Genomic DNA, 72089 nt, shown 5'->3' with positions numbered 1-72089 from the left:
TGTCAGCAGACTGCTAAACTAGTATGAAGAAAAAAAAAGCCACCACAGGTATACAATGTAGATGGATGGATAGTATAGTATTATATTACTTATGGACGATGAGTGCACTGACGACACAGAGGTAGGTACAGCCGTGGCCTACCGTACTGCTATATATATAATATACTGTAGAATAATAATAACGGACCTGGTGGACACTGTCAGCAGACTGCTAAACTAGTATGAAGAAAAAAAAGCCACCACAGGTATACAATGTAGATGGATGGATAGTATAGTATTATATTACTTATGGACGACGAGTGCACTGACGAAACAGAAGTAGGTACAGCCGTGGCCTACCGTACTGCTATATATATATATAATATACTGTATAATAATAACGGACCTGGTGGACACTGTCAGCAGACTGCTAAACTAGTAGTATGAAGAAAAAAAAAGCCACCACAGGAGTGTTTTTCAGGCAGACAAACGTATACTGGACTGGTGGTCACTGTCAGCAAAACTGTGCACTGTACTCCTGCTATAACTGCTCCCCAGTCCCCACAATTAGGCAGTGTGAGCAGTGCACTCAGCACAGATATATGCAGCAGTGCAGCACACTGAGTGAGCACAGATATGGTGGAGCGTTTTTTTCAGGCAGAGAAACAACGGATTAAACTCACTGGTGGTATTATAATCAAAACCCTGCACTGTACTCCCTAACAGCTGCTCCCTGTCCCCAATCCTCCCCACAATTATAACTAAGTCACTCAGTCTTTTCTACTATAACGGAGAGGACGCCAGCCACGTCCTCTCCCTATCAATCTCAATGCACGTGTGAAAATGGCGGCGACGCGCGGCTGCTTATATAGAATCCGAGTCTCGCGAGAATCCGACAGCGGGATGATGACGTTCGGGCGCGCTCGGTTTACCCGAGCCACACGGGAGAATCCGAGCACGGCTCGGACCCGTGTAAAAAGGCTGAAGTTCGGGTGGGTCGGTTTCCGAGAAACCGAATCCGCTCATCACTACTACTTAGTAAATGGCATTATACTGCTGTCCTTATAGGATCAGTGATAAAGTGCAGGACGGTAGTGTAAGGCTAGTTTTAAATGTTAACCTTTTCATAAATAGCAAGAAAAGATAAATTCGAATTTTCAGAGATTTCAGAGGAAATTAGGCTACTTTGTGTGTGACAAATAGAGCACAGAATATGATTAGTTGTGTTATAGTTTACAGAACCTTTGTGCACAATTACCTGTGCACCAGTCTTCACAAATATTCACTATTCTCTTTAAGTCCAGCCACTGACGTTTGACCTTAAGCTTGCGTAGACGCATTGATTTATTCAAAACAATTGTTATGCACATAAGAATGTTTTAGCAATTGCATCTTTCAGCTATTTAATACGAGGGAATCATCATTTTCTGCAACAAATTACAGGACAAATATGTTCATATTTTAGATGATTGTTTAACGATAGTGTAAAGCAAGCTCTAGAAATTATATATTTGTCTGCACATTGTATATTTGGCTGGAGCACCCCAGCTGTACACAGTTCAGTGTATATAATTAATGCAGTGGCAGTTTAAGGCAACATGAGACTATGGGGGTCATTCCGAGTTGATCGCTCGCTGCCATTTTTCGCAGCATAGCGATCAGGCTAAAAACCGTCTGTTCTGCGCATGCGTATGGGCTGCAGGGCGCACGCGCTAAGTAATTTCACACAAAACAAAGCAATTTTACACAGGGCGAGCAACGCTTTTCAGTCGCACTGCTGATCGGTGTGTGATTGACAGGAAGTGGGTGTTTCTGGGCGGAAACTAACCGTTTTCCGGGAGTGTGCTAAAAAAACGCAGGCGTGTCAGGCTAAAACGCAGGAGTGGCTGGAGAAACGGGGGAGTGGCTGGCCGAACACAGGGCGTGTTTGTGACGTCAAAGCAGGAACTAAACGGACTGAGGTGATCGCAATCTAGGAGTAGGTCTGGAGCTACAAGGAAACTTCAGGAAAAGATTTTCGAGCAATTCTGCTAATCTTTCGTTCGCACTTCTGCTAAGCTAAAATACAGTCCCAGAGGGCGGCGGCCTAGTGTGTGCACTGCTGCTGAAAGCAGCTAGTGAGCGATCAACTCGAAATGAGGGGCAATACCAGGCCTGGCTAACCTCTGGCTCTCCAGATGTTGTGAAACTACACATCCCAAACTACGCATGCCCTGCCATAGTTTTAGCATTCCCTAATAGCAAAACTGTTGCAAGGCATGATGGGACTTGTAGTTTTACAGCGGGAGAGCCACAGGTTGGCCAGGCCTGGACTATACAGTTGAGGAACTGCTAGATCCAGCATGCCTTGGAGCTGTTATGAACCAGACTTGAACTAAGGTTTGGAGTAAGGTTTGATTTATGTTTAAAGCTTGGCATCAGAGGTAATTATGGGAGACACCGGCTTCTTCTAGATGCCCGAGTACTAAGCTATGGTTTTCCTCACACAGGGGGAGATGTATCAAATAAGAACTGACGCTTTCAAAGGATTTCAGCATCAATTAAGGATCAACAGTATACAAGAATAAGGATTCACTGCAGATAGCAATAACATGTATTTGCAACGGTTCCTTTATTTTTGTTTGGCAGAGCACTACCCATAGGTTTCTAAGCATCCTGATTATAGTGGTTACCACTGCCACCTCGCAAGGCTGCTTCGGTGGAGACTGTGGGCCTGATTGGGATTTGGACGCCAACCTGATGGTTTATGTACAAATTTGATGTTTGGGCAACTGAGCATGTGCAGTACGAGGCCAGCGAGATCGCTTGCAGCCCCCCCTTAGCCGCAGAAGTCCCTTTTGCAGTTCCCCCCTAGTCACTTCCCTGCGGCAGTGCAATTCCGTACAAATCAGATCAGGCCCTATGTTTTTCTACGTTGGTTATTTATTGTATTTACTTTTATAGCCCCACAATATACCCTTGCACTTTACAGTTCATGTCGATTTCCCCCAGTAATCCAAAGATATACCGGTAGTTTATTTCTGAAGAAATTGGTACTTACAGTGCCAAAACAAGTGGTCAGCAACCAATGCCCCTGCCAAATGGCACAAGGTAAGGAAGAGGAACACCCTCTTTTCCCTAGTAGCACCTGTAGGTTGGCTGTATAGGTGTCTGGTACGGTACATCCTTAGGATATGCCCGGCACCCAGTGTCCTGCTCCCAGCGCCTTCTTCGGTGACATCATGACATCACATGTGCTGTGGGAGATGGGGAGCACGGGCAAACTCGGAGCACAGAATTTACCTGCTACGGCCCAGGGTAACAGTGTACAAGTAGTGGGAAATGAGTTTTCCTTGTTCCACAGGGGATCAGTGTGCCCTACTAAAGTGCTCTGTACAGCAAGGTGGAACGGGTTTGGAATTAAATGCTGGTGGTTGGGATGTCAGCGGTCACATGACCGACTGTGGCATCCTGACAATGGAAGACCTTGACGTCGGAGGGGGTAATTATTAACCCCCCCTCCCCACCTACCCTAACACTCCGGGGGGGGGAGGCCAGGGCTAACCCTCTGGAGGTGGTGGCTCGAGTTAACCCTCGGAGGGTGTCAGCTAGGGTTAACACCCCCCCCCCCACAGTTCCTAATCCTAACCTCCCCTAGTGCCTAACCCTAAACCCCTACCCCAGCCCTAACCAAAACCCCAATACTTACCTTTAGGATGCCAGCTGTAGGTGTTCCGGCATTGGTCTCCCTGAATGATTTCGGAATTCCGGCGTCGGTCACATGACCACCGGCATCAAGTCTGCCATGATGCCAAACACGCCCTGGTGGAACATGTTGATGCTATATTAATAAAGAATAAACATAACCACAGTGCTCAGTTTCTTTGATGTGATGAAAAAAACTGAGACCCGTAGCTAACTATGATAACTTGACTGCTTTGAGAAAACAGGTGTTTCAATACTTTACAATTGAGATTCTGCCACAAATAAACAACTCATCGCTGCATTCTGCTGAGATGTAACAGTAGTTGTTATACAGTCATTGTGATAAAGGTTTGCATAACCTATGAGAAAATTACATTTGAAATGAAGGGATGGAGGAGAATTGAATTATGATAGTTTGAGACTCTGCAAAGCTGTTTTGAAAAACACTTAAGAAGGTGTTTCATACTGGAACAGTGCTCAGGAGATGAAACACTTGGCAACAGGAAAACATTATTAGACTGTGTTAGAAAATAACAGAATAAAGATTTTTTTCGGGACCTGAGAGTATGACAGTACTGACCAAGCAAACACTCTATGTAATCATTTATAGATAATACCATAATATCATTTTATTTGATTTGGGAAGGCTAATAGCTTGTGATCATTAAAATCGATTTACAAATGTGGAAAGCATGCATCTCATATTTGCTGACTTCAGTTCCCTAGTCACCTTGGTGAAGCGATTTGTGTCATCAGCAGAAGAGAAGGAGAAAGGTAAGGGGTGATGACTGGATAATTGGAAGAAGGTGGACGCAGAAGAATGAGCAGGGAAAGTGGAAAAGTAGAAGTGCACCAAGGAAATTTATGGTGGGGGGAAATTGTAGGTGATATAATAACATGGTAAAGGGAAACAGATAGGCAGATGGAGAGACAGGTGCACGTACACACAAAGAGGACAGAAAATAACAGACACACGCAAATAGGAGACAGATACACACACATACAAATGTGGCTCAGAGGCACACATGAAGAAACACGGAGAGCCTCTCCCCTCTTTCTGGAGAAGACAGGAGAAGGGAAGAGAGGCTGGCACAGACATGTGATGCCCAGATGGATGGGCACAGTGGCTGGCACTCACAGTGATTGTCAGAAAGACTAGTACAGACAGGATAAGGAGAGAATATATGGATCAAACGGTGGAAAAAAGAGGCTGCCCCAAAAAGGTACTGGCGCCTAGAGCCTAAAACAGTCTTTCCGAAAAGTCCTAAAAATGGCACCTATGCAGCATCAGACATGAGCAGCCGAAGACCACCCAATTCTGCAGTTAGAGTTGCCACCCATCTAGGATTTCCTTGGACAGTCCAGAGATCAGAAGATCTGGAGACCAGAAGGCTGTTAATTGTGGATGGACAGGAAAACTCACATTGGGGTGGGGCAGGCAACACTGGTAATGCCAGTTGACTTAGCGTCTTGTGTAGCGCCTCTACAGTGTTCCAGTGTGATGGCAGGTCCCTCCTTCAGGAAAAGCAACTCATGGGCTGCCACAGTACTGATGTCCCAAGCACTCCCTTCCCTCCCTAGGTCCAGATAAACCCCTAACTTTTCCTCTCTGTTCTGCCTTCATATCTTCTACTCTTTCCAGTACCGATCCCTCTCCCTCCTTCTCTTTTAACCTGCTGTTTCCCTCCCATCTACTACTCCCATCCAGAAGACCAGGTCTGTCCCCACCTTCTCCTCCACTTTACTGTGCTTTGCCTTTTCTCTGCTACTGTTCTTCTTCCAGGACCAGGACCACCTCCTGCTTCTCCTCTATCCTACTGCCTCCTTCTATACGTCTATTCCACCCATCCAGAGGACCAGGATTGCCCCCTCTTTCTCCTCTATCCTTCTGCCTCCCTTTATACTTCTACTCCTTCCATCCCCAGGACAGGTCCACCTCCACTTTCTCCTCTACCTTGCTGCCTCCCTCTATACTTCTACTCCTCCCAGGACCAGGCTTGACCCCTCTTTCTCCTCTACCCTTCTGCCTCCCTTTATACTTGTACTCCTCCCATCCCCAGGACAGGCCCACCTCCACTTTCTCCTTTACCCTACTGCAGTGCCTCCCTCTATATTTCTACTCCTGCCAGGATCATGCCTGCTCCCACTTTCTCCTCCTCTACTCTACTGTGCACTGCCTTTCTCTTTTCTACAGTGCTTCTTTCAAGACCAGGTCCACCCCCTGCTTTTCCTCCGCCCTGCTGCCTCCCTCTATACTTCTACTCCTCCCATCCCCAGGACCATGTCTCCTTCTCTACACTGCTGTTGTCAGTGATGTACTCCTGCAGTGTATAGAGAGGTCAGTGATGTAGTGCTAGGTATAGAGGTGAAAAAGTGGTAGTGCAGAGTATGGAGGCTTCAGAGATGTAGTGCCGTGTATAGGGATCACAGGGATGTATTGCAGACTATGGAGTGATATAGTGTTGTGATGTAGTGTAAGGTTTAGATGAAAAAGATGCATCTTTCAGACCTTTCACCTATGTGATGAGTGTCGACACTTTGAGGGTCATTCCGAGATGATCGTAGCTGTGCTTAATTTAGCACAGCTACGATCATTCACGCTGACATGCAGGGAGACACCCAGCACTGGGCTATCCCGCCCCGCATGTCAGTGATGCCCCCCCCCTTCGCAGAAGTGCAAAAGCATCGCATAGCGGTGATGCCTTTGCACTTCAAGAGTAGCTCGCGACCAGCGCAGCTTTAGCGGGCTGGCCAGGAGCTACCCATCGCTCTCCGGCCCGCAGCGGCTGCATGTGACGTCACGCAGCAGCTGCGGCCCGACCACCATTCGGTCCGGCCACGCCTGCGTTGGCTGGACCGCGCCCACAAAACGGCAGCCAAACTCCGTAGTTCCGTCCCCCCTCCCGCCCAGCAACCGCCTCTGCTTGTCAATCAGGCAGAGGCGATCGTAGCGGCCCTTCGGCACCAGCGCATGCGCAGTTCTGACCCGATCGCACTGCTGCGATAAACTGCAGCGTGCGATCGGGTCAGAATGACCCCCTATATCTGGTGACCTATAATACCATACCATTTTGCACATCTATGTAACAGTCAACCACACTGATTATATAACCATGGGTCACATTTTTCTTTGTTTTAAAGAAATTACCATTTGCATTTGTTTTATTTAGAGCTCAATCTTTATGAAATCAAATCAATTTGATTCAGGGTTTAAACATTTTTTCAATAATATATCTAATGAATGGCATTCATCTTTGGCATGAAAAAAATTTCCCGCGACCCCTTATTATGTAACAGGAAACCTCTTTTCCACATTCTTCCTAATACGCAATCTCTGGGTCTGGGTGACACTTCCCTTTCACATTAAAAACTTTGCAAAGTTCCCTCATTTCCTGCCCTGTATTTCCTCAGTATGTTACATATCCCAATCACCATCAGCTTTATTTAGTGACTGCCAACTACTTGATAAGCATGGCTCATCGCTATTGAATTAACGGACTTTCCAGGGAACACATCCCATGTCCTGCTAGCTTCTGTTCCCGTTCCTTGACACTCCATAACCATTTCTGATAAGTGTAATCATATTAAATGTGCCGAGAATAGGTGACACAATTAGATGCCAGCTTGTAGGCTAAAGTGATAGTGGTGTAAATTCCATATTTTCACAAGAATCTGAGGAAAATCTTTTTTAATTAAAAAGAAAAAAATGAAGTATAGACCAAGCTAATTGTCCTTATGGCCGGTTCTCATAATGGAAATGATCCAAAACGCTAAGATTATCATGATTAAAACACAGAACGTATTTATTCATACTGAACCTTTTTTACATATTAGGGTGGAGCAGAGATAATTGTGATTGTTGTACCGTGGCAGAATGTTTTGTTATATAACGTACCTGAAGCTATTCACAAATAAATGAAAGCTACTATATGATGTATTATATTTTGAACTTTGTTGCAAGTTAACGGGTCTATTTACCAAGCCTCGGTGGGTTGAGATAAAGTGCATGGAGATAAAGTAAGTACCAGCCAATCAGCTTCTAACTGCCATGTCACAGGCTGGGTTTGAAAAATGGCAGGAGCTGGGTAGTTGGTACTTTTACTTTATCTCCATCCACAACTTAGTAACTTGACCCCTAAATACTGTAGCTTTATGGGCAGCACAGTGGCACCATGGTTAGCTTGCTGCCACACAGCACTGAAATCTGGGTTGGAGTTTGTATGTTCAACATGTGTTTGCGTGGGATTCCTCCATGTGATCCGGTTTCCTCACACAATTCAAAAATAAGGTTACCATTGTTAACTCTCTTTCTGCGGGGTACATTGGGTTCCACAGGGAAACATTGGGGTGTTGAGTGGATCTTGATCCAGAGGCACCAACAGGCTAAAGCTTTAGGCTGTCCCAGGATGCATTGGGGCCTCCTCTATAATCCCGCCTCCAGGCACTGTGAGTCAGTTTTGTTAACCAGTCCAATGCAGGAGCAAGTAAGAGAGAAGTAGGATGTTAGTCACATAGAACTACATTCTCACAACAGGAGAAGGGACCAGTGGCTAATGCCATACAAACCCATAGTAGCTAGGTGTGTCAGGGTGGGCGCCCTGTGGAACCCAATGTACCTTGCAGAAAGAGAGTTAACAATGGTAATGCTACCATAACTCTCCTTTTCTGCAGCAGGTTACATAACATTAGATTACACAGGGAAACATTGGGGATGTCCTAAAGCAGTTCCTTAAGGGAGGGGACGCGTCTTAGCGGGTATGAGAACCCAGCGTCCAAAGGAAGCATCTGGGAGGCGGAAGTATTAAAGGCATAGAACCTAATAAATGTGTTCACAGAGGGCCATGTAGCCGCATTGCACAAATGTTCTGCGGACGCGCCACGGCGAGCCGTCCAAGAAGGTCCAACAGACCGAGTAGAATGGGTATTAATAGCAGCATGAACTGGGAGACCAGCCTGCACATAAGCTTGTGCAATTAGCATTCTAATCCAACTGGCCAAGGTCTGCTTATTCGCAGGCCAGCCACGTTTATGAAAACGAAAGAAGACAAAAAGGGAGTCTAACCTCCTGATAGAGGCAGTCATCTCCACATATATACGGAGAGCCTGTACCACATCCAAAGACCGCTCCTTGGAGGACAAATCAGAAGAGATAGAGGCCGGAACCACAATCTTGGTTAAGGTGAAAAGATGACTCCACCTTAGGTAAATAACCTGGGCGAGATCTAAGAACTGCTCGGTCACGATGAAACATTGGAAAGGGTGGACGACAGGACATTGTGCCTTAGTCCGACACCCTTCTAGCAGAGGCAATAGCTAGTAAAAACAAGACCTTGGCCGTGAGCCGTTTAAGGTCCACCGTCTCAAGAGGTTCAAATGGAGTCTCTTGCAGGGCATTCAGAACAACAGCCAGATCCCATGGAGGCACAAGAGGGACATAGGAAGGCTGAATCTGCAAGACATCCTGAGTGAATGTATATGAATGTCAGGTATAGATGCAATTTTTCTCTGAAACCATACCGACAAGGCAGACGTGAACTTTGAGGGAGGCCAGACGAAGGCCTAAGTCCAGGCTTCTTTGCAGAAAAGCTAGAATTCTGGAAGTTCTGAATCTGTATGCCTCATAATTCTTATCAGCACACCAGGTGAAGTAAGAATTCCAGACCCTGCAATAAATCCGAGCTGAAGCCGGTTTACGGTCTTTTAACATAGGGGGTTATTCAGGGTTGATTGCAGCAGCAAATTTGTTAGCAAATCAAACAATAAGACAGCGCTTCTCACTTTGTATAATAATTATTTTTTATTTCATATATATAAAATTAACACAATTAAGCACCGGCCAGTGCTAAAATACTAAAACTCACAAAATAAAATAAGATAAGAATGTGTCTTAACACACAAATATTACAATCCACACACAGACCAAGTATAATAAATACTGTGATTCCCAAGTAACTTTCTTTAGAAAGACCTGTGAGAATATAGGGTGCAAGCAGGTTTTTAACTGTTGGTATATAATGAACTTCAAAATTCAAACAGCTGATCTAAATGGCCTAATGAGCCCCAAAAATGCAGTGCAAAGGGTAAATGCAGTAACCAGCATATAATTAGTAAATCATTCCACATGTAGATGTATCATGATGTTAATCTGGCAGTAGTCTCTAATTACAGTCCATCCATAAGTGCTTATAAGTTGTTAATATAGCTGGTAGATTTGTTAATATAACAGCATAGGAATGTATTAGTCAAGCAGATATCACTGATTAGAATCCATCCATAATCAAGCTTATAACGTTGTTAGTATAGCTGATAGTTTTGCAGATGTAGAAGCATATATAGAAGAAAGGCAATGATTTTAAACACTGCAGTCAAATGTCCACCTAGGGTACATATGCTGTGTACCTTTAGTTGATACCTCTCCTTAATTGCTGTAAGGCATGGCAGCCTGATGAATGGAGACTGGTGGGCAATATATGACCTGCGCAGTGTTCCCTTTTAGGAAAATGCCTCTCTCCAGTGTAGCAGCAGCAGCAAATGGCTGTAGGTAGTAGAATGTATATTCCGACGGCCAATGAGTAAACAAACGCGTTTCTCCGCCTACCCTCCGGTCTCAGCGGCTTCCTCAGTGTGTAAAATGAAACTCCTCCATTGATAGAGCCTTATATACCGGCTTGCCGGTTCGCGCATGCGCAGTGCGCTCGCGTTTCAAGCCATGTGTACACTCTTGCAAAATTTGTTAGCAGTTGGTGAAAACCATGTGCACTGCAGGTGTGGCAGATATAACATTTGCAGAGAGAGTTACTGTAGATTTGGGTGGGTTATTTTGTTTCTGTGCAGGGTAAATACTGGCTGCTTTATTTTTACACTGCAAATTAGATTGCAGATTGAACACACCACACCCAAATCTAACTCTCTCTGCACATGTTATATCTGCCCCCCCCCCCCCCTGCAGTGCACATGGTTTTGCCCAACTGCTAACAAAATTCCTACTGCGATCAATTTGGAATTACCCCCAATATATCCTGTAATAGGTACACTTTTTCTTAACAAACGCTGTCTGTATAAAGACATGTAGAATATTCAAGTGTCTGTAAAGTCACAGCGCTGTATACAGGCGGCTTTACAAGGGAGACCTTGCCCTGCACTCCCAGAGACCAGCCGCAACTATGCTTATAAGATGGCCCCCTAGCGTCTCAGTCGGGTAATGAGGGAGAGTGTGAGGCAGCTCCAGGGCAGAAAAATCTACAGTAGATGTCGCCCTGGGCCGGGGAGAGGCTACAGGTCAAGCGCCAGCTCCCCTATGCTGGACTTCCACCCCAGGTACTAGCGAGCCTTATTAAATGGGGTGTTAGTTAGTACACCCGACCTTTGCTCTGTTGCCCTGGTTGTCTAGTGGGGTCCCTGCTTGGTGACAGTGTCCACGCCAGCGCCGCGATCCATCTCCCTGGGTCACGGACAGAATGCGATTTAATGGCGGGTCCTGCCTGGGGGACCCTCTTACCTCCTCCCTGTAGCAGCCACGCGAACCAGGAGAACGACTGCGACTGTGTGCCTAAAGCCGGAGCGTCTCAGTCGCACGTACCCGGAAACAGGCCGTGGGAGTATGCAACCCCGCTAGGGAGGTGTTGGAGCTGCAGCTCTAAAGTGTCACCATGACAAAACAGTGCTGACAAACAGGGGTGTATCTATGGGTCAGAGCGCCCCTGGCAAAGTAAGGGGTTGGTGCCCCCTACACACATTTGAAATAAGGTGTGAGTATTGGAAATGAGGCATGGTCTTGTGGGTGAAGGGCGTGGACACAATAGTACTTCCAATTCAAATTATGTCACACAGTAGTGTCCCTTATTCACACTATACTTCACAGTAGTGTCTCGTATTCACGTTACACCATCCCTCCCCCCTAACCCTAATACACATTTCCCACAGCCTGACCCTAAACCAGCCCGCCCCAGCATCTTCAGTGGTGCCTAACCCTAACCCACCCTTGCTAATCTCCCTCCCTGCCGCCTAACGCTCCCACCCTCACAGCCTAAACCTTTACCCTTCCATGCGGCTTGCCAGTGGTGACTTTGGCAGGGCTGCAACTAGGGGGGGGGGTAGGGGGGAATGTGACCCGGGCGCTGGATCAGAGGGGGTGCCAGGACAGTCACTTTAACGCCTTAACACCGGCCTCCCCCTGCGGCTGCAAGGAGCCGGACGCACTGGACTGAATAAACCGCTGAGACTGGCGCACATATTACACACCGCCACGGCCAGCCAAGTACCGGGCACTGACTGTCAGCCGCTACCTGGGAGAGCCGACGCCTCCGCAGTGACGCCCCGGGCCTGGGTGATGACAGCAGCCAATCAGCACCGGCTGCCCCGGGCTCACTCCGGGCTTCGTGTGCAGCGAGCAGGAGTGCAGGAAGAGCCGGGTGCGGTGAACAGCAGTCGGCTGTGGGTGATGACTGCTCCACCTGCCTGTGCAACCAGCGTAAGGAGAGACACCCGGGGCCAGAGGTAGGCAGCTGCCGCATTCGTGCATTATATAACACAGGGGAGGGGGACTACAAGTTCCAGCCGGTGGGACACGCACACCTGCCGTGTAATGAGCAGCATCTCCAGGTCAGTTAATTGCACCGTACACCCATGCCTGGCTGCAGCTGCCTCCATGCACTGTCAGTGTACAGTCCTCATATCATATGCTGCACTAGTGACTGTGATAGAGGGATGGTAGTGTACTCATTGCTGTATATTATACACCTGCCATACAGGCATACACCCATGCCGTTTTATATTTTTTCTGTTAATTTGTATTTTTATTACAATCTGTTTTATTTTATTTCTGTATTTTTTTATTTGTGGGGGGTGGGGTGGTGGTGGTGGTGAGGGGTACCAAATTACTGCCTTGCCCCGGGCGCTGAAAATCCTAGTTTCGGCCCTGACTTTGGCACCAACTCGGTCTGGATTTTGGCATTCTGCATCGCTATCTATGTTGGGATGCCAGCATCAGCATTCCGAGCAGTTTCGGGATGCTGGCGTCAGCTTTCCGACCGCCGGGATGCCAAACGCCGGCATCTTGACTGTATCCCGAATGAAATGCTAATGAGATGCTGTGAGATGAGCCTCAAATGGACCCAGCCATTAACCAAACACCATTAGTTGGGTGGTAGAAGTGCTTCCTGTTAGAAAAAAACATCAGGGTGCCATCACTTCCAAGATAAAATGATCAATTATGCAATTAACTGATATACATTTCCTTGAACCTGGGCTTGAAATAGGTAAGATGTGTATTTTCTTTATTACACTCAACAAGTTAAAGTTTTTGCTTACTTACTACTTACTTACATCTAACATGCATGAAAATCGTGTAGTTTTCCAGGTACTACAGTCCCGTCCCCAAAACACTGCCTCTATTTTATTATCTTCAACAACAAATAGACCTATAGCACTGTGCTGTATAATAATTGCTGTGTACCTGGTGAGAGACTGTTACTGCCGGCGCGGCGCCAGCGTTCGTCAGCACAGCACTGCACTAGTGATCAGACTAGTGTCCGGCAGCACCGCACTGCACTAGTGATCAGACTAGTGTCCGGCAGCACCGCACTGCACTAGTGATCAGACTAGTGTCCGGCAGCCCCGCACTGCACTAGTGATCAGACTAGTGTCCGGCAGCACCGCACTGCACTAGTGATCAGACTAGTGTCCGGCAGCACCGTGCTGCACTAGTGATCAGACTAGTGTCCGGCAGCCCCGCACTGCACTAGTGATCAGACTAGTGTCCGGCAGCACCGCACTGCACTAGTGATCAGACTAGTGTCCGGCAGCACCGCACTGCACTAGTGATCAGACTAGTGTCCGGCAGCCCCGCACTGCACTAGTGATCAGACTAGTGTCCGGCAGCACCGCACTGCACTAGTGATCAGACTAGTGTCCGGCAGCACCGCACTGCACTAGTGATCAGACTAGTGTCCGGCAGCCCCGCACTGCACTAGTGATCAGACTAGTGTCCGGCAGCACCGCACTGCACTAGTGATCAGACTAGTGTCCGGCAGCACCGCACTGCACTAGTGATCAGACTAGTGTCCGGCAGCACCGCACTGCACTAGTGATCAGACTAGTGTCCGGCAGCCCCGCACTGCACTAGTGATCAGACTAGTGTCCGGCAGCACCGCACTGCACTAGTGATCAAACTAGTGTCCGGCAGCCCCGCACTGCACTAGTGATCAGACTAGTGTCCGGCAGCACCGCACTGCACTAGTGATCAGACTAGTGTCCGGCAGCACCGCACTGCACTAGTGATCAGACTAGTGTCCGGCAGCCCCGCACTGCACTAGTGATCAGACTAGTGTCCGGCAGCACCGCACTGCACTAGTGATCAGACTAGTGTCCGGCAGCACCGCACTGCACTAGTGATCAGACTAGTGTCCGGCAGCACCGCACTGCACTAGTGATCAGACTAGTGTCCGGCAGCCCCGCACTGCACTAGTGATCAGACTAGTGTCCGGCAGCACCGCACTGCACTAGTGATCAGACTAGTGTCCGGCAGCACCGCACTGCACTAGTGATCAGACTAGTGTCCGGCAGCACCGCACTTGTAATCAGACTCAAAATAAACTACAGTTCCCAGCAGCCTTTGCTGCCGGGAGCTCCCAGCAACAAGGGCTGTTGGGAGCTTTAGTTTATTTTGAGTCTGATTAAAAATGCTGTGCTGCCGGACACCAGCGCCGCTCCAGCAATAACAGAGTCTCCCCAGGTCCAGTCTGACAGTACTACTTCTCTACCCTTTGGCCGCGGGTGGCACAGCCAGGCGGCGCCCCCTCCTTACCTGGCGCCCCTGGCGAGTGCCATCCTGGCCAATGGGTAGATACACCCCTGCTGACAAACCAGTTTTGAAGAAATTTTCTGTCAAAATAAGCTTTCTCAGGGCTGGCCTGTGCAGCCCACCAGTTAAGTGACCCGCTGTCTGCAGACACCAAATAAAATTGAGCTCACAGTGCCTGGAGACGGGGTTATAGAGGAGGCCCCCAATGCATCCTGGGACAGCCTAAAGCTTTACCCTGTTGGTGCCTCTGGATCAAGATCCACTCTACACCCAGATGTTTCCCTGTGGAAACCAATGCAACCTGCTGCAGAAATACTGGTAGGATAATTGGCTACTGATACACACACACACACACACACACACACACACACACACACACACACACACACACAAAGAAAATAACTGTAGTGTATAAATGTGTGCTTACATGTGGTAGGGAATCAGTGGCGCCGAGAGGAGTGGGGAGGAGATACTAATTACCCGGGTCTGAGTTGCTGGAGAGTACGGAGTCCGCTGCCCCCTTCCCAAGCTGTGTGCCCCCACTTGTAGAGGAGGATGTGGAGCCCCCGTAGTGATGTGGCGGTTTCTGACCGCTGACCTGCACAATTTAGCTGATCTCTGCATGTGCAGAAATCAGCTGCAGCGGAGTGGACTGATCATCAGTCCCCACCGACACAAGTTTTGATGCAGGCTGCATTTGGGGAGTTATGTATGCCTAGTATAGTGGAGGGAGGCGACGCCCAGGGGGATCAATAACAATAGGGTGTGGGGGAGGAATAATAACAGGATTTTGATACCTACTGGTAAATCCTTTTCTCCTAGTCCATAGAGGATGCTGGGGTCCACTTCATAACCATGGGGTATAGACGGTTCCGCAGGAGCCATGGGCACTCTTAAGACTTTTCAATGGGTGTGAACTGGCTCCTCCCTCTATGCCCCTCCTCCAGACCTCAGTTATAGGAACTGTGCCCAGGGAGACGGACATTTCGAGGAAAAGATTTACTGTAATACTAATGGTGAGATACATACCAGCTCACACCTCAACCATGCCGCACAACATGGCATTCAACATAACACACGCCAACAGGCATGAACCAATTACAGCAAACATGCTGAAACTAATAAAACACAACTTGTGTAACTGTAATAAACAAAACTGCAGGTAAAGTACGCACTGGGACGGGCGCCCAGCATCCTCTACGGACTAGGAGAAAAGGATTTACCGGTAGGTATCAAAATCCTGTTTTCTCATACGTCCTAGAGGATGCTGGGGTCAGGGCCGTCTTAACAGCAGTGTGGGCCCCTGGGCACAGCAATGCACTGGGGCCCCTACCCATCCTCCAGGAAGGGGGGGGGTGCTATCAGCAGCAGCTTTGATGTCCCGCGGGCGGTATGGGGTGTTCTATCTTCTGCTCAGCATATAAGACCTGGAGCAGTAATTTCTGCTAATTGCTGCTTTACTGCACAGATGGGGAGGGAGGGAGAACACTAAACTGTAGAAGGTGGCATTGGGATGAATGAAGGGGCCTCGGTACATGACTTCCAGGGTGGTATGGGGTGTTTAATATGTAAGGGAGGGGTCGATAGTGGAGTGTGCTTAATATTCATCATTTTCTGGTGAGAGAGCAGCTTGCTTGACTGCAAATATCTCAAGTTCCTGGAAAAAGATTTCTTAGCTCTGAATGGGAAAAAATATTAGAGTGCCTCACCTGTCAGGAGGTACTGGGGACTTGGGGATCAGAGTTCAGGAGCCAGAGCAATCCACCAATGAATATATAAAACTGCATATTAGGCGTGTGGAGCTTGAGCAGGGACCAGCTGCTTGAAGGCTGATATCTCTGGTTCTGGGCATAGTAGAGAAAATCTGCCAGTGTCCACCGAAAGTGGAGAGTCCCAGCTTTTGAACTGTATCCTCAGAAAAACTTTAAGTCATACAGAACCTGAGATATCTGGCTGGGAAGAGCAATTAACAGGCTTGGATGGGGACCACTGCTTTGAAGTTCGATATCTCTGGTTCCCTATGGCCGATTTTCAAAAATCTGGTACCTCTGGAAAGAGGGGACCCTCAGCTATCAGCCTAGGGCCCTTATACTCCTGGGGCCCTTGGGCAAGAGCCCATTGAGCCCATACGAAAAGACGGCCCTGGCTGGGGTCCACTTCATGACCATGGGGTTTATACCAAAGCTCCAGTACGGGCGGGAGAGTGCGGATGACCCTGCAGCACCGATTGACAGAACTTGAGGTCTTCATCGGCCAAGGTGTCAAACTTGTAGAATTTTGCAAATGTGTTTGACCCCGACCAAGTAGCTGCTCAGCAAAGTTGCAATGCCGAGACCCCCCGGGCAGCCGCCCAGCATGAGCCCACCTTCCTAGTGGAATGGGCCTTCACTGACGTCGGTAACGGCAATCCAGCCATAGTATGAGCGTGCTGAATCGTACTTCTGATCCAACGCGCAATAGTCTGCTTGGAAGCAGGACACCCAATCTTGTTGGGAGCATACAGGACAAACATAGATTCTGTTTTCCGTATTCAAGCTGTTCTAGCGACATAAATCTTCAAAGCTCTAACCACATCTAGAGACTTTGACTCAGTGAACGTGTCAGTAACTACTGGCACCACAATAGGTTGGTTTATGTGGAAAGATGAAACCACCTTTGGAAGAAAATGTTGACGAGTTCTCAACTCTGCCCTATCTTCATGGAAGATCAGGTAAGGGCTCTTGTGAGACAAGGCCCCCAACTCAGACACCCGCCGTGCGGATGCCAATGCCAAAAGCATCACCACTTTCCAAGTGAGAAACTTCAACTCTATCTCTTGTAGAGGCTCAAACCAATCCGATTGAAGAAACTGCAACACCACATTAAGGTCCCATGGAGCCACTGGAGGCACAAATGGAGGCTGGATGTGCAGAACCCCTTTCACGAAGGTCTGAATCTCTGGAAGAGAGGCCAATTGTTTTTGGAAGAATGCTGACAAGGCCAAAATCTGGACCTTGATTGACCCCAATCGGAGGCCCGCCTCCACACCAGCCTGCAGAAAATGTAGAAAACGTCCCAACTGAAACTCTTCCGTAGGAGCCTTCTTGGATTCACACCAAGACACATATTTTCTCCAAATACGGTGGTAATGTTTTGACGTTACTCCTTTCCTAGCCTTAGTAAGGGTGGGGATGACTTCCTTGGGAATACCCTTACGGGCTAGGATCCTTCGCTCAACAGCCATGCCGTCAAACGTAGCCACGGTAAGTCTTGATACACGCACGGCCCCTGCTGCAGCAGGTACTCGCGAAGAGGAAGAGGCCGAGGATCTTCTATGAGCAACTCCTGAAGATCTGGGTACCAAGCCCTCCTTGGCCAGTCTGGGGCAATGAAGATTGCTCGAACTCTTGTTCTCCTTATGATCCTGAGCACCTTTGGGATCAGCGGAAGTGGAGGGAAGACATACACCGACCGGAACACCCGCTGGGCCACTATCGCATCCACTGCTATTGCTTGAAGGTCTCTCGACCTGGAACAATATTTCTGAAGCTTCTTGTTGAGACGAGATGCCATCATGTCTACTTGAGGAACTCCCCAAAGACTTGTCACCTCTGCGAAGACTTCTTGGTGGAGGCCCCACTCTCCTGGATGGAGATCGTGTCTGCTGAGGAAGTCTGCTTCCCAGTTGTCTACTCCCGGAATGAAAATTGCCGACAGAGCCTTTACATTGACTGGCATTCCTGACAAACACCTCTCTCCACTCCAATCTATCCTCAATGCTGCTGCCCGGCTCATTTTCCTCACCAAACGCACTACGTCTACCTCTCCTCTCTTACTAGACCTTCACTGGCTCCCCTTCCCTTTCAGAATCCATTTCAAGCTTCTCACACTCGCTTACAAATCCCTCACCCACTCCTCTCCCATCTACATCTCTGATTTTATCTCCCTTTACATTCCCACACGTCCCCTTCGCTCTGCTAATGCACGACGACTTTCCTGCCTACGGATCACCTCCTCCCACTCCTACCTCCAAGATTTTTCACGTGCTGCACCACTTCTCTGGAATTCCCTACCTCTCCCCCTCAGACTCTCCACCTCTCTACAAAACTTCAAACGGGCTCTCAAGACCCACTTCTTCACCAAACCCAGCCAAATCTCATCCTAACCCTCTGTTCAACACTCTCCATGTACCCCATCTGTGTCACCCCTGTCTGTCTACCCCTCCCCTTTAGAATGTAAGCTTTCATGAGCAGGGCCCTCTTCCCTCATGTGCTTATCCTTTCTTACTTTAATAATCTTCAACTGCATCAACTCCAGCAGTCTTCTGCCACCTGATACTTATTCCAGTGTCATCTGCTGATGTAACTATGTTTATTTACCCTGTACTTATCCTATACTGTCATCAACTGTAAGTTGCTGTTTTCCTGTTTGATTATTCATGTACTCTGTAATTGGGCGCTGCGGAACCCTTGTGGCGTCATATAAATAAAGGATAATAATAATAATATGTCTTTCTGCCCAGAGGAGGATCTTCCTCACCTCTGCCATTGCCGTTCTGCTTTTCGTTCCGCCCTGCCTGTTTATGTACGCGACTGCTGTTTCATTGTCCAACTGGATCTGCACGGAATGATCTTGAAGATGTACCGCTTGTTGAAGGCCGTTGTAAATGGCTCTCAATTCCAGCACATTTATGTGAAGGCAGGCTTCCTGACTTGACCATTTTCCTTGGAAGCTTTCCCCCTGAGTGACAGCTCTCTAGCCTCGGAGATTTGCATCCGTGGTTACCAGGACCCAGTCCTGAATCCCGAAACTGCGTCCCTCTAGTAGGTGAGAACTGTGTAGCCACCACAGGAGCGAAATCCTGGCTTTTGACGACAGGATTATCTTCCGGTGCATGTGTAGGTGGGATCCCGACCACTTGTCCAACAAGTTACACTGGAATACCCTGGCATGGAACCTGCCAAACTGTATAGCCTCGTAGGCCGCCACCATCTTCCCCAACAACCGAATGCACTGATGGATCGACACTCTTGATGGTTTCAATATCTGTTTTACCATTTTCTGGATTTCCAGAGCCTTTTCCACCGGAAGAAATACTCTCTAAACTTCTGTGTCCAGAATCATCCCGAGAAAAGACAATCTTGTCGTCGGTTCCAACTGTGACTTTGGATAATTTATGATCCAACCGTGTTGTTGGAGTTTTGACAGGGAGAGTGTGATGTTTTGTAACAACTGCTCCCTGGATCTCGCCTTTATCAGGAGATCGTCTAGATAAGGAATTATATTGACTCCTTTTTGACGCAGGAGAACCATCATCTCCGCCATCACCTTGGTAAATACCCTCAGCGCCATGGAGAGACCAAAAGGTAACGTCTGGAATTGGTAATGGCAATCCTGAACCGCGAATCTCAGATAAGCCTGGTGAGGAGGATAAATGGGAACATGCAGGTAAGCATAATTTATGTCTACAGACACCATGTAGTCACCCTCCTCCAGACTGGAAATCACTGCCCTCAGTGATTCCATTTTGAACTTGAATCGTTTCAAGTAGAGATTCAGATTTTTCAGGTTTAGGATCGGTCTGACCGAGCCGTCCGGCTTCGGAACTACAGAAAGGCTTGACTAAAACCCCTCCCCTTGTTGTGACAAAGGTACCAGGACTATGACCTGATCCTGACATAATTTTTGGATTGCCGCTGTTACTGCTTCCCTTTCTGGAAGAGAAGCTGGCAAGGTCGATTTGAAAAATCGGCATGGGGGAACATCTTGAAACTCCAGCTTGTATCCCTGGGACACTATTTGCAACACCCAGGAATCCAGGCCAGACAGAATCCAACCTTGGCTGAACAGTTTGAGATGTGCCCCACCCGAGCGGCCTCCCGCATTGGAGCCCCAGCGTCATGCTGAAGATTTGGCAGAAGTAGGGGTAGACTTCTGCTCCTGGGAACCTTAAGCTGCTGTGCCTACCCGCAAAGAAGGGGGAACCTCTCGCTTTTTTGTATTTATTGGGCCGAAAGGACTGCATGTGCAGGTGATATGTCTTTTTTGCCGGTGCAGGCGCAGAGGGCAAAAATGTCGACTTACCTGCGGTAGCTGCCGAGACTAACGCATCCAGTCCATCGCCAAATAAGGCCTCACCGTTATATGGGAGAGCCTCCATATTTCTTTTGGAATCTGCATCCGCGTTCCACTGGCGAATCCACAACGACCTCCGAGCCGATACTGCCATGGTAGCGGCTTGTGAACTCAAGAGTCCAATATCTTTCATCGCTTCTAGCATGTATGCGGCAGCGTCTTTGATATTCCCTAACTTAAGGAGTATATCATCTTTATCAATCGTGTCAATTTCAGATGACACGCTTTCTGACCATTTTTCAATAGCGCGACTCACCCACGCGCAAGCAATTGTGGGCCTGAGCAGCGTACCATTGGCAACATAAATGGATTTCAATGTAGTTTCCATCTTTCGGTCTGCCGGCTCTTTTAGTGAATCCGTGCCAGGTGCAGGGAGAATTACCTTCTTTGTCAACCTGGACAGTGCACTGTCTAACACAGGGGGTGACTCCCATTCTTTCCTGTCCTCCACCGGGAAAGGATAAGCTATCTGAATTCTCTTGGGAATACAAAATTTATTTTCGGGATTCACCCACATCCCTTCAAAGAGTGTATTAAGCTCGTGGGAAGGAGGGAAAGTGACCTCAGATTTCTTTTCTTAATAGAAATAAGCCTTCTCCTGAGGTACAGGAGTGGCTTCCGTGACTTCCAGAACTTCCCTTATAGCCACAATCATATATTGTATATTTTTTGCCAATTTATGATCTATTTCTCTGGAGTCACTATCGTCGACACAAGAATCAGTGTCCATGTCGGTATCAGTATTTCGCAAATGGTCTCTTATATGACCCAGATGGGTCGCCTGTGGATGGAAGAACAGAGCCCTGAAAAATTACATCTTCCACAGATTTTCTCCAGCACTCAGCATGAGATTCAGACTTATCTAATCTCCTATTGATATGATGCATACTATCACGTAATTATTTCACCCATGCAGGCTCTTGGGGTGCTGGCAGCGCCACCACATTACACTTCTGTGTCCCTAAAATGCGGAACCGTCTATACCCCATGGTCAGAGGCGGAACTACCGGCAGTGCAAGCAGTGCGTTGCACTGGGGCCCGCCTCTGTTCAGGGGCCCAAGCATGTAATGAGTCAAACTGACTCATTACATGCCGCTGTGCGCTGCGGGCAACCGGAGAGAGAGGAGAGGAGCACTGCAGCGGTACGGGGTAAGGTGGAGGACGGAGGTGAAGGAGGGAGCCGCAGCAGCGCTTTGTTACTGGTGGAGGCGCTGCTGCTGCTCCTCTGCTTCACTATAGGCTGTCTCTGAGAACAGCCTATAGTGAAGCAGAGGGGCAGCAGCAGCAGCGCCTCCACCAATAACACAGCGCTGCTGCGGCTCCCTCCTCCACCTCCCTCCTCCTTCTTCTCTACTGCCCGGGAAGCTGCACAAGGAGCCTGAGCCAACAGAGAGGGTAAGTATAATTTTTCTTTCTTTCTTTCTTTCTTTCTTTCTTTCTTTCTTTCTTTCTTTCTTTCTTTCTTTCTTTCTTTCTTTCTTTCTTTCTTTCTGTCTCTTTCTTTTTTTATTTGTTGGGACTGCCTGCCGCAATGTGTAAAAAGGGGGAATCAGCCTGCCGCAATGTGTAAAAAGGGGGGACTGCCTGCCGCTATGTATAAAAATGGGGAATCTGCCTGCCGCTATGTATAAAAATGGGGAATCTGCCTGCCGCAATGTGTAAAAAGGGGGAATCTGCCTGCCGCAATGTAAAAATGGGGAATCTGCCTGCCGCAATGTGTAAAAAGGGGGAATCAGCCTGCCGCAATGTGTAAAAATGGGGAATCTGCCTGCCGCTATGTATAAAAATGGGGAATCTGCCTGCCGCTATGTGTAAAAAGGTAGAATCTGCCTGCCGTAATGTGTAAAAAGGGCACGCTGTCTGCCGTTATGTGTAAAAAGTGTATGCTGTCTGCCGTTATGTGTAAAAAGTGTATGCTGTCTGCCGTAATGTGTAAAATGGGGATGCTGTCTGCCGTTATGTGTAAAAAGTGTATGCTGTCTGCCGTAATGTGTAAAATGGGGACGCTGTCTGCAGTAATGTGTAAAAAGTGCACGCTGTCTGCCGCTATGTGTAACGAGGGCACGCTGTCTGCCGTTATGTGTAAAAAGGGGAATCTGTTCGCTGTAAGGTGTAAAAGGGTCTCTACCTGGTGTAGTGGTGCTACTGTGCGGCGTAATTTGAAGAATGGAGACTACTGTGCACCGTTTTATGAATTGGTATTATTTTGTGGACACACCCCTTCCCCACGAAGCCACGCCACTATGTATTTTTGCGCGCGCCTAAGGCGCGCACTGCCCATGGGGTGGACTTGGATGGGATGGGGGGGGCCCAAAGCATTTTGTCGCACCTGGGCCCACCGCTTGCTTGTTCCGCCACTGCCCATGGTTATGAAGTGGACCCCAGCATCCTCTAGGATGTATGAGAAATACAGTTAAATGATGCCGGAGGGGGGTTTCAAATAATAATTAAAAGAATATACTTTGGGGGGAGGCGGGGGGGGGGGAGTTGTACAAAAAAAAAGGGTTTTGGGTGGTTGGTTTATGAACCTTTTTTTTTACTTCTAAGGGGTCTGGGGTTAGTATTTTAAGTGATTAAGTCCACTGGGGGTCCTATTGCCAATGGCGGGTGGGATGTTATTTTATAATAGGGGCCTCTGGACACATGGAGATGGAAAACACCCCCTAGATATATATTTTGGTCAAAAAAATATTTTAATATATTATTCAAAATACTTTTTCAACTTTTATAAGTGATCAAAAAACCCGACAATTTCTGAGCGGTTTTATGGGGAAAAATCTTTAGTTAAGTGGTTAAAGAGGCAATCAATTTAAAAGGCAAAACCAGTTGGCAGTAGGAAAGTGGGATCCTGTTTCGGGCAGGAGATGTGGACAATAAATGAGAGGGAGGCAGGTGACTAGGTCGGAGAAACAGTCATTCAACAATACATCACATGTAAATAGTCTTTAAAAAAAAATTACTTTGTAACAGTAGTGTAAGAAAACACACAAAAATGCAGTACAGGTTGAGTCTCCCTTATCCAAAATGCTTGGGACCAGAAGTATTTTGGATATCGGATTTTTCCGTATTTTGGAATAATTGCATACCATAATGAGATATCATGGGGATGGGACCTAAGTCTAAGCACAGAATGCATTTATGTTTCATATACACCTTATACACACAGCCTGAAGGTCATTTAATACAATATTTTTAATAACTCTGTGTATTAAACAAAGGTTGTGTACATTGAGCCATCAGAAAACAAAGTTTCACTATCTCACTCTCACTCAAAAAATTCCGTATTTCGGAATATTCCGTATTTCGGAATATATGGATATGGGATACTCAACCTGTACTATTTTTTTTTAGATACCTATTTTTCTTTCCTTATTTCAGACAATAGGTCACCAGTGTTGTCCCCACTTTGCCCTTTACCTCTGTCTCTGGTCAGAAGACTTCATTCGGGCAGAGTACAGTAGCTGTGACTGATGTTGCTGGCAGCGCTACCCTCAGTTGAAGTAAGCACAAGAGGCCGGTTCTAGACCTTGTGGCGCCCAGGGCGAAAGTTTCCTTTGGCGCCGCCCCCCCCCTCCCGAGACATCTCTCTTATAGCGCTGCACAGAAAGGTCCTCTCCGCGAAGGGAAACTAGACGCTACCTCACTGCGCGTCTAGATTCCCTTCGCGGAGAGGACATTTTCAAACCCACCGCCGCCAGCCTAGTTAGTAGCGGCTCTTACCACGGCGGCAGCGCCCCTGGGACAGCGGCGCCCCGGGCAAAAGCACTGCTTGCCCGTGGCAAGAGCCGCTACTGGTGCCAACACAGCATGTCATAACTGGGAATCACTAGCAGTTCAGTTTGTAATAAATTCCACGATAGACGACCCAGTTAACCTAGGTCATTTCTATTAAAGTGCACCCATTCTTCCCAGACCATTTACTATGTGATTCTTGCCGTTAGTCTTAGTGCTCTAGTATCTCAAGCTCTAGTATCTTTTCTTAAGTGAACGTTAATTTGCCACGATTTTGGCCATGCATACCTTCCCTATGGATGTGTTAGAAATCAGCAGCGGCAGCTGTCACTTCAGGACTGTTGGTGGCTTAGTGGCTTCATGAGCTTACGTTCAGCAACAGCTGAGGTTGCAGAATGAATGTGGACCACATGGAGGGCAATGATGGTGTCTTGATCTCCTTCTGTTTGTGCGGTGATGGATTATCCGGTTTCTGCAGTCTGCTGCCATGATGGTCCTGTGAAAGGAAACATATGTTTGAGGATTTCTTTTTTTGGTCACACGCCAATGTGATTACTTTTTCATTTATAAGGGGAGGGTGGCTCTCTTGGAATTGCTAAGAGTTCTCTGCATGAGGAACCTGTTGAATGAAGAATGAGACAATGACATAAAAAATGTATAAAGATGGTTATACATTGTTAATTAAAAAACATGTCAAACATATGGCATATTACTGCACTTAGATTTGTTTCAAGCTTTATTCATGTTTATATATAGTATATTGCATTTATTTATGGGTAAAATCATATCATAGATCTGCCTGTTGCTCTCCTGGAAGTCCATCACTATCATGGACTTGGTGCATTGAAGAAGCTGCATGAAGACGTTACAGATTTTCCAATTTAGATGTGTTCCGGCAAAGAAGTGACTTTCGGGTTTAACACCTGACCCAGCAGACCTAAAGTTCATGCGCAGACATTGGCCAGCAAGCGACGGTGACTGGTGAGGGATCCTTCAGATCAGTCAGATCCCTCGCCAGTGTTCTGCAGGCATGAAGGTGGGGTACCTTGGCGAGCGGTATGCAGGCTTCCGAGCATTGGCCAATTCCCTAACTAAACCCCCATCATTTATTCATTTATTCATTGATGTTGTGAGGATAAGTGAGCTCATTTTGGTGAGTGCTGAACTTTTTGTTTCTATATATATATATATATATATATATATATTTATATATATATATATATATATATATATATATATACACTGCTCAAAAAAATAAAGGGAACACTTAAACAATACAATGTAACTCCAAGTCAATCACACTTCTGTGAAATCAAACTGTCCACTTAGGAAGCAACACTGATTGACAATCAATTTCACATGCTGTTGTGCAAATGGAATAGACAACAGGTGGAAATTATAGGAAATTAGCAAGACACCTCCAATAAAGGAGTTGTTCTGCAGGTGGTGACCACAGACCACTTCTCAGCTCCTATGCTTTCTGGATGATGTTTTGGTCACTTTTGAAAGCTGGCGGTGCTTTCACTCTAGTGGTAGCATGAGACGGAGTCTACAACCAACACATGTGGCTCAGGTAGTGCAGCTCATAAGGAGCGGATCCAGAAGAAAATGATAGGGGGGGCACCATGGAAAGGGCAAGTACATTTACGTGCGGCTTCAGTGCATGTGAGGTGGCGCTTCTTATACAATGCCCACAGTTGTAGCGCTCATTATGCAATGTCTACTGTACTGGTAGTGCAGTTATATAGACCCCACAGTAGTGGTGCCCCTTATGCAATGCCCGTATTGCCCCAAGTAGTAATGTTGCCTGTAGTAATACCCCCAGTCATTTAGCACCCTAGTAGTTATGCCCCCAGTGATAATGCCCCTGCAGTTATGACCCCAGTAGTTTACCCCCACCCCCTTTAGTTTAGCCTCCCAGTGGTAATGCCCCCAGTAGTTTGCCTGCTTGTAGTTTAGCCACCAGTAGTAATGCCCCCCTGTAGTTTGCCCCATTGTAGTTTAGCCCCTGTAGTTATGCCCCCCTTGTAGTTTAGCCCCCAGTAGTAATGCCCTCAGTAGTTTGGCCCCTGTAGTTATCCCCCAGTAGTTTGGCCCCTGTAGTTATGCCCCCAGTAGTTTCCCCCCCCTGTAGTTTAGCCCCCAAGTAGTAATGCCCCTGTAGTTAAGCCGCCAGTAGTAATGCCCCTGTAGTTACGCCGCCAGTAGTAATGCCCTCCTGTAGTATGCCCCCAGTAGTTAGCCCCTTTGTAGTTGGCCCCCAGTAATAATGTCCCCCAGTAGTTTGCCCCAGTAGATGCCCCCCAGTAATAATGTCCCCCAGTAGTTTGCCCCCAGTAGTAATGCCCCCAGTAGTTTGCCCCCAGTAGTAATTCCCCCCCAGTAGTAATGCCCCTTGTTGATGCACCCCCAGTAGTAATGTCCCCCCATAGTTTGCCCCCAGTAGATGCCCCCGCTGCACTAAGGAAGAAAAAACCATCATACTTACCGAGCCCCGTTCCCGCTTCCAGACCGCTGCAGTCCTCCTCTTGGCGTCCGCTCCTCAGCACTATGAGAAAGAAGTCATGACTGACGTCTCTCCCATAGCGCACGCCGCACAGTGACAGCGCCGGAAGCCGGAGCTCAGTACTTAACTCCTGCCTCCGGCTGCCGCTGTGCAGGGAGACGGGCGCCCGCTGGTAACATAATCTCAGCGGGTGCCTGTCATCTCCCTGTGCGGCGCCGATGCCGGGGGGGGGGGGGCGGGACAGGACGGAGGCCACAAATGACAGGGGGGGCATGGGCCCGAGTGCCCTCCCCCCTGGATCCGCCACTGCAGCTCATCCGGGATGGCACATCAATGCGAGCTGTGGCAAGAAGGTTTGCTGTATCTGTCAGCGTAGTGTCCAGAGCATGGAGGCGCTACCAGGATACAGGCCAGTACATCAATACCACCGTGTAGGAGGCCGTAGGAGGGCAACAACCCAGCAGCAGGACCGCTACCTCTGCTTTTGTGCAAGGAGGAACAGGGGCACTGCCAGAGCCCTGCAAAATTACCTCCAGCAAGCCACAAATGTGCATGTGTCTACTCAAACGATCAGAAACAGACTCCATGAGCATGGTATGAGGGCCCGACGTCCACAGGTGGGGGTTGGGCTTACAGCCCAACACCGTGCAGGACGTTTGGCATTTGCCAGAGAACACCAAGATTGGCAAATTCGCCACTGGCGCCCTGTGCTCTTCACAGATGAAAGCAGGTTCTCACTGAGCACATGTGACAGACGTGACAGAGTCTGGAGATGCCAAGGAGAACGTTCTGCTGCCTGCAACATCCGGTTTGGCAGTGGGTCAGTAATGGTGTGGGGTGGCATTTCTTTGGGGGGCCACACAGCCCTCCATGTGCTCGTCAGAGGTAGCCTGACTGCCATTAGGTACCGAGATGAGATCCTCAGACCCCTTGTGAGATCATATGCTGGTGCGGTTGGCCTTGGGTTCCTCCTAACGCAAGACAATGCTAGATCTCATGTGGCTGGAGTGTGTCAGCAGTTCCTGCAAGACAAAGGCATTGATGCTATGGACTTGCCCGCCCATTCCCCAGACCTGAATCCAATTGAGCACATCTGGGACATCATGTCTCGCTCCATCCACCAACGCCACGTTGCACCACAGACTGTCCAGGAGTTGGCAGATGCTTTAGTGCAGATCTGGGAGGAGATCCCTCAGGAGACCATCCGCCACCTCATCAGTAGCATGCCCAGGCATTGTAGGGAGGTCATACTGACACGTGGAGGCCACACACACCACTGAGCCTCATTTTGACTTCTTTTAAGGACATTACATCAAAGTTGGATCAGCCTGTAGCGTGTTTTTCCACTTTAATTTTGAGTGGGACTCCAAATCCAGACCTCCATGGGTTAATAAATTTGATTTCCAGTGATAATTTTTGTGTGATTTTGTTGTCAGCACATTCAACTATGTAAAGAACAAAGTATTTAATAAGAATATTTCATTCATTCAGATCTAGGATGTGTTATTTTAGTGTTCCCTTTATTTTTTTGAGCAGTGTATATATATATATATACACATATGATATTTACATACATGCTGAGGATGTCATCATGTTGACAGTGACCATGTCAATATTCATCATGTCTACATGAATTAAACATTCCCTGGAGGTCTACCTTGTCCCGGCGACTGTATCAGCTCCAACGTCTTCATCTGCGTCCCGGCGGTCCCATGAGTATCAGTTCTGTAGCAGGCATCTGAGGAGCATCGTTCTAGTAAGTAGTTCTCCCTGAAGCGTAACCTTCCCGGCGGTATCTAACCCTAACTGTTGGCATCCTCGTAATGGCGACATTTCACGTGATGACAGTTCAGGTGTCAACATTGTGAACCTGTCAACAGTTTGAGGATGTTGACCTGTCAACAGTTTGAACCATGTCAACATTCTCGTGTCATATGGTTACTGTAGACCTTTTGATCAGATAACCCTTGCTATACTTGTGACTCAAAATACACAAATAAATGTGCAATTTTGTGGCCGTATTTTACACATATGTTTGGACTACAGAAAAGCACCCAAATCTAAATAAGAACCATAAAGCATTTGACAAAGGGAAACCTACCTGTGCATAGAATATACCTTCTTCTGTGTTCTGACAAGGTTCGTCTTGCGGACATTCATAGAAACAGGTGTTGCTGACATGTGCAAGATTCTAAGAAGTTCTAATATTATGACATAATAAATTGCTACACAAACAATATGTTCTCCTAGGTAACCACAACAAGAAAGAAAACTTGGACTGCACCATTGAGGTCAACCAGTGGTCTTCAACACATTTATTTCATTACACAGCCTTCAAATATTTTCCACATATCGCCATTTTTTGCCATGACTGCATAAATATAGAGGTAAAAACAATAAACATTCAATACAGTGTCGAAATCTATCAGAAAGTGCTGTCAGAATCTGCTTATTTCAAAGACATCTATTGTCCTGTTTTGAGCGGACCTGCCTGAACTTTAGTCACTGTATAAAGATAAACTGCACAGACATGCTTGAGGTATATTTATTTTCTCAGAATGACAATAAATCTTTTGTCTGGGCAGCCATGTAGAAAGAACGATGAGAGAATGTGGATATATTTCCATAGAGTAAGCAGTACAGAATTGTTTTTTCTTTCCTGTACCTTTTTCCCCTGACCATATCACAGAGTATATTAACTTCTTAAAGAGGTTTTACACCTTCCTAAGATATTTGTTTAAACCATCTCACATGATTTTTTTTATACCATTTTTTTTGTCAAGTTTTATTACTCTAAAGATTATTTTATTATACAGTACAAGTGATTTTCATATGCTTGCTTGCATTTTTGTATGTTTGAGTACTGTAATATCTACTACTAAGATGTCTACACCATGTCAAAATTGAGCATCCCTCAATCTTCCAAACAATATGAAATTTTGTTTTTGGGATACAATTTTACAAACATAAAATTGAAGCCTTTGTGACTTATTTGTCAAACGTCCCAATTTTTAAAATCCAGAATGGGGATATTGCAGGTATAGTAGCGTTTCCGTAAGCGGGTTGGGACACAGGCCAATGGGGACATTTTGGCCCAATATCCCCTGGAAAGCTCCTAAAGCTTCAGAAGTGCTAGGCCGCCCCTTTTACACCTAAAAAAATCCCAATCATTGCTAAGAACACCAATAGCATGTGACAGAACTCCCCACTTTTTGACTGTCTTCAAAGGTGACTGCAGTTGGGATGGCGGATAGACTTTTCAAATATGGACTGAATAAATCAGTTTAGAGGAATGTTATTTGTCTTTAGGGTCAGTTTATTAGTTTCCTTATGTTAAGGTGTATTTCATATACACACAATGGAGGCAGCCATTTTGGGGGCTGCACCAATATTCTTAAAAGGGCCTATCTTAAGAAGCTGAGCTGGTGTGACCTGGGATGGGTGGGTGTGGTCATTGCCATGTAGGCATGTATACCCCTACATTATCCATCCCAATGTCCCCCTAAATATGTACGAGTAGAAAAATTGACATCAAATTGTAAGTCAAATAGATATACAATTTAATACTTATGATAAATAAACAAATGTGTTGCCTGCTGGTTGACATCATGCTGTCTTGATGATCAAATTGCCGTCTTGATGATAATTAAATGTTTATGTGGCAATCTGGAGCTGTGGTCCCATTTGCCGCTTTGTTAATTTGACCGTGCACAATATGTACGTTATACTGTAGGTCAATTTTATTAAATAGAAAAAAGCTTTTACTTTGAGTTAGTACATTGTAATCTCACAAAAAATTATATTCATTTAAATGAAAATGTAATTTAAGTTGACCACTCTGTTGGTGTCTACAGATGATAGGCTATTTTACCTTATCAGAGCAATTAATAACTGAAATTCATACTTAGATGAAAGAATTCAAATAAATACGATTCTGTTGATAACAAGCTTATGTCTATTATGTGCTATAGAAAACTAAAAAAAAGAATCAATATTTAGTGATAGCGGCAGATTTATTTATTGTGTATAAATGTTTTTAGGGTTTTTCTTTCAAATGTTAACATTATTCATTAAAATCTTATCTAAAAATACAACACATAGGGGTACATTTACTAAGCAGTGATAAGAGCAGAGAAGTGAGCCATTGGAGAAGTTGTCCATGGCAACCAATCAGCACTGAAGTAACATCTATGATTTGCATACTATAAAATGATACAGAGCTGCTGATTGGTTGATGGGGAAATTTCTCCACTGGCTCACTTCTCCACTCTTATCACTGCTTAGTAAATGTACCCAATAGTCATTCTTAAGAATTTTTCTTTTTGGAATGTAGTTATTAAATTACAGCCAAAAATCTGCTTAAATTGATTTTTAAACACTTTCACCCATCTCCCTGTAGTACATAGATTCAGGTATTAACCTACTTTCAGATGGTCCTGATGCCAAGATGAGTCAAACTCCCAGAAAAGTTGACACAAATTTTTACAGATTAAAACTTCAGCTAATGACGGCTAAGTAAACTGAGGGCATGTCTGGCTTTAATGTGCAATCTATAACTTCTCATCCTTGGACAGCCAAGTTAATTATTACAGCGTATATCAGCTGGGTGCACATTGGGTAAAGCTTTCGCTCTTCGCCTAATGACTACCATCTTCTTAATATATTTATTGTGTTTGTTTAAATAAATATTAAATATTAAAAGCTTCACGATTAACACAATATTCTTGACACAGGACTTTACCTAATTTTGATGATTGTGCTTGTAATTCTTACAGTTGCATTATTTTATATTTCACTGTTTTCTTCATGTTTGTGGACCTAGGGCCTAATTCAGAGTTGATCGTAGATGTGCTAGAAATAGCACATCTACGATCACAATCTCAGATATGCGGTGGGGTGCTCAGCACAGGGCTAGTCCGCCCCGCATGTCAAGCCATACCCCCCTTCCTACAGAGGTAGGCGGCTACCCGCGTGTTTTGGCTTGCAGCGGCTGCGTGTGGCGTCACCCCAGCAATGGCCTCCTCCCGCCCAGCAACCGCCTCTGACCGCCTTGGCCTTTTGAATCTCACTGTGTGCGCACGCACAATGCAGCCGATGCGCGTGCGCACACCACATAGGGTTTAAGGCTGCGATCGCTGCCGTTGCAGTGATTGGGTCTGAATTAGGCCCCTAGTTCTAAGAATTACAAATTAGATTAAAAAAATTCAGTATTGCAAACCTTTGAGTACCACCACTAAAAAAGGCTATGATCATATGTTTAATCGTAGTCTACAGAGGGATATAACATAGAACTATAACTTGTTTAAACATTTGCTTGTGCTAGGCATAATTAAGCATAGGAGATTTTAAAGGTCAGTGTCATTTTAAATAGTTTAACAGTGCTCCTCATAGTGGCTGTGGAAGAAGGTACTTTGTGATAAGTTCTACCTTAAAAACTGTTACAGAATAGAGGCAATTATTCTGCATTTCTTCTTACAAATATTTTAAACCTGGAAAATGGGTTTTCATGAAAAAGTATTCCATACCTCTATATCAGTGGTCTACAACTTTATTGGGGTGTGAGCTACTTTCGGAAAATAAAACCTCTGAAGGAGCTACCCCCTGCCCCCAATGCGCGTGCTTTCCTGCAAAAGTGGGTGTGGCCTCACAAAAGTGGGTGTGGTCTCACAACTACAAGTAATGCCCCCCCCCGCTTAGTGCCAGATACACAAATAATGCCCTCAGCAGTGCCAGATACACAAATAATGCACCCCAGCAGTGCCAGATACAATGCCCCCACCAGTGCCAGATACAATTCCCCCCGCAGCGCCAGATAAAATGCTCCCCCACAGTGTCCGATACAGTGACCCACACAGTGCTAACCCTTGCTGGCTTCTTCTACTGCCGCTGGTGCTGCTTCTCCTGTATGAGAGATGGAAGGGGAGGAGAGCGCAGCGCACGCCTCTCCTGTGAAGTCCGGAGAGCGGCTGCGGTGAGGGTGACAGAGTCTCTGGTGGCGGCGGGCATTTAAAATATGGCGCCGGTAAGTGAGCCAATCAAAACTCGCGGTCCGGCAGACAATCAGGTGCCGCCACTGCCGGTCCATGAGCTCTGATTGGCTGACGGCCGGCACCATATTAAAAATGAAGGGAGGAGGAGTGCCAGTGACTGCCCAAGCCCATGCGCTCTGTGAGCTACCGAAAATACTACGGCGAGCTACCGGTAGCTCGCAAGCTACGGGTTGGAGATCACTGCTCTATATAATATAGCTTAGGGTATAATACTTTTAGGCAGTTTTGATCTTACCCAATATACACCTAATAAAAAGGATCCAAAAAGCTTTCAATAATCTATAATGAAAAAAACAAATAGGATTTACAAAACTAAAGCTGTTTTGATGGTCAAATGGACATTAAAAACACTTCAGACCAACATATATTTTAATCTATCAAATCATTACTGGTTTAACTACATTTAATGCTATTTTATGTCCAGCCACAGAAAATTTGGTTCTGAGGTGTTGCTATATCACGAGAAAGTGCTACTTTTAAAACATTTTTCTATTACATCCTTTTGTTTTAAATAACAAACTTTTTGTAATGCTATAAATTTGGCCATGAGATTACGTTATCTTCAGCTCGAGTGGAAATAAATACATACAGATAAGAAATGAGAAGAAAGATATATTTCATAACTTCATACATTGTTGAGGTTTTTGCATCCAAGCTCATTTCATTGGAAAATTGTCTCAGGAACTGGATTAAAGCCTGCTGACTGCTGGGATACAGTAAACTTGGCAGTATACAGGCTCTTGGCTCACCAGATGACATTTTGCAGCAGCGAACTAAGATCACTTAAACCCTTTTCATTTTTAGAAAAGCTTCAACTTGACATGGACTGCGTTAAGATTTCAAGTCGTAACCTGGCCAAACTCACAGATGACTCAAACAAACATTCACAACTGATTGGCTAGAAAATACTCTAATTTAGTAAACCTATATAATAATAAATTAAGTTCATATAAGTAATATTGTACATACAGAATAACATCTTTGTGGATATTTAATATATTGTACCCAGTACATAAAATTGAAGCGCACTTCCCTTGACCCCAAAGTCGTTGAGTTCTACACAGTGTTGTAACTCTGGGAGGCAATGGAAGCGTTCGTCTCCGAGTGCCAGGGGCCCGCGTACAGAATACCGTGGCCCCCAGCCTAGGAAGCCAGCAAGATATTCCCCTTCACCCTGGGAGGAGGGGGGGAGTAGTTAGATGGTAGAAGATCCTGACTCTTGGGGCCACCACTGGTTCTGCAATTTATTAAGTGCAAATACCTGGAAGTGTCAGGTTATAATCCACTTTATAATTTTAAAATATCCCTCATCCCAACTAAAAGCAAGCACTGCAATGCCGTGTGCAGGGAGGGAGATTGTATACGTTCTCTTGGTACATTGCTAATATAATGAGTTAGGACATTACCCTCAGACAGCAAAGGTCTAAGGGTTGTCATAATGAGTTTCTCACCTAGGGGCAGATGTACTAAGCCTTAGAGAGTGATAAAGTGGAGAAAGATAAAGTACCACTCAATCAGCTCCTAACTATCATATAACAGGCTGTGGGGCAGATTTAACAATGAGTGATATTCTTGTTATCCCTCGTTACGAATGTTAAATGGTGCTCCAGCCAATCAGCTCCTAACTGATATGTGTTTGAAAAATCACTCGTTCAGGGCTGTTTCTGGGCAATTTAGCTCCCAGTGTGAGCAGTAAAAAAATGTGCCCCACCCCACCCCAAGAGGGTGTGTGACCTCACTAAAATGGGCATGGCCTTGCAGGAAAAGACTACCTGCACCTCCAGACGTTGGTCACCACAGGAAAGAAAAATATCCACCATATTATGCCCCACACAGTAATGCCCCTTGCACCACATTATGCCCCACACAGTAATGGCCCCTGCACCATATTATGCCCCACACAGTAATGCCCCCTGCACCATATTATGCCCCACACAGTAATGACCCCTGCACCATAATAAGCCATAAACAGTAATGCCCCTAACATTTGATTATGCCCCACACAGTACTGTCCAGGACAACTTATTATGCCCCAGAGTTATGCCCTGTCCCTGACACCTTACTTGACCCCACAGTATTGGTACTTTTATGCTCGTTGTCAGGGGGTTTCACGCCATGGGCCATCTCCCGTTTGGCGCCTGTGGTCACTGCAGCATCTCCCCTTCTGCTCCCCGGCATCTCCACGGTGGCTCCCTGCACTTCCGCGTAATGGTGTCCTCTTCTTTTCCCTGACAGATGCTAGAGGCTCAGTAGGACCTCTAGCACCTGTTTATCTAAGATAGTGGCCATTTTGAGTGAGATATTTTCATCAGTATTCTGGGGGTCATTCAGACCCTACTGCTAATGCGGCTCGTAGCACAGCATGCGCAGCGGCTGCATTGTGGCTGTGCGGACTTACATATTATGGCTGCATCCCAATGGATGTGACCGCAATGTGATTGACAGCAGCAGGTGTTGCCAGGGTGGAGATACGGCATTGGGGGGATGGCACCAGAAAAACGGGGCGGGTTGACAGCTTTTACGGGGAGGGGGTGGGGGGGGAATGGCGGATGCAGCAATCTGCGTACATCTCTGAATAACCTCCCCTATGTAATCGGCTAGAGTACATAGAATACTGTTGCAAACACTGGCCGTAGCGCCCCATGCGAATGCACGGCTCGCCTACACTCTACCCTACACTCGTTAAATCAGTCCTTGTGTTTTAAAAATGACAGGAGCTGAGTGATTGGTACTTTGGGGCTCATTTATCAACAAGTGATAAAACTCGTTGTAAGTGATAAAACTCATTGGGTATGATAAATGGTGCTCCAGCCAATCAGCTCCTGTCACGTGTTCAGCTCCTAACTGTCATGTGTTTGAAAAATGACAGTTGCGCACTGATTGACTACCCTTTGTCTCCACTTTATCTCTCCAATACTTAATACACCTGCCTCTTCATACCCCCACTCACTCCCAATCTCTGCATACTTTCTATCTAGTTATATCCCCTTAGAGCACAACTGACCAGACATAAAGCAATCTAGGTTCCTGCATAGTTCCCATTGGACATTAACTGGCCCTGATTACCCTAACGTTTTTTGTCTGACTTTAGTCAGATTGAGAAGATAAAAGGAGGCCCAAATCAGTATCTTGCCTGCAGCCCCATGGGGTATTTATCAGGCTGTATTTTAAAGCAATTGCTGCTTTCTCCCTGCAATAAGAATACAGGAAAGCACATTTTGACAAATGTCACCGGGAAAAGACAGGGGGCAGAAGAAGTAGAGACAGATGGAAGGGTAAGTACTACACCAGTAGGGGTGCCTAGAGGAGTGGTACTGACTACCCAGGCTTGGGGTAGAGGAAGGCGGGAGCCTGAGTCAGCTGCTGAGGGGACAAATGTCCCACTTTGCAGCACGTGGCATCATAGTATTTTTTTTTTCATTTAAATTTTCCTCCGGAGGAGACGTGTCCATGCCTCCCATATTTGGTCACGCCCCCAGTACCCGGGCCCCATTCAGCTCTCAACTGCCCTCTGCATCAGCACCTCAGATAACACATTGGTGCAGAGATACCTGCACTAGGTTTAACCAATATGTCTGTATTCTAAAGCCCTGCTCTTTAATAACCAATATGTCTGCATTCTAAAGCCCTGCCCTTTAATAATCCATATGTCTGCATTCAAAAGCCCTGCCCTTTAATAATCCATATGTCTGCATTCAAAAGCCCTGCCCTTTAATAATCCATATGTCTGCATTCAAAAGCCCTGCCCTTTAATAATCCATATGTCTGCATTCTAAATTCCCTGCCCTTTAATAGTCCATATGTCTGCATTCTAAAGCCCTGCCCATTTAATAATCAATATGTCTGCATTCTAAAGCCCTGCCCTTTAATAACCAATATGTCTGCATTCTAAAGCCCTGCCCTTTAATAATCAATATGTCTGCATTCTAAAGCCCTGCCCTTTAATAATCAATATGTCTGCATTCTAAAGCCCTGCCCTTTAATAATCAATATGTCTGCATTCTAAAGCCCTGCCCTTTAATAATCCATATGTCTGCATTCAAAAGCCCTGCCCTTTAATAATCCATATGTCTGCATTCTAAAGCCCTGCCCTTTAATAATCCATATGTCTGCATTCTAAAGCCCTGCCCATTTAATAATCAATATGTCTGCATTCTAAAGCCCTGCCCTTTAATAACCAATATGTCTGCATTCTAAAGCCCTGCTCTTTAATAACCAATATGTCTGCATTCTAAAGCCCTGCCCTTTAATAATCCATATGTCTGCATTCAAAAGCCCTGCCCTTTAATAATCCATATGTCTGCATTTAAAAGCCCTGCCATTTAATAATCCATATGTCTGCATTCAAAAGCACTGCCCTTTAATAATCCATATGTCTGCATTCAAAAGCCCTGCTCTTTAATAATCAATATGTCTGCATTCTAAAGCCCTGCCCATTTAATAATCAATATGTCTGCATTCTAAAGCCTTGCCCTTTAATAACCAATATGTCTGCATTCTAAAGCCCTGCTCTTTAATAACCAATATGTCTGCATTCTAAAGCCCTGCCCTTTAATAATCCATATGTCTGCATTCTAAAGCCCTGCCCTTTAATAATCCATATGTCTGCATTCTAAAACCCTGCCCTTTAATAATCAATATGTCTGCATTCTAAAGCCCTGCCCTTTAATAACCAATATGTCTGCATTCTAAAGCCCTGCCCTTTAATAATCAATATGTCTGCATTCTAAAGCCCTGCCCATTTAATAATCCATATGTCTGCATTCTAAAGCCCTGCCCATTTAATAATCAATATGTCTGCATTCTAAAGCCCTGCCCTTTAATAATCAATATGTCTGCATTCTAAAGCCCTGCCCTTTAATAATCAATATGTCTGCATTCTAAAGCCCTGCCCTTTAATAACCAATATGTCTGCATTCTAAAGCCCTGCCCTTTAATAATCAATATGTCTGCATTCTAAAGCCCTGCACTTTAATAACCAATATAATTCCCTGTCCCCAAGTTACTAGGTAAGTTAATAGGTAAGGTTGGAATAGTTATGCTGGATCATCCATTAGGCAACATAGGCTCAATACTAATGCCCAGTACACACTAGACAGCCCAGATTGCCCTCTACCATTTTTGCTGTATGTTAGTGGGGGGGTCCCAAACGGGGGTGTGAGGGGGGGGGGGGTGTGTGAAGGGGATGGGGATCAGGGAGAGCCTTAAAAAATCAGTATGATGCCCAGGGCCCCGGATCTGCCCCAATCAAGTTGGTTTTGCCTTTCACAGAAAGTTACAGCTGCTGTGAAATATCGGGCAGATTTGTAATAAAAGAATTACCTGGTGGTGCTTAATAATACATATGATAATAAGATTAAAATATACAATATTTATTTTATTTACACAAGTATTTGTGAACCTGCAAATATATTTGTAGAATTGATTATTACAATTAAATATTACACATATTATACATACGTAGGTATCTCAAATTACATATAAAATAGCACACTGTGGCAAATAAGATCATGTAAATAGCTTGCCATTGCATTTGGCAATTCACAGAATTTTAATAATTGCATAGCTATTTCAGATGCTACAATTAGAGTACCGGTATGCTGCAGCTGTAATAAACCAGATGGTAGATCACAATATAATGAATACAGCGGAGGCATGTGCAGATTTACCTGACTTGTGCCAATTCCTCCATCCTGCAGGCTATCACATTTACCCCCTAGACTAAATATACTCATAGGTGTGCGCAGAGCATTTTATTAGGGGGTGCACCGTGGTTAGAACCACCTATTGGGTGTGTCTAGCAGCGCTTATTGGCACTCACTGCAATATAAATCACATTCATGGGGCGTGGCCACTGCAAACGGAAGGGGGGGGGGAGGGGGTCGACATGAATTGCCACCTGCCTGTTTCTCATCACTGTGGGAGCATTCCTATCCATTCCATATGCACCTTACCTGTACGGTGGTTTCTCACAACGGGGAAACTCTGAAGAAATGTCCTTCCTGGGCAGACAGCTTCTTAAGTCGGTACCAATTATTTATGTAGGAAATTATGTGGTCCAGAAGATGCCTGTTTGTGTAGAAATATAACCCAAGATCATCATCATACAACAGAGGATAAACCAGACTCGTGTCACCCCCTGCCATACCATCCAGTGGCGTCATGCGGGGGGTGCGGCCCGCACCCGGGTGTCACCCTTCCATGGGGTGACACCAAATAGAGCCGCACACTCACACCCGCACCCCCATCACATCCACTGACCTGGCAGAGACACGTACGCTGCGGCGGTGTTAACACCCCCTCCTCCGCGACATCAAGCCCCCCTGCAATCACGCCCGCACCGCTCCATGAGCCAGCTATGCACCGGCCCGCGGCCGGGACTGTCCAATAGGCATATAGCTAAGCGGCGTACACAGCGGCTCTTCCTTATTCAGCGCTGCGTGCTAGGAGTGCAGCGTCATAACAGGAAGGAAGAGCCGCTGCTTCAGTGCTTCATCCTGCTACATGCGTGCCTTGCTGGGAGTGCAGGGTGAGTGAGAGTGACAAGTTAAGGATGGGGGGGGATGCAGACTGAGAGAGACAGAATCGGGAGGTGGGGGATGCAGGCTGAGAGACAATGAATGGGGGGGGGGATGCAGGCTGAGAGAGACAGAATCGGGAGGGGGGGGGATACAGGCTGAGAGACAATGAATGGGGGGGGGGATGCAGGCTGAGAGACAGAATGGGGAGGCGGGGGGATGAATGCAGGCTGAGAGATACAGAATGGGGGGGGAATGCAGGCTGAGAAACAATGAATGGGGGGATGCAGTTTGAGAGACAATGAATGGGGGGGATGCAGGCTGAGAGAGACAGAATGGGGAGGATGAATGCAGGCTGAGAGACAATTAATGGGGGGGGGGGATGAAGGCTGAGAGAGACAGAATGGGGAGGGGGGGATGAATGCAGGCTGAGAGATACAGAATGGGGGGGGGATGCAGGCTGAGAGACAATGAATGGGGGGGATGCAGGCTGAGAGACAATGAATGGGGGGGACGCAGGCTGAGAGAGACAGAATGGGGGGGGATGAATGCAGGCTGAGAGATACAGAATGTGGAGGGGGGGGGGGAATGCAGGCTGAGAGACAATGAATGGGGGGGATGCAGGCTGAGAGAGACAGAATGGGGGGGGGGGTAGAATGCAGGCTGAGAGATACAGAATGGTGGTGGGGTGGAGAATGCAGGCTGAGAGACACAGAATAAAGGGGGGGGGGAGAGACACAGAATGAAGGGGGGGAGACGCAGGTTGAGAGGCACAGAATGAAGGTGGGGGACGCAGGCTTCGAGACACAGAATGAAGGGGGAGGACGCAGGCTGAGAGACAGAATGAAGGAGAGGGGGAACGCAGGCTGAGAGATACAGAATATGGAGGGGGGGGGGAATGCAGGCTGAGAGAGACAGAATGGGGGGGAGGGGGGTAGAATGCAGGCTGAGAAATACAAAATGGTGCTGGGGGACGCAGGCTTCGAGATACAGAATGAAGGGGGAGGACGCAGGCTGAGAGACAGAATGAAGGAGAGGGGGAACGCAGGCTGGGAGAGACAGAATGAAGGAGGGGGGGAACGCAGGCTCAGAGACACAGAGTGAATGATTGGGGGTACGAAGGCTGAGAGACGCTAGGGGGAGATGACGGTGTGGCGGAGAGTATCAGGGGGGAGAAGACGGTGTGGCTGAGAGATGCAGGACGGATATGATGGTGTGGCTAGGAGACGCAGGGGGGGGAAATAATGGTGTAGCTGAGAGACACAGGGGGTAGAAGGTGACACAGCTGGCATGAATCTGGTTGAACCTCTGTTGTGTGATGATGACATTGGTTATATTCCTACACAAACAGGCATCTTCCGGACCATGTGATTTCCTACATGAACAGTGAATACTGACTAAAGATGCTGTCTGACCAGGGAGGATACGTATCTTCAGAGGTTCCCCATGCTTCAGAGAAACCACCATAAAGGTAAGGTGCATATGGAATGTAAATTAATGTTCCCAGAGTGACGAGAAATGGGGGCGTAATTTTCACTGGCAATGCCCCTTTGTGGCACATGGCCACGCCCACGCCCATTTTTCGACGAGCGCCTGTAGCGCGCATGCAAAGCACCACTATGCCGTTTTTCTACTTGCACCACTGGGAGGAAGCAATGCTCCTGATACCCATAGTTATTGCAGTAATGTTCAGGCCGCTAGCGGGTGCGTGCATATACACACACTTGTGACTATTAGCACAGCAATGGATTTTGGGCCTAATTCAGACCTGATCGCAAAAGGAAAATCTTTCTCTAATGGGCAAAACCATGATTCACTGCAGGTAGGGCAGATATAACATGTGCAAAGAGAGTAGGATTTGGGGGGTTATGTTGTTTCTGTGCAGGGTAAACACTGCCTACTTTATTTTCACACTGCAATTTAGATTTCAGTTTGAACACACCCCACCCAAATCTAACTCTCTCTGCACATGTTATATCTGCCCCACATGCACTGCACATGGTTTTGCCAAGAAGAGAAAATATTTGCTGTTGCGATCAGGTTTGAATTAGGCCCTTAGTTAGCTGTGGGAAGCTACGGCATGCTGCGATGTGGCAGCACCAGGAAAATCTGCCTCCCGCAGCTAGAGTATAACAGGACACATCTGTAAGTGGGAGTCTGCAAATGCATGTTTTGGTAATGAAACAGACTTCCGCATGAATGTGCATACCTGAAGGTGGCCATACATCAGAAAGATGAATCGCATGTGATCATCGCATGCGATTTCCCTTGAACTCCCCAGAAGCTTCCCGGCAGTCCTGGACTCACGATATCAAGTGCTCTAAAAACTAGTACAAAAACATTACTAAGGGTTCCGCGTGGTGTGATACGGAAGGAGGTCCATGGGGGTGACACCATGAGTTACCATACCGGGTGACACCAACCCTAGTGACGCCTCTGATACCATCATCTGCTCCCTGTGTCTCTGACACACACCCTCATCTCCTGGCTGCATCTCTCAGCCACACCATCTCCTCCCGTCCCTGCGTTGTGTCTCACCCCCACCATCATTCCCTCCCTGCGCCATCTCTCATCCACACCATCTCCTGCATGCGTCTCCCTGCTACGCCAGTGGCTTAAGTTTGTCCCAGTTGCCCGGAGGCAAGAAAAATATTGGTGCCCCCCCCTATATATCATCCATGAGCCAATAAGATGCCGTTTTGAGACCCGAGTAAAACCGAACCTGCTCATCTCTCATTCTAACTATATGAAGCTACTTCAAAACCCATTGAAACTAGGCAGATCTATGTAGGGGTCCAACCACACACTACATTGATCTGCTCAGTCACTCACAATGCTGATTATTTCTCTGACAATTAATTTGCAAGTGTCATATCCAGGCTTAGAACCCACAACCTATTACACTGGAAGCATGCACCTTACTGATAGAGATATCTGCTCTTGCATAGGAAGTGTGAGAATTCTAACTATAAGAAGTTACTTGTAATTGTCAGAGAAATAACTTCATATAGTTACAATTCTCATGCTTCCTTTATAGGAGCAAATAGCTCCATCAGTAAGGTGTCTGCTTCCAGTATACTATATCTATAATAAAGAGGGTGTCATTTGTAAGGTGTAGTGACTAGTGGGGAAGTCAGCTACGGAAGAGGTACCGGCTGCAGTCATTTAACTCAGAGGTTCTCAAACTCGGTCCTCAGGACCCCACACAGTGCATGTTTTGCAGGTAACCCAGCAAGTGCACAGGTGTATTAATTACTCACTGACACATTTTAAAAGGTCCACAGGTGGAGCTAATTATTTCACTTGTGATTCTGTGAGGAGACCTGCAAAACATGCACTGTGTGGGGTCCTGAGGACCGAGTTTGAGAACCTGTGATTTAACTTAATCGATTATTGTCGCTGAACACACGGAACAGGAGGAGAGGTGCCCCCCTTCAATGCAGGTGTCCGGCAGCAGCTGACTCCGTTGCCTCCCAGAGTTCTGCCTCTGTGCCACGCATCTCTCACAATCCACCTCACTTTGTGTCTCTCAGTCTCCCCCGTTCACTCTGTCCCTCTCAGTTCCCCCTTCACACTGTGCCTCCCAGCCTCCCACTCTTCATTCTGTGTCCTTCAGCCTCCCAACCTTTATTCTATGTCTCTCAGCCTGCCCCCTTCTTTCTGTGTCTATCACTCTCCAACCCTTCGCTCTATGCTTCTCAGCCTGCCCCCTTCACTCAGTGTCTTTCAGACTCCACCTCCCTTCATTCTGTGTCTAGTGCCGCTTACACACAATGCCCACAGTACTAGTGCCCCTTACACAATGCCCACAGCAGTTGTGCCCCTTACACAATTACCATAGTTGTGCCCCTTACACAATGCCCATAGTAATGCCCCTTACACAATGCCCACTGCAGTTGTGCCCCTTAAGCAATGCCCACACAGTAGTTGTGCCCCTTACACAATGCCCACACAGTAGTTGTGCCCCTTACACAATGCCCACACAGTAGTTGTGCCCTTTACACAATGCCTATAGTAGTAGTGCTTTTGAAACAATGCCCATAGCAGCAGTGCCCCTTGCATAATGCCCTTAATTTTGCCCCTTACACAATTTGTCCTCTGAGTCCTAAGAGGAAAGCTGTGGTGTTAGCGTGGCACACAAGGAGAGAGGGAGTGTGGGTGGGCAGGAGGACAAGCAGCGTGACATCATCAAGAGGCGGAACCAGAAGGAGGTTTTGTTGTCAGTGGTGCACCCAGTGTGGGCAGAAAATTGATACATGCTGATTGGAGTCTTTATGTTTCAGGTACTGTGACTGGCCTAATTTATTTGGCCAATTCTAGGTCGATTGATACCAATTAATTTGCGGATCGCAAATCTCCAAAATGTTATCATATTATCAATTCCCCCATTTGTAGACATAGGCTACTTAAGCTTGCTCTGTAATGCAACAGCAAGTAGTTGTTTTCAAGCATTACAGCACATTCAGATAATATCTTCTTGTGACCTATTCCCTTTAACATGCATTTATGCAACACATCACATTTTTATGCAATGCCATCTATTTTTATTTTGCTAATACGTTAATTTTCTGCCCACAAACATCTGTTTTTCCCTTACATTGATTTTTTTCATAGCTTATTAGAAAAGTTCCAGATCATTTTAATTCAGACTTTCACATCAATGATGCAGCTTTAGCATATTAGGGATTACGTACTGTATTTAGTGAGACATAACTGCCGAAGAGAATAATGCACTTTTTATACTATAGTTCAGCATACCCTCCAACATTTTACACATGAAAACCGGTACAAATTAGGGAAGTGGCGTGGCCACGGATAAAGGGAGTGTGGCCATGCCCCCTTTTCTATACTTTCAGTGTTAATTTGGAGAGTTAAAAATCGGTACGAAGCCCTTTTTGGCATGTGTAAACCATAAAAAAAAGGTACTGTACTTGCCAAAAAGGTACAGTTGGAGGGCATGGTACAGTATGTATTTAATATTCCCTGGAAGGCATACTAACATTAGTTTTGCATTGACATCTCATCTTGTAGACCATTGGTACAGGCTATATTTATAGTTGAATTTTTACAATTTCTGACAAAAAAAAATTAACAACCCTAGTGTGTATGTGTGTACTTGTGGTGGAGAATATAGATGGTCTATTTACTATTATTATTATTATTATTATTATTATTATTATTATTATCCTTTATTTATATGGTGCCACAAGGGATCTGCAGCACCCATTACAGAATATAAAAACAAATGAACAAAACAGCACTTACAGTTCAAGACAATATAGGACAAGTACGGAAAACCAGGAGTTAGGTGCCATCAAAGGGAGTATGGAGTATAAGATAGTGTAAGTAAGAAAAGGAAAGGCACATGAGGAAAGAAGACCCTGCTTTTATGAACTTACAATCTAAAAGGTGAAGGAATAACAAACCGGGGTGACACGGAATGGGTAGACAGTGAGCCTAGACAAGAGGGTTAGGAGGAGATTTGGCTGGGTTTGGTGAAGAAGGGGGTCTTGATAGCCCATTTAAAGTTTTGTAGAGAGCTGGAGAGTCGGATGGGGAGAGGTAGAGAATTCCAGAGCTGTGGGTGGAGTAATCAGTTGGCTGGGAGGGGGGGGGGGGGGGGGGGCGTGCATTAGCAGAGCAAAGAGGACGAGAGATAAGGTAAGAGATGTACGAGGGAGAAGAGCGGGTGAGGGCTTTGTAGGTAAGTGTGAGAAGCTTGAAATGGATTCCGAATGGGAAGGGTAGCCAGTGAAGGTCCTGCAAGAAAGTGGAGGTGGATGTAGTATGTTTGGTGAGGAAGATGAGATGAGAAGCAGCATTAAGGATAGAATGGCATGGAGAGAGGTGTTTGTCAGGGAGGCCAGATAGGAGGAGATTACAGAAGTCCAATCTGGAGATGACTAGCACCCTGGGTGAGAGAGAGTTTGAAACTGGAGATGTTTTTAAGATGGAAATGGAAGGTTTGGGAGAGGTACTGAATGTGTGGTTTGAAGGAGAGGGAGGAGTCAAGGATTACTCCAAGACAGTGCACTTGGGGGCTAGAGGAGATAGTAGTACCATCAATGGATAATGAAATTGTGCTTGGTGAGGTTATATGGTAGGGAGGGAGGGAGGGAGGGAGAGAAGATAATCATCTCAGTTTAGATATGTTGAGTTTAAGAAAGCGCTGGGACATCCAGGAAGAGATAGCAGAGAAACAGGTGGAGATACCAGTGAGTAGAGCAGGGTAGAGGTCAGGGGAGGAAAGGTAGATTCTAAGGAATGGCCAGAAATGTAGGAGGACAGCCAAGAGAGGGAATTATTATGCAGACCAAGAGAGTAAAGGATATGCAGGAGGAGAGGGTGGTCCACAGTGTCAAATGCAGACAGGTCAAGGAGAATAAACAGAATAATAAAAGTAGTGACCCTTGGATCTAGCAACAAGGAGGTCATTGCAGACTTTTGTGAGTGTGGTTTCAATGGATTGGAGAGGGTGGAAACCAGACTGGAAAGGGTCAAGCAGTAGGAGGAAAGAAAAACACAGAGAGACGGTTGTAGACAATATTCTCAAGGAGTTTGGAGACAAAAGGGAGGAGAGAGATGGGTTGGTAGTTGGGGAGTGGTTGGATCAAGTGTAGGTTTTTTAAGAATAGGGGAAACAAGTGCATGCTTGAAGGCAGAGGGGACAGTGCCTGATGAGAGTGAGAGATTGAGTAGGTGGGCAAGATAGGAACAGGCAGAAGAAGCGAGGTAGCGGAGGAGTGAGGAATGGATGAGTACCGTGACTTCCTCTCCAGATACAGGTAAGAAAGATGTCAGAGTTGGTTGGAGCGTAGGAGATGGGGGGACAGGGAATGCTCAGGGTCTGGTGGGATGTTATGTCCTGACGTATGGAGTCAATTTTGGATGTGAAGTAGATGGCAAAGTCAAGAGCAGAGAGTGAAAAGGGGGGTTGAGAGAGGAGCGACTTGAAAATGGCAAAGCAGCACCGGGGGTTTGAGAAGAGGTTGGAGATAAGGTTATTGAAGTATGATTGTTAAGCAAGGGAAAGGGCAGTACTGTGGGATGAGAGCATACATTTGGCTAATGGTGACAGTCTTGTCTGTGTCAGGAACTGTGTAAAGCGGCCATGATCTGACAAACATTCTGAGCAGCCATAGGGTTGCTTTAATGTCCAGTAGTACAGCTGATGTCTGATCGATGGTGCATCTTTGTGTGCACTTCTACAGATTTGCGGCCTGTGAGCATCTCAATATGATGCCCATCAGCTGCAGCATTATTATAAACACGCAGCAGTACATGTAGTGCAGGATAATGACTAGAGCAATGCCCAGGACCTATACACCTTGCACTAATCAGTGTGAATCAGTATTAAAAAGACAGGATCATTATAGCATACAGTATAGCCGGATTCAAACGTCTATGAACAAGATTTACTAATGACACAAGTATTTGGCAAAGTTTTACATTTCTTTATTTTCTCTATAGGAAAGTGGTCTGATCCAGCCTGTATATTGCTTTCAATTTTTTAAATAGAATTTAAATGACGTCTGTCATGTTTAAACGCAGAAAGGAGAATCACAAATTATATGTGATCTAAGGTGTGGTGATTACCTGCAGAAATAATCACTAATAATGATTTCATGTGACTGTGTATATATATAATCTTGTATACTTTCAGCTTAGATGTGACCTATGTTTCTGTGACAAAATGGCTGACAGCCTATGTCCTGCATTTCACCTACATGTATGCAGGCTGAGGGAGAGAGAGAGTAGATTCTGTCTTCCTAAACCCAGGCCCTAAAGTTAGGGATGAAAGCAATGCTCCATGTGCCGATGACCAGACCAAAGGTTATAAATTCTGATAAGGGGGAGATGTCCGCATCAATCACACCTGATGGAAAATAAAGGAATTCCACATGTTTATATGACTAAGCCACTAAACTTCCTGGCTAGTCATAAAACCATTCAGGGGTGACAAGGTACAGATCCTCACATACCCCAAGAGATTCCTGTGCTGTCTGGGCTAAACCCCTCCCCCTGCCTGTTGCCAGGCACCTACAGTATGTAAAAATGGTGTATGTTTAGTGTCCAGCAGGGAGGTGGTTAAAAATCCCAAGGGTGGGGGCTGCTGCAGCTGAGGGCTATATCTGTCCCTCTCACTGGGACTGAGTGTGCATCTCTTGGGGAATACAGCTACACGTTGGAGATGACCATTGGATATTCTGTGAAATTCCCCCACAACAGAACCACCGAAGTTCGTTTCAGTAAGTGAGTTAGGTTTTCTGTATTTTTATTTCTTTTCATTTGTTGGAGATTGTGCCATAATCTGTGTGTATTTTTAAAATATTCTTAATAATCTTTGTAATGCTTTTTGTAACTAAAGCTCTAAAGTATTCTTTGAATTAAACTTAAAATTCTAGTTCTGATTTTCTGTGCTTCTTATGAACCAAAGCCTGTGCGGTATGTTACCAATTTCTCGAAATATTAATAATTGTGTATGAAGGTAAGGGTCGAAGTTTGCCTTCAAATATAGGCCCTCATTCCGAGTTGATCGCTCGCTAGCTGTGTTTAACAGCAGTGCAAACGCTAAGCCGCCGCCCTCTGGGAGTGTATCTTAGCTTAGCAGAAGTGCGACCGAAAGGTTCGCAGCATTGCTACAAAAAAAGATTGTGCAGTTTCTGGGTAGCTCGAGACTTACTCCTAGCTAGCGATCACTTCAAACTGTTTAGTTCCTGTTTTGACGTCACAAACACGCCCTGCGTTCGGCCAGCTACGCCTACGTTTCCCCAGCCACTCCTGCGTTTTTATCCGACATGCCTGCGTTTTTACACACACTCCCCGAAAACGGTCAGTTACCACCCAGAAACACCCACTTCCTGTCAATCACTCTGCAGCCAGCAGTGCGACTGAAAAGCGTCGCTAGACCTTGTGTGAAACTGCATCGGCTTTTGTGAAAGTACGTCGCGCGTACGCTCTGCGTCCCATACGCATGCGTAGAAGTGCCGCTTTTTTGCCTAATCGCTGCGCTGCGAACGAAAGCAGCTAGCGATCGACTAGGAATGAGGGCCATAGTACTGTTCCTTCAGCTGGTGGCAGTGTACCATGTTTGATTAATTCCGTGTGTCAAAAGTGACCCCAAAGTCGCAGGTGGCAATTCTCAAATTGGTATATTTGTAGAATTGGCCGGCAGCGTCGTGACAACGTCCCACAAAACTAAATGTGTTTTTTTTTTGCTTGTGGGCATAAGACGTAGCGCACCGGTTTAGCATGTAAGCGCTAACAGGCAGGGCCCTCCTTCCTCATGTTTGTACTTAGCACTATTCTAGCTTCCACTGCTCCATATCTTGTCTCAGTAGTTATTCAGACGAGAAAGGCAGCAATCTCTCCATTATAAAGACATTTTACTGAAGCAATCTATGACTACACAACTACGAGTGAATCTTTCAGATAAGGGTTAATCCATGGATCTTTGAATCCACCATTCCTTAGGGAAGAAAAATAGTGGTAGAAACTAGAGATGAGCGCCGGAAATTTTTCGGGTTTTGTGTTTTGGTTTTGGGTTCGGTTCCGCGGCCGTGTTTTGGGTTCGACCGCGTTTTGGCAAAACCTCACCGAATTTTTTTTGTCGGATTCGGGTGTGTTTTGGATTCGGGTGTTTTTTTCAAAAAACCCTAAAAAACAGCTTAAATCATAGAATTTGGGGGTAATTTTGATCCCAAAGTATTATTAACCTCAAAAAACATAATTTACACTCATTTTCAGCCTATTCTGAACACATCACACCTCACAATATTATTTTTAGTCCTAAAATTTGCACCGAGGTCGCTGTGTGAGTAAGATAAGCGACCCTAGTGGCCGACACAAACACCGGGCCCATCTAGGAGTGGCACTGCAGTGTCACGCAGGATGGCCCTTCCAAAAAACCCTCCCCAAACAGCACATGACGCAAAGAAAAAAAGAGGCGCAATGAGGTAGCTGACTGTGTGAGTAAGATTAGCGACCCTAGTGGCCGACACAAACACCGGGCACATCTAGGAGTGGCACTGCAGTGTCACGCAGGATGTCCCTTCCAAAAAACCCTCCCCAAACAGCACATGACGCAAAGAAAAAAAGAGGCGCAATGAGGTAGCTGTGTGAGTAAGATTAGCGACCCTAGTGGCCGACACAAACACCGGGCCCATCTAGGAGTGGCACTGCAGTGTCACGCAGGATGTCCCTTCCAAAAAACCCTCCCCAATCAGCACATGATGCAAAGAAAAAGAAAAGAAAAAAGAGGTGCAAGATGGAATTATCCTTGGGCCCTCCCACCCACCCTTATGTTGTATAAACAAAACAGGACATGCACACTTTAACCAACCCATCATTTCAGTGACAGGGTCTGCCACACGACTGTGACTGATATGACGGGTTGGTTTGGACCCCCCCCAAAAAAGAAGCAATTAATCTCTCCTTGCACAAACTGGCTCTACAGAGGCAAGATGTCCACCTCATCTTCACCCTCCGATATATCACCGTGTACATCCCCCTCCTCACAGATTATCAATTCGTCCCCACTGGAATCCACCATCTCAGCTCCCTGTGTACTTTGTGGAGGCAATTGCTGCTGGTCAATGTCTCCGCGGAGGAATTGATTATAATTCATTTTAATGAACATCATCTTCTCCACATTTTCTGGATGTAACCTCGTACGCCGATTGCTGACAAGGTGAGCGGCGGCACTAAACACTCTTTCGGAGTACACACTTGTGGGAGGGCAACTTAGGTAGAATAAAGCCAGTTTGTGCAAGGGCCTCCAAATTGCCTCTTTTTCCTGCCAGTATAAGTACGGACTGTGTGACGTGCCTACTTGGATGCGGTCACTCATATAATCCTCCACCATTCTATCAATGTTGAGAGAATCATATGCAGTGACAGTAGACGACATGTCCGTAATCGTTGTCAGGTCCTTCAGTCCGGACCAGATGTCAGCATCAGCAGTCGCTCCAGACTGCCCTGCATCACCGCCAGCGGGTGGGCTCGGAATTCTGAGCCTTTTCCTCGCACCCCCAGTTGCGGGAGAATGTGAAGGAGGAGATGTTGACAGGTCGCGTTCCGCTTGACTTGACAATTTTGTCACCAGCAGGTCTTTCAACCCCAGCAGACCTGTGTCTGCCGGAAAGAGAGATCCAAGGTAGGCTTTAAATCTAGGATCGAGCACGGTGGCCAAAATGTAGTGCTCTGATTTCAACAGATTGACCACCCGTGAATCCTTGTTAAGCGAATTAAGGGCTGCATCCACAAGTCCCACATGCCTAGCGGAATCGCTCCGTGTTAGCTCCTTCTTCAATGCCTCCAGCTTCTTCTGCAAAAGCCTGATGAGGGGAATGACCTGACTCAGGCTGGCAGTGTCTGAACTGACTTCACGTGTGGCAAGTTCAAAGGGCATCAGAACCTTGCACAACGTTGAAATCATTCTCCACTGCACTTGAGACAGGTGCATTCCATCTCCTATATCGTGCTCAATTGTATAGGCTTGAATGGCCTTTTGCTGCTCCTCCAACCTCTGAAGCATATAGAGGGTTGAATTCCACCTCGTTACCACTTCTTGCTTCAGATGATGGCAGGGCAGGTTCAGTAGTTTTTGGTGGTGCTCCAGTCTTCTGTACGTGGTGCCTGTACGCCGAAAGTGTCCCGCAATTTTTCTGGCCACCGACAGCATCTCTTGCACGCCCCTGTCGTTTTTTAAAAAATTCTGCACCACCAAATTCAAGGTATGTGCAAAACATGGGACGTGCTGGAATTTGCCCATATTTAATGCACACACAATATTGCTGGCGTTGTCCGATGCCACAAATCCACAGGAGAGTCCAATTGGGGTAAGCCATTCCGCGATGATCTTCCTCAGTTGCCGTAAGAGGTTTTCAGCTGTGTGCGTATTCTGGAAAGCGGTGATACAAAGCGTAGCCTGCCTAGGAAAGAGTTGGCGTTTGCGAGATGCTGCTACTGGTGCCGCCGCTGCTGTTCTTGCGGCGGGAGTCCATACATCTACCCAGTGGGCTGTCACAGTCATATAGTCCTGACCCTGCCCTGCTCCACTTGTCCACATGTCCGTGGTTAAGTGGACATTGGGTACAACTGCATTTTTTAGGAGACTGGTGAGTCTTTTTCTGACGTCCGTGTACATTCTCGGTATCGCCTGCCTAGAGAAGTGGAACCTAGATGGTATTTGGTAACGGGGGCACACTGCCTCAATAAATTGTCTAGTTCCCTGTGAACTAACGGCGGATACCGGACGCACGTCTAACACCAACATAGTTGTCAAGGACTCAGTTATCCGCTTTGCAGTAGGATGACTGCTGTGATATTTCATCTTCCTCGCAAAGGACTGTTGAACAGTCAATTGCTTACTGGAAGTAGTACAAGTGGGCTTACGACTTCCCCTCTGGGATGACCATCGACTCCCAGCGGCAACAACAGCAGCGCCAGCAGCAGTAGGCGTTACACGCAAGGATGCATCGGAGGAATCCCAGGCAGGAGAGGACTCGTCAGACTTGCCAGTGACATGGCCTGCAGGACTATTGGCATTCCTGGGGAAGGAGGAAATTGACACTGAGGGAGTTGGTGGGGTGGTTTGCGTGAGCTTGGTTACAAGAGGAAGGGATTTACTGGTCAGTGGACTGCTTCCGCTGTCACCCAAAGTTTTTGAACTTGTCACTGACTTATTATGAATGCGCTGCAGGTGACGTATAAGGGAGGATGTTCCGAGGTGGTTAACGTCCTTACCCCTACTTATTACAGCTTGACAAAGGGAACACACGGCTTGACACCTGTTGTCCGCATTTCTGGTGAAATACCTCCACACCGAAGAGCTGATTTTTTTGGTATTTTCACCTGGCATGTCAACGGCCATATTCCTCCCACGGACAACAGGTGTCTCCCCGGGTGCCTGACTTAAACAAACCACCTCACCATCAGAATCCTCCTGGTCAATTTCCTCCCCAGCGCCAGCAACACCCATATCCTCCTCATCCTGGTGTACTTCAACACTGACATCTTCAATCTGACTATCAGGAACTGGACTGCGGGTGCTCCTTCCAGCACTTGCAGGGGGCATGCAAATAGTGGAAGGCGCATGCTCTTCACGTCCAGTGTTGGGAAGGTCAGGCATCGCAAACGACACAATTGGACTCTCCTTGTGGATTTGGGATTTCAAAGAACGCACAGTTCTTTGCGGTGCTTTTGCCAGCTTGAGTCTTTTCAGTTTTCTAGCGAGAGGCTGAGTGCTTCCATCCTCATGTGAAGCTGAACCACTAGCCATGAACATAGGCCAGGGCCTCAGCCGTTCCTTGCCACTCCGTGTGGTAAATGGCATATTGGCAAGTTTACGCTTCTCCTCCGACAATTTTATTTTAGGTTTTGGAGTCCTTTTTTTTCTGATATTTGGTGTTTTGGATTTGACATGCTCTGTACTATGACATTGGGCATCGGCCTTGGCAGACGACGTTGCTGGCATTTCATCGTCTCGGCCATGACTAGTGGCAGCAGCTTCAGCACGAGGTGGAAGTGGATCTTGATCTTTCCCTAATTTTGGAACCTCAACTTTTTTGTTCTCCATATTTTATAGGCAGAACTAAAAGGCACCTCAGGTAAACAATGGAGATGGATGGATTGGATACTAGTATACAATTATGGACGGACTGCCACGGTTAGGTGGTATAAAAAAACCACGGTTAGGTGGTATATATTATAATAATAATACAATTATGGATGGACGGACTGCCTGCCGACTGCCGACACAGAGGTAGCCACAGCCGTGAACTACCGCACTGTACACTGGTTGATAAAGAGATAGTAGTATACTCGTAACAACTAGTATGACACTATGACGACGGTATAAAGAATGAAAAAAAAACCACGGTTAGGTGGTATATATTATAATAATAATACAATTATGGATGGACGGACTGCCTGCCGACTGCCGACACAGAGGTAGCCACAGCCGTGAACTACCGCACTGTACACTGGTTGATAAAGAGATAGTAGTATACTCGTAACAACTAGTATGACACTATGACGACGGTATAAAGAATGAAAAAAAAAACACGGTTAGGTGGTATATATTATAATAATAATACAATTATGGATGGACGGACTGCCTGCCGACTGCCGACACAGAGGTAGCCACAGCCGTGAACTACCGCACTGTACACTGGTTGATAAAGAGATAGTAGTATACTCGTAACAACTAGTATGACACTATGACGACGGTATAAAGAATGAAAAAAAAACCACGGTTAGGTGGTATATATTATAATAATAATACAATTATGGATGGACGGACTGCCTGCCGACTGCCGACACAGAGGTAGCCACAGCCGTGAACTACCGCACTGTACACTGGTTGATAAAGAGATAGTAGTATACTCGTAACAACTAGTATGACACTATGACGACGGTATAAAGAATGCAAAAAAAACCACAGTTAGGTGGTATATATTATAATAATAATACAATTATGGATGGACGGACTGCCTGCCGACTGCCGACACAGAGGTAGCCACAGCCGTGAACTACCGCACTGTACACTGGTTGATAAAGAGATAGTAGTATACTCGTAACAACTAGTATGACACTATGACGGTATAAAGAATGAAAAAAAAACCACGGTTAGGTGGTATATATTATAATAATAATACAATTATGGATGGACGGACTGCCTGCCGACTGCCGACACAGAGGTAGCCACAGCCGTGAACTACCGCACTGTACACTGGTTGATAAAGAGATAGTAGTATACTCGTAACAATTAGGATGACACTATGACGGTATAAAGAATGAAAAAAAAACCACGGTTAGGTGGTAGGTATATAATAATAAATAATACAATTCTGGTCGGACGGACTGCCTGCCGTGTGCCGACACAGAGGTAGCCACAGCCGTGAACTACCGCACTGTACACTGGTTGATAAAGAGATAGTAGTATACTCGTAACAATTAGGATGACACTATGACGGTATAAAGAATGAAAAAAAAACCACGGTTAGGTGGTAGGTATATAATAATAAATAATACAATTCTGGTCGGACGGACTGCCTGCCGTGTGCCGACACAGAGGTAGCCACAGCCGTGAACTACCGCACTGTACACTGGTTGATAAAGAGATAGTAGTATACTCGTAACAATTAGGATGACACTATGACGGTATAAAGAATGAAAAAAAAACCACGGTTAGGTGGTAGGTATATAATAATAAATAATACAATTCTGGTCGGACGGACTGCCTGCCGTGTGCCGACACAGAGGTAGCCACAGCCGTGAACTACCGCACTGTACACTGGTTGATAAAGAGATAGTAGTATACTCGTAACAATTAGGATGACACTATGACGGTATAAAGAATGAAAAAAAAACCACGGTTAGGTGGTAGGTATATAATAATAAATAATACAATTCTGGTCGGACGGACTGCCTGCCGTGTGCCGACACAGAGGTAGCCACAGCCGTGAACTACCGCACTGTACACTGGTTGATAAAGAGATAGTAGTATACTCGTAACAATTAGGATGACACTATGACGGTATAAAGAATGAAAAAAAAACCACGGTTAGGTGGTAGGTATATAATAATAAATAATACAATTCTGGTCGGACGGACTGCCTGCCGTGTGCCGACACAGAGGTAGCCACAGCCGTGAACTACCGCACTGTACTGTGTCTGCTGCTAATATAGACTGGTTGATATTTAAAGAGATATTAGTAGTATACAACAATACTATACTGGTGGTCAGGCACTGGTCACCACTCCTGCAGCAAAAGTGTGCACTGTTAATTAATATAATTGTACTCCTGGCTCCTGCTAACAACCTGCAGTGCTCCCCAGTCTCCCCCACAATTAATTATAAGCTTTTAATTTATACATTGATGACTGTGCAGCACACTGGGCTGAGCTGAGTGCACACAGACTGAGTCACACTGTGTGACTGACTGTGCTGTGTATCGTTTTTTTTTTCAGGCAGAGAACGGATATAGCAGAGAGAAGTGAACGGATATATTATATTAAATAAAAGTTAACTAGCAACTGCACTGGTCACTGACTGTGGTAAACTAACTCTGTCTGCGACTCTGCACAATCTCTCTCTATCTAATCTATCTATCTCTATTCTAATGGAGAGGACGCCAGACACGTCCTCTCCCTATCAATCTCAATGCACGAGTGAAAATGGCGGCGACGCGCGGCTCCTTATATAGAATCCGAGTCTCGCGATAGAATCCGAGCCTCGCGAGAATCCGACAGCGTCATGATGACGTTCGGGCGCGCTCGGGTTAACCGAGCAAGGCGGGAAGATCCGAGTCGCTCGGACCCGTGGAAAAAAAAGTGAAGTTCGTGCGGGTTCGGATTCAAAGAAACCGAACCCGCTCATCTCTAGTAGAAACACAAAGGTAGCAGAGTAACAAGATTTATTTGTAACGCAATACCTCAAAAGCCTCCTATATATCTCTTCTAAAAGTAGACCTCAAAGTAACAGGATATTTTTAATAGAAAACTGGTTGTCCAGCCAGGTTTGAGTCATGTATTTCTTTAAGGATGAATAGTCTAATTGGAAGGAACATACTTTAATTTACAAAGCTTGTCGGAGAGAGTCCCTGTCTGTGCTTGTTAAATTTGACTTGTTAGATGGGAGCAGTGATTATTGATCATCAGGAAGAATGGGAAGGGTATCAGATGAATCTTGGCTGCCATGCAAATATATGAGACAGACCATCGGCTTGGATACTTTTAGTTGCTGTTTTTTTTAGGTAATAAAGTTTATGTGTGAGAAAGACAAAGTACATCTAGCCAGGGCCGGTGCAAGGTTTCTCGGCACCCTAGGCAAAACTTCTGCCTACTGCCCCTTCCCCCTACCCGCCCTTCAGGTGAAAGATATGCTGCTGCTCTCCCCCACCCCCAGTCTGTTGCATGGCTGCTCTCTTCTCCCCATCTCCCCAGTCTGTGTGGGTGCCTGCAGCTCTCAGCCCCCCCCCCCCCCTCTGTTAAATGTCTGCTGTTCTATCTCCTCCACCATCTGTGTGCGTGCTGCTGCTCATCTCCCCCCCCCCCCACAGACTGTGTGCATGCCTGTTGCTCATCTCTGCCCCCTCTCCCCAGACTGCTGCCCTGCTGCTCTCCCCCTCTTTCCTTATCAAATGCAGAGTGCACTGTGCAGCCACCTTACCTGCGGGCTGTGATGCAGAGTTGGGACTGAGTAGTCTACGAAAGAGCCTGAAATGAAGAGCAGCGCCACTTGTCACCCCCAGCCAGTACTCCAGGAGCTGTCAAAGTTATTTCCTGTGCCAGGAGAAGACGGAGCTGGAGGCTACAATACGGGAGCTTGCCAGTTGCGACTACTGTAAGATACGAGTGCCGGGGGGAATGCGGCGACTGTGAGGTAGGACCACGCTACCTTTTTCAGGCAGCTGTAGCAGGCCGCCCCCCTCAGGATCCGGCGCCCCTAGGCAGCTGCCTAAAGCTGCCTAGTTTAAGCTCCGGCCCTGCATCTAGCCTGAAACTGTAAATCATTTTGTTTCTATGATTCATTCTTTTTCAGTTATAATTAGTATATACCCTGACTGACTGTGGAGCACCTTCTCTCACCAATGGTGCCCATCATCAAGTGATTATTTGACTATGAACAGTCTTCAGTTACAGTATGCAAGGTCGCCAAGAGGGAGGGGATCGGGTAGTAATTACACAAGCCCGGGCTTGTTGGAGGCTTCCAGGGGGGAGGCCCGAGTCTGCCTCCCCATTCCCCAGCACAGCGGAAGCGGCGTATCAGACAGTGAGAAGCAAGAGTGCTACTGCTCAGCGGCAGCAGTCTCTCTCCCAAGCCCAGCACACGCTGCTACATGTTGTGCTATGGAGGGTCCAAGGAGGCTGCTGATGCAGTGCATGCGGCACCACCCTGCCCAGCAAGCTTAGTTTAAAAAGAAAATAATAATTTGTAAAGTGCATGGCCATTCCTCTGCCAATTTGGCCATGCCCCCAGTACCCAGTCCCGTCCCCGCTCTTGACGGCCCTGGCAGTATCCTTGCCATAATTCTTTCAGCAGAGAAAAACATCCTGGAAAAACAAGTGTCAGTGCCAGATCTCTTCCAGGAAACTGAGAGAGAACCTCACCAGAACCAACTTTAAAGGCATCCATCATCCCAATCACAAAGAGGTAAATAATTGTTTACATTCACTGAGGCCATATTTGCACTTGAAGATTTGTTTTCAGTATGAGCAATAATGAAAGCAGCAAAACCCAAAAGCCTTCAGGTGAATTTTAAGTTCTTGGATAGAGCTCAGTATAACCAGGCTTCGTCTGGCCCACAGGCAGGGCCGGATTGGCCATAAAGGTCACCGGGAACTTCCCCGGGAGGCCAGCAGCACTGTGGGGCCGATTGATGCAGCTGGCCCCGCCCCCAGTACTCACATGCTTTCTGACAGGCAGTGCCTGTCAGCGGCCCTGCAGCCTGGAGGAGCTCTGTGTTTCAGATATCTCAGGAAGAGGCTGTTCTGACAGAACTCCTCCCAGCCAGCTAGGGACTAGACAGACCAATGTTTTTTTAAATATTTGCTGCCCGTAGCCCCGCCCACTCACGGTATTATGCCTTCGATTCGATAGCCTGTTGGGAGGGGAGTTTTGCTGGCAGGTACCCCAATGTTGGTTAGGGAAAGGGATCTCATCACCAGGCTTCCCAACAAGAGCCCAGCCCCAACAGAAGGACAGGAAATCCATCCAGCAGCACTGCAAAAGAACTCAGGCTCCCGTGGCTCTGTACTTTCATCCTCCACAGCTACTGCAGGCAGTCTGACAATGGGCAAGACAGACCTTTAGTGACCAGGTAAGAGCATACTTGCCGATATTGCTGCCCCCTCTTCCGGGAGGGGGCAGCCTGGACGGCGTATGGGGGGGGCTTGTCCGGTAGTGAGGGGGCATGTCTGGGGCATGACGGCATAAAAATGTCATTATGCTCCACCCCCGCTATTTAGTGCCGAGTAAACAGGCATTGGAGAGCAGGGGGCGGAGCTACGATGACGCGATTCAGCGCGAATCACGTCGTTGGGTCCCCCTCAGACCGCCCATTAGTTCTCTGATGTTGGTGGCCAAGTGGGGGGTGCGGGAGCTGGCGGCGGATGCGGGACACTTACTGACCTTTCCGGGGGCCGGGAGAACCACCTGATTTTCGGAAGCCTCCTGGCCATTCCGTGAGGGTAGGCAAGTATGGATAAGAGGAGTGCGCATCCACACCGATGCTACCACAACAGTGTTAAAAAAGATCATTTTTTTATTGGTGTCAACATAATGAATGCAGGGCCGACACTTCCATTAGGTAGCTCAGGGCCCCTGGGGTGTGAGAGGGTGGCCCGCTGTGGCTGACTGGTGGAAAAATTAAGAATGTCTTCTTCTCAACCAGGACCCGAGTCTCCCCTCCGAGAAGGACAGTGCAATATAAGTCCCTCCACACTGGGCCGTCTCCCAACACTCTCCCCCGTAGCTTGCTAATAGCCGCCACCCCCCGGGCCCCCATAGCCTCCACTGCAGCTGTGACTGGTGTATCCCATTGTAGGTGGGACTCACTCGGCGCGTGAGCAAGCAGCCCGGACCGTTCCCCCAGTGAGAGGAGGCGCAGGACACATTCAGCATGACATCTGGCCGGAAATGGACCCACTAACAACCGCTCAGCCCAGCTTTCCGCTCACAGAGCCACCCTGTGTTCTACTCTGCTTTACATGCTAAGTTCTGGGCCACTTACCTGGGGGCCACATCCTGGGAGGAGCTCCCCCCTCACTGCTGCGCTTCCCTGATGTGCAGAGTTTTTTTATAGAGTCACTGTATCTTCGCATTCTTGACAGCCCCTCAGCCTTAGCTCCGCGCACTAACAGGTGTGCAGATGGTGTAATGGTTGCCTCATAGCCAGGACCGGTAACAGAAATCATGGGGCCCCATACACTGATATTGCTGGGGTCCCACCCCTCGACCCCTATTTAGGGAAGCGCATACGGAAAGACAGAGACTGGAGCACACACAGAGATGGGGACTGGCGCACACACTGGGACTAGCGCACACACACAGAGATGGGGACTGGCGCACACACTGGGACTAGCGCACACACACAGAGATGGGGACTGACGCACACACTGGGACTGGCGCACACACACAGAGACGGGGACTGGCGCACACACTGGGACTGGCGCACACACACAGAGACGGGGACTGGCGCACACACTGGGACTGGCGCACACACACAGAGACGGGGACTGGCGCACACACTAGGACTGGCGCACACACACAGAGACGGGGACTGGTGCACACATAGATACACAGAGACTGGCGTACACACAAAGAGACGGGGACTGGTGCACACACTGGGACTGGCGCACACACACAGAGACGGGGACTGGTGCACACACTGGGACTGGTGCACACACACAGAGACGGGGACTGGCGCACACACTGGGACTGGCGCACACACACAGAGATGGGGACTGGCGCACACACTGGGACTGGCGCACACACACAGAGACGGGGACTGGTGCACACATAGATACACAGAGACTGGCGCACACACACAGAGATGGGAACTGGAGCACACACTGGGACTGGCGCACACACACAGAGACGGGGACTGGCGCACACACTGGGACTGGCGCACACACACAGAGACGGGGACTGGCGCACACACTGGGACTGGTGCACACACACAGAGACGGGGACTGGTGCACACATAGATACACAGAGACTGGCGTACACACACAGAGACGGGGACTGGTGCACACACTGGGACTGGCGCACACACACAGAGACGGGGACTGGCACACACACTGGGACTGCCGCACACACACAGAGACGGGGACTGGTGCACACATAGATACACAGAGACTGGCGTACACACATAGAGACAGGGACTGGTGCACACACTGGGACTGGCGTACACACACAGAGACGGGGACTGGCGCACACACACAGAGACGGGGACTGGCGCACACACTGGGACTGGCGCACACACACAGAGATGGGGACTGGCGCACACACTGGGACTGGCGCACACACACAGAGACGGGGACTGGTGCACACATAGATACACAGAGACTGGCGTACACACAGAGATGCAGAGCTGTCACTGTGGAGATGAGTGCTGCTGTCACTATAACTTACCACACGCTGCCAGTTAGTGTTGCTTTCACTCTTATGCAGTGCCAGCCATGGTGTCTGTAGGGAGTCGGATAGTAATGGGAATGCTGCGGCTGCTTATAGCTTCTGTGCGGGCGATTCACTTCCAATCCTGGCTGTTCCTCTTCTTAAGTGGCCGCACCGTGAACCACAGCGGCAAGGACAAGCACTTAACGGCCGCACAATATAATGACTTCACAACATCATTAAAATTATAAGCAATGGCAGTGACTGAGGGAGGAAGAGGGTGGCAGAACAGTTTCACCTAAATTGCTGGCAGTGTGGAGGTGTGAAATGTACTTTTAGGCAATGTGCTGGTGTTTTTCTGCCCCTGACCCGTGGGACCCCTCTGAACCTTGGGGCCCGGCACGACTGTACCCTTTGACCCCCCCTGTCGCCGGGCCTGCTCACAGCACTGAGGTCATGGGTTTGATTCCCACCATGGCCATAACTGTGTGGAGTTTGTATATTCTCCCCGTGCTTGTGTTGGTTTCCTCACAGTACTCTAATTTTCTTCCACAATCCAAAAATATACTGGTGCAGGTTAATTGGCTCCCAACACAAATATTAACCCTAGGGTGTGTGAGCATGTACATGGGCAGACTACATGGCCAAATTCTTATCTGCCATCAAATTCTATGTTTCTAATGTGTTAGACCTGTCATCTGCTGGTTGCCTGACTGCTGCTGCTCTAGCCTCTAATAATACAGTAATGAGGTATGTCTCTCAATCAGGCAGAAATATAACCGGACACAGGGCCAGATGCATCATAGGTTGGAAAGTGATAAAATGGAGAAAGAAAAAGTGCCAACCAATCAGCTCCTAACTGCCATTTTTCAAACACAGCCTGTAACATGGCAGTTAGGAGCTGATTGGCTGGCACTTTTTCTTTCTCCATTTTATCACTCTCCAAGCGATTATGTATCTAGTAAACAGTCTTTTCTATTGCCAACATTTCAACGTCTCAGGGATCTAGTCCCTTTTGTCAAGACATGACTTAGGGCCTCTTTCATATCTGATCGCTGTGATCCGATCTGAATTACCCCCTTGGCCTGATTCAGAGCTGCAAGCAAAGCCAAAATGGACACCATGGACAATATTTACTAATAATCCGAGTTTGTCCGATTTGTGTTTTTTTTTTCTAAGTCCCAACACGGGAATTCACTAAGCACAAATCTCGGCAGTGTTTGGGCCATTCGTAATGGTTTGAACGGCAAAGTCCAGAAATACGAATGAATAGACCATCGGTCAAACGCGGCTGTTATTTCATACAACACGGGTGTTCACTATTCATTCGTATTTGGGTGTTAGTCTCTGAGTGCTCAATTGCGGGTGTATTTTTTTGCGATTCATTAAAAAAAGCAGCAAAAAAATAGACCTGCTTTTTCCAGGCGAGTTTGGATAATCATGCACGGATCAGTGAGATCTGTGCATGGTTATCTATGGGAAAGGGTCTGTTTACTGTAAAAACTTGAAAAAAAAAATGCGTGGGGTCCCCCCTCCTAAGCCAAACCAGCCTCGGGCTCTTTGAGCCGGTCCTGGTTGAAAAAATATGTGGAAAAAATTGACAGGGGTTCCCCCATATTTGAACAACCAGCACCGGGCTCTGCGCCTAATCCTGGTGCAAAAAATACGGGGGACAAAAAGCGTAGGGGTCCCCCGTATTTTTTGAACCAGCACCGGGCTCCACTAGTCAGAGAGATAATGCCACAGCTGGGGGACACTTTTATATAGGTCCCTGCGGCCCTGGCATTAAATCACTAACTAGTCACCCCTGACCGGGGTACCCTGGAGGAGTGGGGACCCCTTAAATCAAGGGGTCCCTTCCCCTCCAGCCACCCAAGGTCCAGGGGTGAAGCCCGAGGCTGTCCCCCCCATCCAAGGGCGGCAGATGGGGGGCTGATAGCCAAGTGTAAAAATAAGAATATTATTTTTTTGAAGCAGTACTACAAGTCCCAGCAAGCCTCCCCCGCAAGCTGGTACTTGGAGAACCACAAATACCAGCATGCGGTGGAAAAACGGGCCCACTGGTACCTGTAGTACTACTGCAAAAAAAATACCCAACAAAAAACAGAACACATACACCGTGACAGTAAAACTTTATTACATACATGCACACCTACTTACCTATGTTCACACGAGGCTCGCTCCACTTCTCCATGTAGAATCCTCGGGGTACCTGTGAATATTTTGCAGAATTTTGCTGACCACCAGTATATATATATAGCAGTACGGTACAGTAGTCCACTGCTCTACCTCTGTGTCGTCAAGTATACTATGCATCCATACCTGTGCTGCATTTTAGTTGTGCGCAGTATATAGAAGGAGGACAGTGAAGAATTTTGCTGACCACCAGTATATATATAGCAGTACGGTACAGTAGTCCACTGCTCTACCTCTGTGTCGTCAAGTATACTATGCACCCGTACCTGTGCTGCATTTTAGTTGTGCGCAGTATATAGTAGGAGGACAGTGCAGAATTTTGCTGACCACCAGTATATATATAGCAGTACGGTACAGTAGTCCACTGCTCTACCTCTGTGTCGTCAAGTATACTATGCATCCATACCTGTGCTGCATTTTAGTTGTGCGCAGTATATAGTAGGAGGATAGTGCAGAATTTTGCTGACCACCAGTATATATATAGCAGTACGGTACAGTAGACCACTGCTCTACCTCTGTGTCGTCAAGTATACTATGCATCCATACCTGTGCTTCATTATATAGTAGGAGGACAGTAAAGAATTTTGCTGACCACCAGTATATATATAGCAGTACGGTACAGTAGTCCACTGCTCTACCTCTGTGTCGTCAAGTATACTACAAAAGTTAAGTAAAATTACCCAAAAATCAAAATTAAAAGCGTCTGATGAGAAGCGTAAACTTGTCAATATGCCATTTACGACACGGAGTGGCAAGGAACTGCTGAGGCCCTGGCCTATGTTCATGGCTAGTGGTTCAGATTCACATGAGGATGGAAGTACTCATCCTCTCGCTAGAAAACTGCAGTGCCACTCCTAGATGGGCCAGGTGTTTGTGTCGGCCACTTGTGTCGCTTAGCTTAGCCATCCAGCGACCTTGGTGCACCTCTTTTTTTCTTTGCATCATGTGCTGTTTGGGGACTATTTTTTAAATCTGCCATCCTGTCTGACACTGCAGTGCCACTCCTAGATGGGCCAGGTGTTTGTGTCGACCACTTGGGTCGCTTAGCTTAGTCACACAGCTACCTCATTGCACCTCTTTTTTTCTTTGCATCATGTGCTGTTTGGGGACTATTTTTTAAATCTGCCATCCTGTCTGACACTGCAGTGCCACTCCTAGATGGGCCAGGTGTTTGTTTCGGCCACTTGGGTCGCTTAGCTTAGTCACACAGCTACCTCATTGCTCCTCTTTTTTTCTTTGCATCTTGTGCTGTTTGGGGACTATTTTTTAAATCTGCCATCCTGTCTGACACTGCAGTGCCACTCCTTGATGGGCCAGGTGTTTGTGCCGGCCACTTGGGTCACTTAGCTTAGTCACACAGCTACCTCATTGCACCTCTTTTTTTCTTTGCATCATGTGCTGTTTGGGGACTATTTTTTAAATCTGCCATCCTGTCTGACACTGCATTGCCACTCCTAGATGGGCCAGGTGTTTCTGTGGGCCACTTGGGTCGCTTAGCTTAGCCATCCAGCGACCTCGGTGCAAATTATAGGACTAAAAATAATATTGGCCCTCATTCCGAGTTGATCGGTCGCAAGGCGAATTTAGCAGAGTTACACACGCTAAGCCGCCGCCTACTGGGAGTGAATCTTAGCTTCTTAAAATTGCGACCGATGTATTCGCAATATTGCGATTACTAACTACTTAGCAGTTTCAGAGTAGCTCCAGACTTACTCTGCCTGTGCGATCAGTTCAGTGCTTGTCGTTCCTGGTTGACGTCACAAACACACCCAGCGTTCGCCCAGGCACTCCCACCGTTTCTCCGGCCACTCCTGCGTTTTTTCCGGAAACGGTAGCGTTTTCAGCCAAACGCCCCTGAAACGCCGTGTTTCCGCCCAGTAACACCCATTTCCTGTCAATCACATTACGATCGCCGGAGCGAAGAAAAAGCCGTGAGTAAAAATACTTTCTTCATAGTAAAGTTACTTGGCGCAGTCGCAGTGCGAACATTGCGCATGCGTACTAAGCGGATTTTCACTGCGATGCGATGAAAAAGAACGAGCGAACAACTCGGAATGAGGGCCATTGTGAGGTGTGAGGTGTTCAGAATAGACTGGAAATGAGTGTAAATTATGGTTATTGAGGTTAATAATACTATGGGATCAAAATGACCCCCAAATTCTATGATTTAAGCTGTTTTCTCTTGCGTCCTAGAGGATGCTGGGGACTCCGTAAGGACCATGGGGTATAGACGGGCTCCGCAGGAGACATGGGCACCATAAAGACTTTAGAATGGGTGTGCACTGGCTCCTCCCTCTATGCCCCTCCTCCAGACCTCAGTTAGATCCTGTGCCCAGAGGAGACTGGGTGCATTGCAGGGTAGCTCTCCTGTTTTTCTCTGAAAAAGACTTTTGTTAGGTTTTTTATTTTCAGGGAGCACTGCTGGCAACAGGCTCCCTGCTTCGAGGGACTGAGGGGAGAGAAGCAGACCTACTTAAATGATAGGCTCTGCTTCTTAGGCTACTGGACACCATTAGCTCCAGAGGGTCGGAACGCAGGTCTCACCCTCGCCGTTCGTCCCAGAGCCGTGCCGCCGTCCTCCTCACAGAGCCGGAAGATAGAAGCCGGGTGAGTATAAGAAGAAAGAAGACTTCAAAGGCGGCAGAAAACTTCAGATCTTCACTGAGGTAACGCGCAGCGGTAACGCAGCACGCAATTGCTCCCACAAGTACACACACAGCGGGCACTGTAAGGGTGCAGGGCGCAGGGGGGGCGCCCTGGGCAGCTATTTTAACCTCAAAGGGACACTGGTAGATGAATTAGATACTGCAGAGGCGGTATATTAACAACCCCCACCAGTATAATTAATATGAGCGGGACCGAAGCCCGCCGGTGAGGGGGTGGAGCTTGATCCTCCAGCACTAACCAGCGCCATTTTCTCCACAGCACACTGCAGAGAAGCTGGCTCCCCGGACTCTCCCCTGCTGAACACGGTTACAGAGGGCAAAAAAGAGGGGGGGGGGCACATTTAATTGGCGCAGTGAGTGTATTTATATATTTTTATAAAAGCGCTGTACTAACTGGGATTTTATTCCAGTGTCCGGTGGCGCTGGGTCTGTGCTGGCATACTCTCTCTCTGTCTCTCCAAAGGGCCTTTTTGAGGGGCTGTCTCCATATAGATATATCCCTGAGTGTGTGGGGGTGTCGGTACGTGTGTGTCGGCATGTCTGAAGCGGAAGGCTCATCTAAGGAGGAGGTGGAGCAGATGATTGTGGTGTCTCTGTCGGCAATGCCGACACCTGATTGGTTGGACATGTGGAAGGTTTTAAATGCAAATGTGGCTTTATTACATAAGAGATTGGACAAAGCAGAGTCCAGGGATAATACAGGGAGTCAATCAATGGCTTTGACGGTGTCACAGGGCCCTTCAGGGTCTCAAAAACGTCCCCTATCCCAAATAGTAGACACTGATACCGACACGGATTCTGACTCCAGTGTCGACTACGATGATGCGAGGTTACACCCAAGGGTGGCCAAAAGTATTGATAATATGATTATTGCAATAAAAGATGTTTTGCATATCACAGATGACCCCTCTGTCCCTGACACAAGGGTATGCATGTTTAAGGAAAAGAAACCTGAGGTAACCTTTCCCCATCTCATGAGCTGAACGTGTTATTTGAAAAAGCTTGGGAAACTCCAGACAAAAAACTGCAGATTCCCAAGAGGATTCTTATGGCGTATCCTTTCCCTGCACAGGACAGGGTTCGGTGGGAATCCTCGCCCAGGGTGGACAAGGCTTTAACACGCTTGTCCAAGAAGGTGGCGCTACTGTCTCCAGACACGGCAGCCCTCAAGGATCCTGCTGATCGCAGACAGAAAACTACCTTAAAATCTATTTATACACATACTGGTGCTTTACTCAGACCGGCAATAGCATTGGCTTGGGTTTGTAGCGCAGTAGCAGCTTGGACAGATACCTTGTCAGCTGACATTGATACCCTAGATAGGGATACCATTTTATTGACCTTAGGTCACAATAAAGACGCAGTATTATATATGAGAGACGCTCAGAGAGACGTTGGGCTGCTAAGTTCGATAGCCAACGCCATGGCGATTTCTGCTAGGCGAGGCCTGTGGACCCGCCAATGGACGGGTGATGCCGACTCAAAGAGGCATACGGAAGTTTTGCCTTACAAGGGTGAGGTTTTATTTGGGGAAGGTCTCGCGGACCTAGTTTCCGCAGCTACCACGGGTAAATCTACTTTTTTGCCTTATGTTCCCCCACAGCAAAAGAAAACTCCACAATATCAGATGCAGTCCTTTCGGTCGCATAAGTCCAGAAGAGGTCGGGGCTCTTCCTTCCTCACCAGAGGTAAGGGTAGAGGGAAAAGAATGCCTGCTACGGCTAGTTCCCAGGAGCAGAAGTCCTCCCCGGCTTCTACTAAATCCACCGCATGATGCTGGTGCTCCACTGTGGGAGTCTGCGCCGGTGGGGGCACGTCTTCGACTCTTCAGCCACGTCTGGGTTCAGTCAGACGTGGATCCTTGGGCAATGGAAATTGTATCCCAAGGCTACAAGCTGGAATTTGAAGAGTTGCCTCCACGCCGAATTTTCAAATCGGCGTTACCGGCTTCTCCCCCAGAGAGGGAGATAGTTTTAGCTGCAATTCAAAAGCTATGTCAACAGCAAGTGCTTGTCAAGGTTCCCCTAGTTCAACAGGGGAAGGGGTACTATTCAACCCTGTTTGTGGTTCCGAAGCCGGATGGCTTGGTCAGACCCATTCTAAATCTAAAATCCCTAAACCTATACTTGAAAAAGTTCAAATTCAAGATGGAATCGCTCCGGGCAGTTATCTCCAGCATGGAAGGGGGGGATTTTATGGTGTCACTGGACATAAAGGATGCATACCTTCATGTCCCCATATATCCCCCTCATCAGGCGTACCTGAGATTTGCTGTACAGGACTGTCATTACCAGTTTCAGACGTTGCCGTTTGGGCTTTCCACGGCCCCGAGGGTTTTTACCAAGGTAATGGCGGAAATGATGGTGCTCCTGCGCAGGCAGTGGCGTAACTACTGCCCCCGCAGTCCTCGCGGTGGCTTGGGGGTGAGGGGCTGCGGGGGCGCCACTGACTTAGAACAGATTGACATGCGGACGAGCGTCCGCATGTCAATCTGCGGTCTCCTCTCCCTCCCTGCTGTGTTGGAGGGACACGGAGCGCACATCGCGCGTCTCTCCTGTGTCCCTCCCTGGCTCTCCCCCGGCCGGTCTAAGGAAGTGCCGTTCGTGAGCTCTGATTGGCTCACGAACCGGCACTTCCTTTAGACCAGCGGGGGAGAGCCAGGGAGGGACACAGGAGAGACGCGCGATGTGCGCTCCGTGTCCCTCCAACACATGGGATGGGGGGGGGGAGCAGGCACTGGGGGCATATACCTGGCACTGTGGGGGGAAGATCTGGCACTTGGGGCATATACCTGGCACTGTGGGGGGCAGATCTGGCACTGGAGGCATATACCTGGCACTGTAGGGGGAAGATCTGGCACTGGGGGCATATACCTGGCACTGTGGGGGGAAGATCTGGCACTGGGGGCATATACCTGGCACTGTGGGGGGCAGATCTGGCACTGGAGGCATATACCTGGCACTGTGGGGGGCAGATCTGGCACTGGGGGCATATACCTGGCACTGGGGGGAAGATCTGGCACTGGGGGCATATACCTGGCACTGTGGGGGGCAGATCTGGCACTGGAGGCATATACCTGGCACTGTGGGGGGAAGATCTGGCACTGGGGGCATATACCTGGCACTGTGGGGGGCAGATCTGGCACTGGGGGCATATACCTGGCACTGGGGGGGAAGATCTGGCACTGGGGGCATATACCTGGCACTGTGGGGGGAAGATCTGGCACTGGGGGCATATACCTGGCACTGTGGGGGGCAGATCTGGCACTGGAGGCATATACCTGGCACTGTGGGGGGCAGATCTGGCACTGGGGGCATATACCTGGCACTGGGGGGAAGATCTGGCACTGGGGGCATATTCCTGGCACTGTGGGGGGCAGATCTGGCACTGGAGGTCTATACCTGGCACTGTGGGGGGAAGATCTGGCACTGGGGGCATATACCTGGCACTGTGGGGGGCAGATCTGGCACTGGAGGCATATACCTGGCACTGTGGGGGGCAGATATGGCACTGGGGGCATATACCTGGCACTGTGGGTGGCAGATCTGGCACTGGGGGCATATACCTGGCACTGTGGGGGGAAGATCTGGCACTGGGGGCATATACCTGGCACTGTGGGGGCAGATCTGGCACTGGGGGCATATACCTGGCACTATGGGGGCAGATCTGGCACTGGGGGCATATACCTGGCACTGTGGGGGCAGATCTGGCACTGGGGGCATATACCTGGCACTGTGGGGGGCAGATCTGGCACTGGGGGTATATACCTGGCACTGTGGGGGGAAGATCTGGCACTGGGGGCATATACCTGGCACTGTGGGGGCAGATCTGGCACTGGGGGCATATACCTGGCACTGTGGGGGCAGATCTGGCACTGGGGGCATATACCTGGCACTGTGGGGGCAGATCTGGCACTGGGGGCATATACCTGGCACTGTGGGGGGCAGATCTGGCACTGGGGGCATATACCTGGCACTGTGGGGGGAAGATCTGGCACTGGGGGCATATACCTGGCACTGTGGGGGAATATCTGGCACTGGGGGCATATACCTGGCACTGTGGGGGAATATTTGGCACTGGGGGGAGCAGGCACTGAGGGGGCATATGTGGCACTGTGGGGGAATATTTGGCACTGGGGGGAGCAGGCACTGAGGGGGCATATGTGGCACAAGGGGGGGGGTATATGTGGCACTGGGGGCATGTACCTGGCACTGTGGGGGAATATCTGGCACTAGGGGCATATACCTGGCACTGTGGGGGAATATCTGGCACTGGGGGCATATGTGGCACTGGGAGCATGGCCCTAGCAACAAGCACTACCCCCTAGCAACGAGCATGACACCCAGTGCATGAAACCCCTGGCAACGAGCATGACACCCTGAGCATGAAAACCCCTGGCACCGTGCATGGAACCAAGAGCATGAAACCCCTGGCAACGAGCAGGTAATTTAAAAGTAATTAGAAGCCTTACTGTAGAACTTAATGTGTAATGGGCATTACGGTGTGTGGCATAATGTATCACGGACATTGCGGTGTGTGTCATAATGTATCAGGCATTACGGTGTGTTGTATACTATATCACGGGCATTGTGGTATGTGGTATAATGTCTCAGGATCATTGTGGTGTGTGTCATACTGTGTCACAGACATTGTATGTGCTATAATGTATCAGGGGCATTGCAGTGTGTAGCATAATGTATAACGGACATTGCGATTCCTGTCATAATGTGTCACAGGCATTACGGTGTGTGGCATAATGTGTCTGGGGCATTACAGTGTGTGCATATTGTGTCATGTGCATTATTGTGTGTGGAATAATGTCTAAGGGCCATTGCAGTATGTGGAATAATGTATACTGGGCATTACTATAAGGAGGAAAAATGACAAATAATGTAAGGGGCATGAATCAGGATTATTTTTCTTTCCTGTGGTGGCCAACGTCTGGGCGTGCAGGTTGCAAAACTGGGGTATAAGGTAGTATTTTCCTGCAATGCCACGCCCTCCACGCAAAGCCACGCCCATTTCAACAAAGCCACACACCCTTTTTTGCCAGCGCGCGCCGCAGGCGCGCGCATTTTTCTACCTTTGCTAGTGCCAATGGTATGGGGGGGGGGGCGCCGAAGGATTTTTTGGCTTGGGGGAGAAAAATTTCTAGTTACGCCACTGTGCGCAGGCAGGGAGTCACAATTATCCCGTACTTGGACGATCTCCTGATAAAAGCGAGATCGAGAGATCAGTTGCTGATAAGCGTGTCGCTCTCCCTGAGAGTGCTGCAGAAGCATGGCTGGATTCTAAATCTACCAAAGTCACAGTTGGCCATCGTTCTAAGGCATGATTCTGGACACGGAACAAAATAGGGTTTTTCTCCCAATGGAAAAAGCCCAGGAACTCCAGAACATGGTCAGAGACCTGTTAAAGCCAAAAAGAGTGTCAGTTCATCAATGCACTCGAGTACTGGGGAAAATGGTGGCGACCTACGAGGCCATCCCCTTCGGCAGGTTTCATGCGAGGACTTTTCAGTGGGACCTTCTGGACAAGTGGTCCGGGTCCCATCTTCAAATTCATCAGAAAATAAGCCTGTCCCCCAGGGCCAGGGTGTCTCTCCTGTGGTGGCTGCAGAGTGCTCACCTTCTAGAGGGTCGCAGGTTCGGCATTCAAGACTGGGTTCTGGTGACCACGGACGTGAGCCTCCGAGGATGGGGAGCAGTCACACAAGGAAGACATTTTCAGGGAATATGGTCAAGCCAGGAGGTTTGTCTACACATCAACATACTGGAATTAAGGGCCATATACAACGGCCTACGACAAGCGGAGAATCTTCTTCGCGACCTACTGGTTCTGAATCAATCAGACAACGTCACAGCCGTGGCTCATGTAAACCGCCAAAGCGGGACAAGGAGCAGAGTGGCAATGGCGGAAGCCACCAGGATTCTTCGCTGGGCAGAAAATCACGTAAGCGCTCTGTCAGCAGTCTTCATTCCGGCAGTGGACAACTGGGAAGCAGACTTCCTCAGCAGAAACGATCTCCATCCAGGAGAGTGGAGACTTCATCAAGAAGTTTTTGCAGAGATAACAAGTCTTTGGGGACTTCCTCAAATAGACATGATGGCGTCACGCCTCAACAAGAAGCTTCAGAGGTATTGTGCCAGGTCAAGGGACCCTCAGGCAGTAGCGGTAGATGCCCTGGTGACACCTTGGGTGTTTCAGTCGGTCTATGTGTTCCCTCCTCTTCCTCTCATCTCAAAAATATTGAGAATCATAAGACGGAAAAGTGTGCAGACAATACTCATTGTACCAGATTGGCCTCGAAGGGCCTGGTATTCAGATCTTCAGGAGATGCTCACAGAAGATCCATGGCCTCTTTCTCTCAGGGAGGACCTGTTGCAGCAGGGGCCCTGCGTGTTCCAAGACTTACCGCGGTTACGTTTGACGGCATGGCGGTTGAACACCGAATCCTAGCTGGGAAAGGTATTCCGGAGGAAGTCATCCCTACTCTGATAAAGGCTAGGAAGGACGTGACGGCGAAACATTATCACCGTATCTGGAGGAAGTATGTATCTTGGTGTGAAGCCAGGAATGATCCTACAGAAGATTTCCACCTGGGCCGTTTTCTTCACTTCCTACAGACAGGAGTGGATATGGGCCTGAAGTTAGGCTCCATTAAGGTACAGATGTCGGCCCTATCTATATTCTTTCAGAAGGAATTGGCTTCTCTCCCA

Source organism: Pseudophryne corroboree, chromosome 9, assembly GCF_028390025.1.
Source record: "Pseudophryne corroboree isolate aPseCor3 chromosome 9, aPseCor3.hap2, whole genome shotgun sequence".
Classification (NCBI taxonomy): domain Eukaryota; kingdom Metazoa; phylum Chordata; class Amphibia; order Anura; family Myobatrachidae; genus Pseudophryne; species Pseudophryne corroboree.
This window is presented reverse-complemented; position numbering follows the sequence as displayed.